We start from the raw sequence: 72,089 nt of genomic DNA, 5'->3' as shown, positions 1-72,089 counted from the left end.
AACTCAACTGATTTGATTAAATCCAGCCAGCTGCATTCTCTCATTGTGGAAGACACACCCTTTGTTGACATCATCAGTCACAGCTGCAGCCAATTGATTGATGATTTAATAAACCAGCCTGTTGGTTTATTAACCAGCCACAAACGTCCTCACAGCAACAGTTAGGCCAGTGCTTGCTTGACCAGACAGCTGGGTACCAACACCTGGCCAAGTTGACACATGAACCTAAACATCAGAGAGCCCATATACCTATAGTGTAGATATTTTGAGCCTGTAGCATGGCTCAAAGCACAACTAACTGTGGTGTAGACAGGTGGATGCATGCAGCCTAGCTTGGAGCCCATATACCTGTGGGGTAGACAGGTTAAGGCTAGGGCCCAACACAGAGCCCATGACTACAATGACGACAGGTTGAGGCTGGGACTATCAACCTTCTTAAAGGATTCCTGTGCGATATGTCACCGTGCAAAGAGACTAATTAAAGAGCTCTGGGATCTTCACAGCTGCTGGAAACTGGGTCCCAAAGGCACAGTGCACCCCCAAAACAGTCCATTCAGGTGCTGGTGGTTCACACACCCCCGATGGGCACCTTTTGCCACAAGGGCCCTGTTCCTGGAGCCCTTGGACATGCCCAGCACCTCCCACAGCCCCACCCACCCTGGCTGGGTTCTGAGACTGGGTCTTGGCTCCAGGGATCAGAGGGGCTTCTGCTCCTCTTGGCAGTCGCGTGCACATCTATCTCCCCTTCTATGACAAGAGTACACACCAGCTCCTCAGCTGCCTTCATGGCTGGCAAACACCATCTGGAGCAGACGGGGCAGTTGCACCCTCTCTGGGGGTGGGTGGGAGAGAGAGAGAGGTTCCTAAGTAGGGGGACAATACTTAGGGGAACAGAGTGCCCCATAAGCTCAGAGCCAATCAGTGGGGCAATGGCATCTCCTCCAAAGGCCACTCAGCAGTATCTCCCCCTGTGAAGGTCAAAGACATCTGTGCAATTTGCAGCTGGCCAAGGGGTGCAGTGGGTTGCAGAACCAGAGCCAGCCTCACCTCTCACACCCCTGGAATCATGCTCATGGTCCTGACACCCACCCTCCAAGACAGCAACAGGATCATACAGCACCAGGAAGCCTTCACAATAACCCAACCTTGGCCCAGCTTGCTTGGCATGGGTGGGCACAGCTAGTGTGTATGGTCCATTTCCAGCAGCCATGGCAGGCAGCCCCTATGGGACAGTGAGCTCTGCCCTCTAAGCCAGGCAGGTGCTCACAGGCCAGGGGGCCAAAGGGTCCTCTGGGCAGAACAGCTACACACCCACAAGGGAGCCTGGCCCACCTGCAAACTCACCCCCAGATCTATGACAAGCCAAAGCAATTCCCAGCCAGGACTGCCATGGTGACACGCCTGGAGGTCCATCCACCCACCCATCCATCCTTCCATCCATCCAATTTGCCCTCTGTCCACCACTCCAGAATACCGGACTGGCAGGTCTGTGCAGACACAGGGAACCCTGAGACCACCCAGCCACAGCCTGGGGCTCTGCAGAGTGGGCTGGACACCCAACAGCAGGCCTCATGGCCAGGCAAGTGAGCAGAGCCCATCGAGGGCTACGCTAGGGCTGCTGAGAGGAACGTGTGCTGGTTTGAATGTATTATGTCCCCCAAAATGCCATTTTCTTTGATGCAATCTTGTGCTGCCAGTTGTATTAGTGTTGATCAGTTTGGGATTTTTGATTGTTTTCATGGAGATGTGACACAATCAACCATGAGTGAAACATTTGGACATTTGGACAATTTCCATGGATGTGTTACGCTGTCCATTTAGGTGGGTGTTACTTGGATCACTGGAGTCCTATAAAGGAGTTCACAAAGACCTCAGAGTAACTGAGTGACATTTTGGAGAGGGCTGCAGCTGAGACACATATTTTGAAGATGGCTGTTGAAGCTGACACTGACATTTTGGAGAATGCCGCTTTGGAACACAATCTTGGAGCAAGCAGATGCCAGCCACATGCCTTCCCAGCTAACAGGTTTTCTGGATGCCAATGGCCATCCTTCAGTGAAGGTACCTCGATGGTTGATGGCTTACTTTGGACACTTCATGGCCTTACAACTGTAACTGTGTAACCAAATAAACCCCCTTTATAAAAGCCAATCCATTTTCTGATATTTTGCAAATGGCATTAACACACAGGTACAGATGGACCCCCAGGAGCTGAAGGCCACCAGATCCCAGCCTTTCCTGCAGACTGCAGAAGCCTGCCCTCAGCCAGCCCTGCACATCAGACCTGCCACACCCCAGCACACTGCAGCTGTTTCCCACGAGGAAGCATGGCAAACAAAGGCTGCGTGCACACACGTGTGACTCCCTGCACATGTGGGTGCATGTGCAGTTCTAGCAGACTATGAGGTTTCCCATGCATGCCCCAGAGCTCACCCCAGCTCCCCCCATCCCATCTACCCAGTGGGGCCGTTTGCCAGTTTGGATGATTGTCACCAAAACACCACATTCTTTAATGCAATGTTGTGGCAGCAGAGGTATTAGTGATTAGGTTGGAAACTCCGGGTTCAGTGTTTCCATGGAGCTATGACTCAATCAACTGTGGGCAAGACCTTTCATTGGATTATTTCCATGAAGATGTTGCCCCAACCATTCTTGGTGGGTCTTAATTGGATCAATGGAGTTCTTTAAGAAAAACCAGACAGGCCCAGACACCTGCTGCAGCTTAGAGAGATATTTTGAAGATGGCCATTGAAAGCTCACATGTTGGAGAAAGCCATCTTGAAACTTAACCTAGGAGCAAGCAGACGCAGGCTATGTGCCTTCTCAGCCAACAGAGGCTTTCCAGATGCCAACGGCCTTTCTCCAGTGAAGGTACCCTATTGTTGATGCCTTACCTTAGACAATTTATGGCCTTGAAACTATATCATTGTAGCCAAATAAACCTCCTTTATAAAAGCCAATCCATTTCTGGTGTTTTGCAAATCAGCATTAGCAAACTGGGGTAGACAGGTGGAGTCTGGGGCCCAGCTTGGAGCCCCTGCCCCTACAGTGTAGACAGGTGGGACCTGTGCCTGGCTTCTTGCCCATATAACTGTGGTGTAGACAGGTGAAGGCTTCAGCCTGACTTGGACCATAAATAACTCTGCTGTAGAAAAGTGGAGGCATGGGGCCCAGCCCAAAACCTATATAACACTGGGGTAGATTGGTGGAGGATGGGGCCTGGCCTGGAGTCCATATCCACATACTGTGGATAGTTGTCGGCAGTGGCATGGCTCTAACCCATATACACACAATATAGACAGGTGGAGCCTTGGACCCAGCTTTAGTCCTTTTAAGCCTGGGGTAGATAAGTAGAGTCTGGGAACCAGCTCAGAGCCCATATCCTTACAGTACAGACCAGTGGATGCTGGGTGCTCTCTGAGCCCATATCACCACAGTGTAAATGGGTAGAGGCTGGAGCCCGGCTTGGAGCCCATATACCTGTGGTGTAGATAGATGGTAGCTGAGGCCCAGCTTTGAGCCCATAACCACACAAAGCAGACATATGGAGGCTGGGACCCAGCTTTAAGACCCTATCTTTCCTGGAGACAGTTGTAGGCTAGGGCCTGGCTCAGAACCCATATCCACACAGTGTAAATGGGTGAAGGCTGGGGCAAAGATTGGGGCCCATACTCAGTGCAGACAGGTGTAGTCTTGGGACCCAACTTGGAACCCATATACATGTGGGAAAGACAGGTGGAGGCTGGCTGGGGCAAAGCTCCCCAAAGTGTACTCAGGTAGAGGCTGGGCCCAGCTTGGAGCCCATTAATTGTGACAGGTCAAGGTTAGAGGCTGACTTGGAGCCCATATCCCCACAAGGTAGATGGGTATGGGCATGGGGCCTGGCTTTTTGGTCATGTAGCAGTTGTGTAGACACAAGGAGGCTGTGGCCTGACTCAGACCCCAAATAACTCTGCTACATATGTGAATGCATGGGCCCAGCCCTAATCCCATACACCTGTGCAGTAGTTGGAAGAGGCTGGGGTCCAGCCCAGAGCCCCTATCTTTACAGTGTAGACAGGCATAGGATGGGGCCAATTTTGGATCCCATGTACCTGTGGTGCAGACAGGTGGACATTGTGACTCAGCTTTGAACCCATGTAACTGTGGGTTAGAGAGGTGGAGCCTGGGGCCTAGCTCAGTGCCCATATCCACCCAATGTAAATATGTGGAGGTGTGGGGCCACAATTGGAGCCCATAACTGGGATGCAGACAGATGAAAGCTGGGGCCTGACACAGGGCCCAGCTTGGAGCACCTAAATCTGTGGGGCAAAAATGTGGAGGCTTGGCTGCAACTTGGATCCCATATCCAACAATGTACACAGTTGGAGGTACACGGCTTGGCTTGGAGCCCAAATCCCCAGTGTAGCTGGGTGTACACTGGAGCCCAGATTGATGCTCATATACCTGTGGTGTAGAGCAGTGGATGCTGGGACCCAGCTTTGAGCCCATGTAACTGTGGTGTAAACTTGTAGAGGCTAGGGCCCTGCTTGGATTCCATATGACCCCAGTGCACATGGCTGGAGGCTGGCACCCAGCTCAGACCCCAGGTGGAATCTGGGGCCCAGTTCAGGACACAGATCCCCGCATTGTTCATGGGTGGAGGCTGGGGCCCAATTCAGAGCCTGTATCCCTACAGTGTAGCTGGATGCTTAGGGCCCAGCTTGGAGCCCATATACCTGTGGGGTGGACAGGAGGCTGGGGCCCCAATTGCAACCCACATACCTGTGGTGTAGATAGCTGGAGACTTGATTCTGGCTCAAAGCCCATATAGCTGTGCAATAGACACAGGCTGGGGCCCAGATTGGAGCCCATTTACCTGTGGGGTAGATGTGTGGAGCCTGAGACCGACTGTGAGCCCAAATCCCCACAGTGTAGACGAGTAGAGGCTGACAGCCAGGATGGAGCCCATATCCCCATGGTATAAACGGATGGAGGCATGGACCCCAACTTCAAGTCCATATGTCTATGGTGTAGACATGTGAAGGCTGGGGCCTAGCTTGGATCCTACATGACCACAATATAGATGGATGGCTTGGGGCCTGGCTCATTGTGCATTTATCTGTGGAGTAGACAAGTGGAGGCTGTAGCATGGCCAGGAGCCTCAATAAATCTGCTGTAGATATATGGAGGCATGGGGCCCAGCCTGAACCCATATAACTGTTGGATAGACAAGTGAGGCTGGGCCCGGCTCACAGCCCATAATCTGTCAGTGTTGAAGTGTGGAGAATTGGGGCCCAGTTTAAAGCCCTTATACCTGCATCATAGGCAGGTGGGCGCTGTGGCCCAGCTTGGAGCTCATATCCCTACACTGAAGATGGGTGGAGCCTGTATCCCCACAGGGCAGACTGGTCAGGGGCACGGGACCCAGCTTGGAGCCCATATACATCTGGGGTAGACAGGTTTGGAAGCTAGGTTTGAATTCTAAGCCCATACTCCAGAAATGTACACAGGCAGAGGCAGTGGCTTGGCTTGGAGACTATATACTTGTGGTCTAGACAGATGGAGGCTATGGTCCTGTTTGGAGTCCATATATCTGTTGTGTACACTTGGGCCTGGCTCTGAGCTCAAACAATGGTTTACACAAGTGGAAGCATGGGATAAGATTGGAGCTCATATACCTGTGGTGTAGATTGGTGGAGGCTAGGGTCCAGCTTGGAGCCCATAATCTCTGGGGTACACAGGTGAAGATTGACGTGCAGCTGGACCCCATATTCCTGCAATATAGAGGCATGGAAGCTGTGGCTCGGCTCAGAGTACATAGTCCCGCAATGTAGATGGGTGAAGCCTGCAGGAGGAATGAAATAAAAATTAGTCCATCAATGAAACCAAAGTAGGGTCTTTGAAAAGACTGGTAAAATTCATAGAATGTTAGCTACACCGATATCAAAGGAAAAAAGTGTGCAAATTACTAAAATCACAAATTGACAGGAGACATTAAAGCATTGCAAGGGGATACAGTTGCACACCAATATACTAGACAAACCAAAAGAAATGAATTCTTAGACTTACACGAATACCTAAAATGAATCAGAAAGAAACAGAAATCCTCTTACGATCAAATCCTCTATTACTGATCAAAAACCCAACGAAGAAAAGTCAAAGAGCACAGGAATTTTACCTAACATTTGAATTAGAAATAAGACCAATCCTTCTCAAACTACCAAAAATCTGAGGTGGGTCTAGCATTTCTCCACTAATTCTAAGAAACTAGCATCACCATAATACCAAAGCAGATAATGATAAAAAGCAAAGAAGTTTTAGAGACCAATGTCCCTTGTGAAAACAGATGCAAAAATCATCAATGAAATACTGCCCAACTGAATCTAGCAAGTGCATGGAAAGGATTATACACCATAACAAATGGGATGTATCCAAGAAATACAAGAAAATCTATGTGATATACCACATGGATGGTGGTGACTGGAATACATTGATCATATCTGACATGGAAGAAACATTTTGTAAATCTGGCATCCTTTCTTGATAAAAACTCAAATAGAGAAAGTAACTTCCTCAACATGATATAGAGTATATATGAATCATACTCAAGAACTAAACACACAAATGCTACTACCCATACTGCTATTTAATATTGTGCTAGAAGTTACAACCAGAGCAATTAGGTATGAAAATGAAATTAAAACCATTTGCGTTATCTAAGTGGGGAAGGAAGATGTAAACCTTTCTCTATTTTCAGATGACATATTCCTATACATAGAAATTCCCTAACAACCTGCAGAAAGCCTACTAGAGCTGAAAAATGAATTCACTATACACTGGCAGGAGTAGATCAACACCCCGAACTCAGCTGTGATTCTGTACACTAGCAATTAACAAGCCAACTACGAAATTAATGAAACAATTCCATTGAAAACTCATCCAAAAACTAAAATACATACAGTAAACTTGAAAACACTGCTGAAAGATACTACAGAACACCTTAATAAATGAAGACATACTGGGTCCATGAACTGCAAAGACTAAATATTGTATGGATGCCAATACTACCCAAAGCGATTAACAGATTCAATGCAATCCCAGTGAAATTCCAGCAGCGTTCTTCACAGAAATGGAAAAGCCAATCATCAGTCAATGGAAAACCAATGGGCCAGGAATGGCCACAACCACCTTAAAGAACCTACAAAGTTGTGTCACACTCCATGGTTTCAAAGTCATTACAGTAATTTTAAAAGTTTGTTACTATTATAAGGACAAACATATTGATGAAAAAAATTCAGGAACACCCACACATTTATACCAAATAGATTTTTCATTAGGGTATCAAGCACAGTTGATTGACTTTGGTGGTAGGAAAAGTGGATACTGATGTGCAGAAAAATAAATTGTCACCCTAACTTTGTATATAAAAATATCTCCAAACAAATCTATGACCTAATATATGAACTAAAACTATGAAACTCTTAGGAGAGAATCTAGGGGAATATCTTTAAGACCTTGCATTAGGCTATGAATTCTTAAATCGGACTTCAAATTAAAAACTCTGCAGCATTAAATGACATTTTCAATACAGTGAAAGGACATACAGAGTGAGGAAAATATTTGCAAACCTTGCTTGTATCTGATGAGGGCTTAGTATTCAGTTTACATCAAGAACTAAAAATGAGCAACAAAAACACAGCCCAATTAGAAATGGGGAAAGCACTGGAAAAAACATTTCTACAAAGATATACAAATGACCAAAGATATACAAATGACCATCATTAGTTATCAGGGAAATGCAAATCAAAACCAAAATCAGCACTTCACACCAAGTAGGATGACTATTACTTTAAATGGTGGAAAATAGCAAGTGTTTACAAGGATGTGGAAATAAGAACCCTGTTGATGGGGATGTAAAATAGTGCAATTACTACAGAAAAATGCTTAGCATTTCCTCAGAAAGTTGATGTAAAATTAATATGACCCAGAATTTCCATTTCTAGGTGTATGTCCAAAAAAGATTTGAAATCAGGAACTAAAACATGTTAAGTATACAATATCCACACTGCATTATTCACAATTGCAAAAAGCAGGAAAAAACTGAAGTATCCATTAAAAGAGGAATGAATAAAACATCATACAATACTCTAAAACCTTAAAAAGAGTAAAGTTCTAACCCATGCTACAACATGGATGAAAGTCAAATATATCCTGTTGCTTGAAATAAGCCAGACACAAAAGAATTTTATTTCACTTACATATTCAATGCATAGAATCAAAAAATGGATTACGCATTACAAGGGGCTGAGGTCAGGGAGGATGGTGGTTAATTCTTAATGAGTACAGATTTTCTGTTTGGGATAAAATAACCTTGGTAAAGCTTAGTAGTGATGTTACCATGGCATAGCAATGTAATTTATACCACGGAACTTTTACTTGGGAAATTCTGAAATTCTATACAGACAGAAAAAAAAAAAAAAAAAGAAAAGAAAAATACTCAAAATGAACTCCACGGCTACTATACTCTCAACAAGCTAAAGATGAAAACTGACCTTAAAAATATAGAAACAAACTGGCTGCTTCTGGAAAGCCAAGCTCAGGGGATGGGCCTGGTCCGCCGAAGCCCAAACAGAGCAGGTGGTCGCCAGCCGCCCCGCCGCCCTCACCCCAGCCCCGCAGCTTCCCCCCCAGGGCCTGGGTCTGCAGGGGGAGGGTCCCGAAGGGGCGGGGCCGCCGGAGCAGATGGGGGGCAGGGGAGGGGCCCAGCCTGGCTCAGGACCAGCCGGTGTCACGACCCCCACCCGGGCCCTTGAGGGTCGCGCCAGATCCCGAGCCCTCTCGGCCTCCCTGTAGCCCCAGCCTCCCGCAGTCGCCACGGTGCCCTCGGCTGCCCGCTGTTACCCGGTCCCCGGAGCCCACATCCCGCAGCCTACCGCAGTCGCCTTGGTAGCCAGGCCCGGCCACTCCGGCACCAGCGCCCGCCCCATCGCCCCGAGCGCCCTCCGAGGACCCGGGACCCGCGGTACCAGGCAGGCGCTCAGCGGCGGGGGCTCCCCTGCCACCTGCCCTTGGCGGCCCGAACTCCCCGCCGACCCCCAGAGACGCGGCCTCCCCGCCCCGCGCCCGGACCGACCGCTGGAGACGCCACATCCCCGAAGCTCTCACTCCACCAACAACTGGACACGGTCACCTGGCCAAGCTGACATTGCTGAGAAGTGATGAAAGAATTTAAAAAGTAGTCGAAAACAAAACACATACATTGTTTACAAGGGAACAATGACAATCACATGAGCATGTCTTTAAATATAGCATGTCTTTGACAATGGAAAAATCTTTGAAATACAGAAAGAACATCAGCAAACTTAATTCAAGCCAATCCACTAAGAAAAAATAACTGAACAGAATGCCGTGAAACCTTCTTTGCATATTGAAGTGAAACCTCATTCACATACGCAGGTGAAATAAAATATTTTCATAAATACAAAAGCTGACAGATCTTCACTGAGAGAAACTCACACGAAAGTTCTTTAGATAGCAGAACAATCCTAGGTAGCAATATCACTTATCCGAAAAAAATGCAGAGCTTGACTAATATTCAGTCGTTTTCCTCACTGATTAGTTATTTGGCTGATTACAGCAAACATAACATTATTGGGTGCATAACAAACATAAATATGTACGTCCAAAACAAATTGAAAGAGGAAAACAAGCATATTACTCCGTTTTTTTTTGGCAATAAAACAAAAGATTAATTCAAGGTTCTACTAAGAATGAAAACAAAACACGAGGCAAAGGCACTAAAAGTTATAAATATACCTCCAAAAGAAAAATTAAAAAGGAATACTAAAACACTAAGTTCCTGTGAAAGAATAAAACAGAAAAAAGAAAGTCGGGACAAACAAAACAAAATGATAAGATGGTAGATTTCTAAAGCATGTAAGTGATCTGCAGTTTTGTACTGAAAATCAATTTTCAAATTGGATTAAAAAACCATTTTGTAAAAAAGACCCACCTAGATGATATTTGTAATAGATACACATTGAATATGAAGACACAGGAGCAAAAGTAAAAGGCTGGGCAAGATACTCTCCACAAGGAGCAAGCATGAACAGCCGCACATCTGTTAGCAGACCAAGCAGACTTCACAAACATGTGTGTGACTAGAGGTAACAGATGACACTTAACTATAAAACAGTTTAATGGGCAACTACTACAATTTGAAACACACAAAGCTTCAAAATACGGAAAGGAAAAGATGACAGAACTAAAGGGAAAAACAGACAAATGCACAGCATAGTTGGAGAATTTAATACTTTACCTACAACTTACATACAAATAAACAAAAATAAAATCAGGGAAGATTTCCACAACTTTGTCAACTAGTGAACTATTCTAGTAAATATTTATAGAAAACACTGTATAGCTGCTAAATACATTCTTTATAAGCATGTACAGGAAGTTTACTAAAGTAGATTATATACTAGGCCTTTAAATTATATACTCGCCACACGTCTAGTTTTCGAAGAATTGAAATCATATAGCATATATTCTTTGAACATGACAATCAGAATTCAATGGCTGCAAAACACGAACTTTACAGTTTGAACTATCCACTAGTCTTACCACCTCATTAGAAAAAACGAAGCTCCTACCTGAGTGAATTATCCAGTTTTTGGAACCACCGAGCAAGAATTCAGATACAACAAGTGCGCTCCGCCAGAGGCCGCCGCGCCGCCAGGGGCCGCCACTCCAGGAAGTTCCCACAAAAGACTCCCAGTGTAACACTAGAAAGAGTGAGGTAGAGCTTGGCCTTTTATTGGCTACTGGGGGGGGGGGGCGGGCGTAGATAATTGGTGTTTTAGGATTGGTGGAATTTTATGCAATTAAGGTGCTGCACTATGATCCAATGAGAGACCAGCTAAGAGTGAATTGTGATTGGCTCAAATGAAGATCATTTTGATTGCTGCACAGCTATGTAAATCAGGGCTTACATTCTGGGCTATCTTGATTGGCCCATCAAGGGTGGTTCAGGATTGGCTGATTTGCAGCACAGTCCCTTATTTGCATGAAAATCAGCCAATCAGAGAACACAAGTGTCTAAGCCACCCCCCCCCCATCTATACAAGTCCAAGACAACGCACTGTGGATCACTCATTCTTGCGTTTGATGAAGTTGCGTAGTTCACGTGGTCTGTTCAGAGCTGTAACGTTGGCAAGGCTGTAACGCTGTTCAACGAGTAAGACTGTGTGAGATGTAACGGTGTGTGAACTGTAACACGGCATGAACCAAAGCACTCCGTGAGATGTAACACTGCGTGAATCGAAGAGCTCCATGATGTGGAGTGTTTAGCTTGACGGTGTCTTGGACAATGTCTCAAATAAAAGATTTATTGTTTTGCAGCTGGCTTATCCCATCTGAATTTGTTCTTGAAGAGACCAAAGCTGGAGTAGAAAGTTGTGGCGGAGGTGTTGTGGCTGGTTCAGGGCGCCAGTATGAGGAGCATGACGTTGCAATTTTTAAAGTGCAGTGAAATTGCTTTCCACAGTAGCTGCTTCATTTTACATTTCCACCACAGGTGTGGGTAAAAATTTGTTTTAATCCATGTTAATGCGTATTTCATGTTAAATATTATTCCTAGAGAGTAGGAAGTGGAGTATCATTGAGGTTTTCGGTTGTGTTTCCCTCAGAGCTAATAATGCTGGTAACTGTTTTCTAAATGCTAATTACCTCAAGTTATCAAGATTTTGCCTTTTTTTTTTTTTTTTTGAAAAAAGGAGAAAGGTCTACTTACTCTTCTACCTCTTTAAAAATTGGCTTACTTTTTTTTGTTGCTGGATTATTTCTTTTATATCCTGCATGTTAATCACTTACCAAATACAAGATTTGAAAAGACTTCTTCCCTTACTGTAGCTTGCTTGGCAATACTTTCAAAGTGTCCTGGATTGACAAGTTTTAAATTGTCCATGATTTCCACCGTATGTGTTTCCTGTTATTGTTTGTGCCAAAAACCTAAAGTCATTGAGCCCGTGTTTTCTAGTGAAAATATTTTAGTTTATGAAGGTAAATGATTGATCCACTGGAATTAATGCTTTTTTCTAAGAAATCAATTGTATTCATTAATCCATATTTCTTTGTTTACACAAATATAGTTTAATTATGTAATTTTGAAGACAGCTTTGAAATCGGTAATGGGAGCCCCTCCCAATTTCTATTTTTATCTCGATGTCAGTTTAGCTACTTACATTCACTAGAATTTCTTTTTGTCAAAAAATTAAGCGTTCTGATTCATGAAGTCTTTCCATTTATTTTGGTCTTATTTTGTTTCAGAAGTTTTTGTAGTTTATAAGGTACAGATTTTATGCCTCCATGGTTAAATTTTTTCCGAAGTATTTTTGTAACTTTGTAAATTGATTTGTTTTCACTTTCTTGTAGAATAATTTATTGTATGTAGGAAGACAACTAATTTTTCACTTTGGTTTCGTATTCTGTGGCTTTGCAGAATAGTTTTATTAATGTAAAGATATGAGTTACTGAGGGTTTTCTAGGTGTAAGACTGCATCATCTGCAATGGTAGATAGTTTGACTTCATTTTTTACAATGTGGATGCCATTATCTTTTTGTATGCCTAATTTCTCTGGCTAGAATTTTGGGTAACATGAATGGAAGTTGTGGAAACTGGTGTTAACCTTGTTTCTGATGTTAGAGAAAAAGCTTTCACGTTTCCACCATTGAGTATGATATTAGCTGTGAGCTTTACATGTATGGTCTTTCACATTCCCCATGGTATTCCTATTTTCTGAAATGTTTCCTTTATAAAAGTATGGTTGGACTTAAAATGCTTTTCTTCTTAAATCATTATGTGTTTTTAATTTCTCCCTTTTGTTCTGTTATTTTGCATTACATTGGTTTTCTTTTGTGGGTTCATCCTTGTGTTTCTGAGATAAATACCATTTGTCATGGTGTATGATCTTTCACATGCAGGTGAATTCAGGTTGCTAGTGCTTTTTGAGGAGTTTTGTAATTATACTCATGATGTATGTTGGTCTGTGATTTTCTTTTCTTGTAGTGAATTGTTCTACTTTGGTGTTAGGGTTATGATGGTTTCACAGTATGAGTTGGGATGTGTTCTTTCCGCTCCAATTTTTTGAAACAGTTTGAGAAAGAATGGTGCTAGCTCTTCAAATGACTGCAAGAATTCACCCATGAAGCCATCTGGAACTGGGTTTTTCCTTGTTGGAAGGGTTTTGATTATTGAGACAATCTACTCAAGTTTTTTCAGATTTCTCATTAGGCTGTTTTTAGTAGTTCATGTGTTTGTAGGAATATTGTCTGAGTTTCTGATGTCTAATTGATCATAAAACTCAAATAATCCAAGTAAGTTCAATGAAGTTGGTAGATAAAATTCTTCTGATGTGTAATTGAGGCTTTTCTTTTTTCATCTCCAACATAGATTAGTATCTTTTAAAAATTATCTTTTCAAAGAATCAGTTTGATTTGGTTAATTTTAATTTTTCTTACATATTGTATTTATTATAATTAGTACATATTATGTATTATGTTTTTATTATATATTGAGTTTAACTCAACTATATTTTACTTGTTTATTTTGCCACCTTTGTGTTTAGTTTGCTGTTTCATCACACTTCCCACATGAACAGTTAGTATATGAATTTTAAATATTGTTCTTTAAGGTAATCATTCAAAACTATATATATATAAGAACTGCTTTCATTCCATCTCATAAGTTTTGGTATATTGTATTTTAATTTTCATTTGTATCAAAATGGTTTCTAATTTCCTTTATATATCTCTCTTTGGCTTGTTGGTGAAGTCTCTTTAATTTAAAAATACATGTTTTCTAATTTTCTTTCTGGTATTAGAATATAGTTTCATTTCATTGTGTTTATAAATGATACTTTCAGTCCTGGAATTACTTTTTAACAATTACAGACTGTTTTTGGCCTAATGGTGTATCGTAGGATAATCCATATGCACATGGTGAGAATGTGTACTCGGCTATCGGTGGGGGGGGTGTTCTGCTCAGTTAGTTTCTAATGTTCATGTCCATTAACATCTCTGATATTTTGTACAGATGTTTTATCTAGTGTTAAAAGTCATAATATTGAATTCTCCAAATTTCATTGTAAATTTGTATAATTTGGTTTTAACATGAATGAATATATTTTGTTCCATTTATTTTTATCTTAGAGCTTTGTTTTTAGGTGTGTATGAATTAATCTCTTAGAATGATTTCAGCTGATGAAACTTCAAGTTCATGGAGTCTTCTGCTTCACATTTGCTGTTGAAATCCTTCAGTGAATTTTTATTGTGGTTATTGTAATTTTCAACCCTAGAAATTATTTTCATTTAGTCTTTTTCACTTTATTAATACTATTTATTTCCTGTATAATTTCATATATATAATATGTAATTCTTGTTTACTGATATTCTTTATTTCTTGAATTATTGTACCGATTTTCTTTCCTACTTTGTCCAAGGTTTCCTTAAATTTCAAAAAATATATAGATCAGGCTGCAGCTGCTGCTTGGAGCAGTGTGGCTATGAAAGCTGCCAGGTTATTTCAGGAAGGAAGGAAGGAAGAGGGCAGGGAGACTGCAGGAGGAGGCTGAATTGGCCAGACTGCTCACCTCTTGGTGGTGGAGGGCTGCTGGGCAGGTGGTGCAGCCCTCCACCCGGTTTACTCAGTGCAGTCACTGCAGACCTGCCACCCTGGGCAGTGCTTGAAGCCACCCAGAGCAGGACCACGGAGGTGGCCGCCATTGTGTTCCTCAAATTCTGCGACCAGACCTGTGATTAAAGTTAATGGAAAACTGCAACCACCCAATCCAGGCAGGACTAGTTATGGCCCAGAAATGTCAGGAATGAAGGTTTGGGTCACCTCACCAGGCAAAGAACCATGGCCATCTGAAGTATTTGCTGAGGGTAAAGAGAACATGGAATGGGTAGTGGAAGAATGCAGCAATGAATATGAAATGTAACTATATGACCAGTTACCAAATGGAGCTATGATGCAATGAATATTACTCCTTGTTTTTTATGAGTATTATTTAAGTTAAAGGAAATCAAGTCGAACAGTCAATGTCACCCAAGAACTTGTACCCTATTCTGGAGAGATTTAGTGTTTTTTCCCATTGTACACAGGACAGCTGAGTATTATGTGAAATATATGTCTGTTATTGTGCTCTACTTAGATATAAAGTATGGTTGAACATTATATATATAACTGCCAAGTTGACAAGGGTTAGACTATGATGATTAGGTTCATGTGTCTACTTGGCCATGTGATGGTGTCCAGGTGTCTGGTCAAGGAAACATTGGCCTAATATTACTGCAAGGACATTTGTGGCTGGTTAATAAACCAGAAGACTGATTTAGTAAATTATTGGTCAATTGGCTGTGGCTGTCACTGATTACATCAATGAAGTGCATGTCTTTCTCAATGAGATAATTCAATCAGCTGGATTTAATCCAATCAGTTGAAGACTTTTAAGAGAGAAAGAGAGGATCTTCACTTCTTCAGCTAGCCACTGAAGTATTTCCTGAGGAGTTCATTGAACACCATCAGAGTTGTCAGTTTGCTCCCTTCCCTACAGAATTTGGGCTCATGCATCCTGCCCTATAGAATTTGGGCTCGTGCATCCCCTCCTGAGAGTTGTGAGACACTTATGAAATCTAATATTTTCAGGTATCTCTCATTGGTTCGTTGTCCCTAGAGAACCCTAATACAACCACCATTTGAATTTTGACATAAAACTAGGAAACAGCTCAATAATTGAGTGCTGTTGCTATTACAAAACTCCTATTTATGAGAATAAAAAAATAAAACATTTATTACATCATTATAAACAAGAAAAGTATTGATACAAAAACCCTTGTATTTAGTAATTTATAGTGAACATTTTGAAGTGTGACATTGATTGTAATCAAAAGAATGTTATAGTTGCAATTTAGTAACTTATGATTATAGTAATTAGATGACAACTGAAAACTTGAAAAAATCTTTAACATTTATTGTCATAAAAAATAAGACAAAATTTGACATCAAATTTCTACACGTCTTCATGACAGAGAATTTGAGAGGATAATGAATGAAAGACTTTCAAGCATAAGAATATATGAACAGACAAAATTCAGCCAGGTTTGGAGACGGAGGCAATGGTCAAGGAGAAGAAGGAAAACTAGAATATTTCCAAATTTTATTGAATTTTAAACAGGCTGGGCCTCCCCATTCCAATGGCCTCCACTGTACATCTGTAAAAGTGTGATGGAGATTTTTAGACTTCAGATGAAAATTTTTAGGTGTCAACTTGAAAATGTGCAAGGGATTTCAGCAATGTTTTAACAATCTCTAGGGGATCAGGATGTAAAAAGCCTGAGAAGCCCCTGGCTGTAGGCCCCCTGTTCCTCTTAGGAGGGCTTTCTCCAGCATGAAAAGTCCTCACAGCTCAGGGCAGGAGGAACATAAATTAATAATGAGAATAGTTGCCAGGTGTCCAGGGCTAGCTCGGAGCCAGGCACACTCCTTCCCATAGTCTGAATGTCCCTAACAGCCCTGAGGGGAGCAGCTGAACTATAAGAGGTGAAGGGACTTACTGAGCCCTCAGCTAGTAAGGGGGAGCCAACTAGATCCACGGGTACTGATCATCTGGGGTGCCAGAACCCCTTTGAAACTTTGTTGGAAATGCTGTATCTTCCTTTAGAAAATGCTCATCATAACTACAAGGTTCCCTGGATCTTGGTTTATTAATATTTTAAATCCAGGAGGAGGGGACCATGTGTCCTGCTCAATACTGAATCCCCACTCACCCAGCCTGGTCTTTGCATAAAGTAGGGGTTCAATGAATACTTCTTGATGAAATGAATAAATGAACCAGGACTTGCACCAGGCCTGCCTGCTCAGACAGTCCCCCTCACTCCATGGGAACTCTGGATTTGGAAGACCAAAGCACTGGGCTCCCCCACACCTCAGAAGCCTGCGTCCTAACTCAGGAAAGCTACCTGGTTCAGCAACATCCCATGTCCTCCCCTAATGCTGACACAGGCCCTTGATGCTCCAAATCAAAGTGACTATTAGGACTTTTCTCCTTCTGTGGCTCTCTCCCCAGCCAGGGGTCAAACTCTCAGACTCATCACCCTGAGGTAGCCAGGAGGATGTTGGTTGTGTCACTGACATCCCATGCAGTCACTCTTCACACTGGAACCATCTCTGGTCTGGACCAAGCTCTGAACCAGATGGAGCCCACTCACAGCCACCATCTCACTCAGTTCTCTCTGCTGTCCTGGGGAGGGGGGGGCAGGGATGCTGTGCACAGGCCAGGAAACTGAGTCCCCCGGAGGTGAAGAAACAAAACCTAATAGGAATGAATGATGCACTGTGAACTGGGGCCCAGGATTCCATCCTGAATGTTTGCTCCAGAACAGTGTGAAGTGGAGGCAGTTGAGCATTGGACAGGGAGAGTGCAGTGATGGTCTCAGGTTTACAAACTCTGCAGTTTTGCTAGCTGGGGTCAGAGTCCATAAGGGACTCCAGAGGACCTGTTGGTATCTGCAGAAATAGCTTGCACATGTCCTGGCAAGTTCACCGCAGAGAAGGCATCTTTCCTAGGCCACAGATCCCGGAGGGAGAAGAGGTTGGTTGAAGCTGTGGGGTCCATTCCCAGGAGGCCCCAGCCCTGTAGAGGCCCCAGACTGAAGTGGCCAGGCCCAGACCAGAGTCAGAGAGGGGCTGCACAGGTGGGCAGGGCATGGGGTCAGCACCTGTGCAGAAGTGAGGAGCAAGCAGGGGAGGGGTCCAAGCCATGGTGGGGATGCTCCAGAGCTCTGCCTCTGAGACCCCTCAGTGGACAGTGCTCCCCAGCCTCTCTCATCCTCCCAGGAAGGAAGAGGTCCTGGTAGTTTGGCTGCAGCTAAGTAGGTGCTGCTCTAGGTGATCCCAGGGTAGCCAACATGAGTCCAGTTGGGAGGGAAATTGTGAGGGAGGGGACTGCTCCTCTAGACCACTCTCCCAGTCCCACAGGGTCTCCTCAGAGTAAGGAAGTGACCTCTGCCCTTCAGGCTGCAGTTTCCCAGCTTGGCCTCAAGGAGCTCACACCTCAGCCCCATTTGCTGCCAGGTGCTGACTTCCCAAGGTGAACTCTGTGGCTACACAGCCCCTGCAGGTGGGAGTGACTTCTGTGGATGTGCTTATGCCAGGATCAGGTACATTTCCATGAAGAGTAGGATAAATTAACCCACATTTCTGTTTTCTCTTTTTAAATACTGTCAGTTTTAGAAGAAGGGTGAGTTAGTTCATTAGAATCTTGACTTCCCAGCCAAGCATTGCAAATAAAATGGATGAATGAATGAACAAATCAGTGTCTTTCCTCAACATTCAATTTGTCTCTGAGTTTTTCTTGGCCAACCTATTTATGTAATTCAAGGGATAAGCAGAACCAGTAGACAGAGTTCCATACCAGAAGGGTCAGGAAGGACTCCCACCCCCCAGGGAAGGAGACTTGGGCATGTGGAATGAAATGCACCCTGGAGAGGAACCCAGAATTCACTCCAGCGGTTCTCATCAGAGCCTCAGGCAGTGCTGGACCCTGCCGGGTGGTCCTGCTGGGCTGTGTCATGGGGCATTGAGAGGGACCTGGGGGTCAGCTGAGTCCCCTCATGCCTCCTGGGCTGTCCAGGCATCTGAAGCCTCAGCAGGTGTTTGCTAAGATCCCCCTGGGATTGCTGCTGTTGGGAACATGCATTTCTGACAGGGAGTGGGCCAGGGCCCCATGCAGGGCTGGACATGGAGCAGAGGATGATCATGGGAGGGTGCAGAGGGCAGGAGCTGGGTACTGAGGAGGGCTTGGTGAGGGGACATGATGGAGATGAGAGAGGAGGTAGAGGATCACAGGACACAGACGTGGCCTCTGCAGAGGGAGGGAGGGCCCTGGGAGGAGACAGAGCAGAAGATCCAGGGCCATGGTAGTCAGGCTCTAACATCACCAAGTACAGCCAGGCCAGGGAGCCCAGGACCTGGGGAAGCCAATTTCCTTCATCTGTAATCCATCCCCTGAGACACCCTCTGGGGGCCCCTCCCATGGCCCCTTCTATCAAAGTGGAGGATGAGCTCCCATAGGATGGGGCCAAGAGACTCAACATCTCCCATCCCTGCCCCTGGGGTTGATTAGGTCCCTGTCCCTCCAGGAGTTTATTAACTCCTTTCATTTTCACTTTCACTTTTCAAACTGAAATTAATATCTGTTTTCTGAGGACTGAGGTGCCAAGTTTCAACATGACTTCATTATTAGTTCCAGGAACTTTTTTCCCAGGAGAATATAAACGTAAACCAACTGTAATATCACTATTTGCTTCAGCAGATTGCTGGAAACCAAACAACTATCCAGATAAACAGCTTTCTCCTCTGAGGAAACAGTTCTGACCTGGGCAAAGAGCTCAGTTAGCATATTTAAGATGATTATCAAGACTCACTTCCAGATCCTCAGCTCATGGTGTCCTCCAATCCGATGCTCCTATGTCACGGATGTGGTCCAATCCTAGTCAGTGTCCTCCCATGATCAAGCTGCCTTAAGTCACCCAAATGCAGATCTCCAGACCCTATAGAGGGCCCCAGCCCCATTGTGAGACACTACTAAGACCATCAGAGTTTATTCTCCTATGTGCTAGTAAATTTTGGATTGCTCAATTACCAGATTTCTGAGGGTGGTGGGAGGATGCCACTTGATGACTATAAATGACCTGATCAGTTTACACCAGAAGAAGCTGAGGCCCAGAGAGGACAAGGAAGTGTGTCCCCTTCTCCCAGGAATATAAACAGAGGGAGGAGAGGAGAAAACACTATGTGGAGAGTTTCTGCCCAGTCTGACCAGTGCAGGGAGGGAGGGGCCACTGGAGCAAACTGGAAGAGGACTTGGATTCAAAACAATTTCAGACTTGAGTGACCTTTGCTCTAAGTGAACTTTGTGCAGGAGGGATGTGTGCTCAGGTGTGGGGAGGAGGAGTCTCCAGGCAGCAAATCAGGGGATCTTGGCAGCTGCTTACTAGCTCTTTGGGGCATCCAGGATGGTGCCACTGGGCAGAGACATGTAAGTCTCAGTTGACTTTATTCTCCTCCATTGCCTTGTTCCCTGGGGCTGGAGACTGTCAGGTAGGGGGTAGGAAATCCACCATTGCCCCCCTCATCCCCTTGACCACACACATCTCATGGGCCCCTGAGCCCTGTGGGTGCCTCTGGTCCTGGACCCCATCTGGGGTCTCCCAAGGGTGACCCAGCTCTGTTTCCCAACATACTTCAGACTCAGAGGCCTGGGTGGTAACTCAGGGAGGTAACCTTTGGCAGCCAGGGCAGCCTGGAGGCTCAGGTCTGGGTGAGCAGGGCCAGGCCAGCCCATTGTTTTGTGCTAAGCCTTCCTGGGGCTTGAGGGAGAGAGAGACTGAGACAGGGGAAAAGGTTTTTGTCTCACTTCCCCATCTGCCTGTGTCACTGTGGGCAGCACCACTGTCTGCTGCCTGACAGTAATAGTCAGCCTCGTCCCCGGCCTGGACCCCACTGATGGTCAGGGTGGCCATGTTTCCTGACTTGGAGCCAGAGAATCCATCAGGGATCCCCGAGGGCCGGTTTTTATCAGTATAGATGAGCAGCACAGGGGTCTGGCCTGGCATCTGCTGGTACCAGTGAACAGCTTTATTTCCAATATTGTCTCCCCCACAGGTGAGCCTGGCTGTCTGTCCCAGGGCCACTGACACTGAGCGTGGCTGGGTCACCTCATAGGAGGCCACAGAACCTGCAAGAGAGGAAAGGAAATGTGGGCTGAAGTGAGGGGCTCATCCCCAGATCGCCACACCTGCCTTGTTGGATTGATCTCCAGGATCCTGTGACCCTACAGGGAGCCCCTTCATGTTGCTCCCTGTGCAGTTGCCCTATAACCTGCCCCCTCTATCCCAGGTGCAGCATCCTCTGGGGCTCTCAGCACAGTGAGCAAAGCACTGAGCAGTGGGTGAGACCCTGGGTGGCAGCACCTGTGCAGTGAGCCAGGAGGGTGAGGAGGAGAGGGGTCCAGGCCATGGTGGAGGTGCCCCCAGATCTGCTCCCTGAGGCCCCAAGGATGGGCTGCTTTCCCCCAGGCCTCTCTTATCCCCTGGCTGGAGAGAGCTTCTGGTTATGCAAATCAGCACAAGCTCTGGGTGGCTGCTGAGGGAGCTTTGTGGCTTTCAGGGAAGGGATCAGCCTCCAGGGACACAGAGAGAGGAGGGAGAGCCCCTGCAGACCCACCCTCAGCCCCTCACGTCCTCTTCCCTCTACTTGTCCCAGGAGTCTGGGCCCATCTCCACCCTCAGTCCTTGTCCTGGCTTCCCTCCTGGGTGGAGCAGGCCACCAAAGTGCCTAGAGGGGACATCTGCATGCATTTTCCATGAAACCCAAAATCCATCTTTGTGGGAGGACCCTAGGTTGTGTACCTGGAGGTGGGCAGGGAATCAGTGGTGATGCTGGGATTATCCTGTCCCCAGGACCTTCCTCTGCTCACCTGGCTCAGGCAGGACCCAGAGGTGTCCCCCCCATAAACCCACAAGCCCTTTGTGGAGGAGCTAAGACCTGGGTCTTTTCCTAGCTCCCCCCTTGGAAGCTTTCATGTGACATCTCATGTGACCTTCAAGGACTCAGTGCAGTGACCCTCCCTGTTTTACAGGTGACAGCAGGAGGACACTAGGAGGGTGGCAGTGTCCTCCCCTGCTCCCCCTTCCTGAGTGGCAGAGCCAGAGTCAGATTCCTTTCTGGCAAGTGCTCCTGGGGTCCCTGAGGCAGGACTGGGTTCAGCCTTGGCTGTGAGCTCCTGGGGCAGGTCAGGGGCTCTTTGCCTCATGGTCCCCAGTGTGAGTCAGGGCCAGACTCGGGTCTGATGCTCTCTGCCATATAAAGTGACGAAAGTGGGCTGTATTCCCAAGAACACCTCAAATCATTTTTATTGTAATTAATTTGTCTTCAATTGCTGGAGAAAATGCATTATTGAAAAGAAAGTTTAATGCAACTAATCACATCATGGGGAGTTTAAGGAGATATCAATATGTGAAGTTTCTAAGGAATTGAGAAGAACCTTTGACACCTTCCCCTGGACAGACTCAGAGCAGGTGCAGGGACTGTGGGAGTTGCTTCCAGGGAAAGTGAGAAGCAGCTATAAAGGGACTGGAGGTGGGAAACATGGGATTACAGGGAGGATGGGGATTTTGGGGACACTTACACTGTTTTAGCACAATTGGGTGAGCTGAGAGGAGAGGTGATTGCCTGAACCTGTGTACAGAGAAAGGGGCAACCTCTACAAGAACAAAAATAGAGACTCTCAAAAGCAGAATTTGTCCAGGATGATCCTGCAGAGAAAGGACACCTGCTCCTTCAGGTCTGGGTTCAGTATCACTGACCTTCCCTGCATGTGAGAATCCCCCTGATGTCCAGGGACCCCCAACTCCAGGGGCTTTGCCAGGTCACTCTCTGCTGCCCCCTGGTGGCTGCTCTGCTCTGGCTGCTGCAGGCACAGGGTGTCCTTGTCCAGGTGGAGATGCAGAAGTGAGTGGGGGTGAGCCACATCTACCCCATGGGGAGAGTCTGTTTTCTCAATGAACTGAAAGGTCAGAGGACATTCAAATGGAGTCAGGAGTCAAAATCAGTTCAGGTCTGATGTGACATTTCTCATAAGAGGAGAATTTGAGGGTGTTGTGAGTGGGAATTTCCAGATATTAATCCTGTGGGTGACCCATCAATTCTTTCCCTAATGCTTCTCAGATTCATTGACCTGGACAGGAGCACAGGGGGTGGGAGCATATTTGACAGAGAAGGGAAGGGGCAGATGGAATGAAAATCCCAAGTTCACTTGGCATCCAAACTGGCACATATGGATATTATATATACAAGAAAAAGAAAAACTTGAGATTCTGCTGAGTCTTCTTTGCCAGGTAAACCTCTAATGGTCTTACCAGTGGAATCAGCCACCCCACCTCCCGTCTGCCCTGGGGAATCACATCCCACATCCACCTGAGGAAATTAACCCTGCTGTACCTGGTAAGCCTGCAACTGCCCATTGTGAGGAAACAGCTCTCACACCTCCTTCCAAAGAGTTTAACCGCATTTCACCAGAATAATGGAATGTACTGGGGTAGGTGACTTGCATGACACTTCCATCTCCTCTCAGGACACACCTCCACTAGCCCTTTTCCTTCCAGACTTACAACTAGACTGAGGTTTCAACAGGCTCTGAAATGTGAGGCACAAAGTGTGACCCATGAGGAGTTGTGCTACATTTCAAAACAACTGCATGACTTTGCCAATTATATAGACAGAAACCAGGGGGATATGCATGGGAATGTATATTCAAGGTATAGGGTAATGGTGAAAGGAACATAAAGTTGGATTGGGCCAAACTTATTGATATGGTCCTGCTGAAAAGAGACTTTGGATTCAATGTTGTAGCTCAAATGGTTAAAAGGGCTCTAGCAGTTTGTGTGGGTGGTTGGCTGAAGCATGGACCCATGGGTGGCCTCCATTGCCTGAAGTTGAAATGCCAGAACTGCCCTGGTTTAATGTGGATGAGGGGATATAAAGTCTTAGAGAGACTGGAGTAGTAGAGAGATTTATCATGCAAGACCTGCTCCTCACCCCAGGAAGGTCCAGAGGACACCCCTTTCACCAGGACTGTGAGGAACACATTTGTGAGACTAACTCCATCATCCCTGAAGAGCCCTGTGTTAGCTCCTCTCTGTAGGTCAGATATTACCATGGGAGCTGCTGCCACTGAACATGGATCCTTTAACACAGTGGGGATGATCAGATCCCTGGTTGGCAGGAGCCAAGTGGCAGCATTTAATCAACAAAGACAATGTGGTTGTGGCTACCAAAATGGACAGCAGAGTCACAGCAGTAATCAGAATAGTCTGATATGCAGAGCCCTATGGTGTTGGCTGTTTGATGGAGGGAAATAGATGCAGAGTCCACCTAAGTCTTACCTGATTTGTGTATGCAGAAGGGTTTAGGTCAAGTAAACACTAGTCTAACTTGAATCAGGAAAACAGAGTTACAGCCCCTCAATCAATTCCCACAATTGAGAAAGTTTACAGACACAGAACCCCTTGAAAGAAGGGATGCCTGGGTCCTCTTGTGGAAGGATGCTGCTACACTGCCCAAATTTCATACTGTTAATCTTTGCCTGGTTTCCCCAAAGGATCTTATGGATTTTTACTACAGAGAAGGAAATGATCAGACATTTCAGGTAATTTTGGAAACTCAGTCACAATTGACCTTAATTTCAGAAGTCCAATAATGTCACTGTGGTCCAACAGGGTGGACCCAATCTTGGGGAGACAGTGTTCAGCAGACAAGCACAGTGCACACTGAAGACAGAGCTCTGAACTGCCCAGGGCTCCCAGGGCTGCAGAGGGTGTGTCAGCCCTGAAGTGGGATTCCTTGGGGAGGCCACAGAGTCCTTTCCACTGGTCTGCTCTGTTTAGAATCCCAGGTTGCCCTTGAGCCTGGGGATTTATGGCCCTACCTGGAACAGCACAGTTGTGGGGATGAAACCCAGGCAGCTGGGCCAAGAAGCCCAGTCCCCTCATTTGGAAACCTAGAGAGCATTATGATGGATGTATCTCATCTCCTGTCTGTCCTCCCTTTCAGAGCCTCTTTCCACAGCTCATGCCCTAGTTCAAAAAACCCCAGGGTTGCCTGGTCCTGCAGCCAGAAGCCCACCCTGGGCACATGCTCTAAGGAGCCTGCATGGGGGGTCAGGAGGAAAGGGCAGTCTTGGGTCTCACTTCTAGGTGAACTGGGCCAGATCTGCCCATTATTTGTCTATAGTTCTCAGGGGGCTTGTGGGAGACCATAATATGGATAGGGGAACAAAATTTGTGTTTCACTTCCCCTTGTGCCTCTGTCATTGTGGGATCATCACTGTTATAACCCCCATGTGGAGTAATAGCCTCATCCTCAGACTGGGCCCTTCAAACCCTGGGTTCATAGCTTGTCCTAACAAACTGGATGCCTCAGTCACATTTCCGGCCAGGTGCTGACATCTCAATGTCAATTTTATGGCAACACTGCCCTCTGCAGGCAGGAGTGGCCTTTGTGGAAGGGATTATAATGAGACTGAGCAACTTTTCTATGAAGGATAAAAAAAATTAACACAAATTTCTGACTTTCCTCTTCAGATACTGTCTCTTTTTTTTTTAATAATGAGTCAGTTCCTCTGAAAGCTTGACTCCCTTAAAAGGTTAATAAACAGCTTGAATGAAAGAATGAGACTCTTTATTTAATGTTTTAAATGACTGAGTGTTTCTTTGTCACTCCTAGTCATCCAATTTAAATGATAAATGGGCCAGGGAAAAAGGGCCCAATACCAATTGGGTCAAAAAGGTCTTTATCCATAGAGGAGACTCGGGTGTGACCAAGAGGAAACCCTCAAGAATGGCATCAGAAGTTCTCAATAGAGGCTCAGGTGGTCTGGTGTCTCCCAAGAGGTCCTAATGGCTAATTTCAAGGGGCATTGGAGAGGGAGCTTGCAGGGCTCAGGCTGGTCCCTGGAGTTCACCTGCCTGTCCAGGGGAGGAAGTCCTCAGAGAGTGTTTGCCATGATGCCTCTGAACTGGAGCAGCTGGGTGGAGACTTAAGTTTTGACAGAGTCCCTTGGCCTGTCCTCCTGGCCTGGGCCTGGACATGAATCAGAGAGAGGAAGCTGGGAATGTGCAGAAGGATGGACCTTGGGGTTGGGCAAAGCCAGGAATTGGGGGAAGACTATGGAGTTGAAAAGTCAGCAAATGAAAGTGAGTAGAAGGATAAAGGAGCCTGAGAAGATGCTAATGGGAAGACTTGGTGCAGGGCTGAACCTGGAAGAGGGGAAGACTATGGAATGAAGGAGGCAGCAGAGGATCATGGGACCTAGAGGTGGCCTCATGCAGAGGGAGGGAGGAGCTGGGGAGGATAAGGTGGGGAGGTCCTGACCCAGGGTGAGGCCAGGCAGGGAACCTTGGGGCAGCCTGTTCTCTCCATCTGGAGCCAGCCCTTCAAACACCTTCTGTATCTGTTTTATGGCCATTTCCATCAAAGGGTACAATAGGTCCTCCAGGACAGGAGAGCAGATGCAACCTCTCATCCTTCATGTGAAGTTGTTTATGTCTGAATCCTTCCTTTCTCCTTCACTCTCACTGTTAATTCTGAGTAGTAAAATGAGTGTTTGTTGGTTCTGAGAACTGAAACCTCCAGTATCAACAGGAGTTAACCATTAGTTTCTGGACCTCTTGGTCAGGAGGATAAGGAGGTAAACCAATAAATAACATCACTCCTTGCTTCAATATATTCTGGAATACCAATTATTGAAATAAAGAGTTTGCACATTTGAGTAGAATATACCACCTGGGCCAAAAGCATGCACATTGGACAAAAGCTGACTCTCTAAGATTTGATTCAGTGCCAAGCTCATGTTATTAGTCTTATATGTGGCCCAAGACAGGTCTGTTTTACTCCTTGAAATGCCTGCCTTAATCCACTCATGTGTATATCCTGAACTCCTATAAAATTTCACCCCTGACCTCCCTTTCCTGTCAGATGGCACTCTCCCTTTACACTTACCAACATAGTGTTGCCTGATCAGCAGGGTATTTGATGGGCTTTGGGAAGCTGGCACTTGATAATTGAAAATGACTTGAGCAGTTTGCCATTGAATAAACTGAAGCCCCAAGAGGCCATAGAAGATGTCCCCATCTCTTAGGTTCATAAGTGGAGGGATGAGATAAGAAAGCAGCTCTCCATGCTAACTCTTCATCATTCTCAGTGAGACCAGGGCAGGGAGGGAGGGCATGGATGGGAGGTTTTTTAGTTTTTGAATGGACTTGATAGCTTTATTTTTTAATTCAGTTTTATTGAGATTTATTCCCATATCATACAACAATGTATGGTTCACAATCAACTGTTCACAGTACCACCATATAGCTATGCATTCATCACCTCAATCTATTTTTGAACATTTTCCTTATACCAGAAAAAGTAAAAATAAGAATAAAAAATAAAAGTAAAAAAGGACACCCAAATCATCCCCCACCCTATTTTTCATTTAGTTTTTGTCCCCATTTTTCTACTCATCCATCCATACACTGAATAAAGGGAGTGTGATTCACAAGGCTTTCACAATCACACTGTCATGCTGTGTAAGCTACATTGCTATATAATTGTCTTCAAGAGTCAAGGCTACTGTGTTGCAGTTTGATAGTGTCAGGTATTTACTTCTAGCTATTCCAGTGCCTTAAAACCTAAAAAGGATTATCTATATAGTGCATAAGAATGCCCACTAGAGTGACCTCTTGACTCTAAAAAATTTTTAATCTCTGAGCAACTGAAACTTTATTTTGTTTCATTTCACATCCCCCTTTTAGTCAAGAAATTGTTCTCAATCCCACAATTTCAGGACCAGATTCTTCTTCAGGAGTCATATCCTGTGTTGCCAGGAAAATTTACACCCTTGAGGGTCAGATCCCACATAGTGGGGAGGGCAGTGAGTTCACCTGCTGAGTTTGGTTAGCTAGAGAGAGAGGCCACATCTGAACAAAAAAGAGGCACTCGGGGGAGACACTTAGGCACAACTGTAGACAGGTTTAGGCTCTCCTTTGAAGTAACAAGCTTCATAAGGACAAGTCCCAAGATAGAGGGCTTGGCACATCAAACTGCCAGCCCTCAATGTTTGTCCAGGTGGGGAAGTCCAACACCTCTGCATTTTACCCCAGCTCCACAAAGGGCCCTGCATATGTATTTTTATTCTCTGCCCAAATTACTTTGAGATGTGTCACTATTTTTCACTAACCTATACAAAACTACCAGGTCTCACTTCCTATACAAAGATCCATGTAATTATGGTATTTGAACAAAGTGAGTTAAATTGTTTAGGAAATATAGATCCTGCACCAACTATGCATCTCTTCCCCTGGTCTCACATGGAAGTTGAAGTTCTAAAACACAGTCAATATCATACTTTACCCTTTGGCTCAATTTGTCCTGGTCCTAACCATATCTGCTTCATTCACATCTCTAATTGAAGTGTGGAATCTTTTTCAGCTTTTTTCAAACAGTTGCTGTAGGTGCTAATACTGACATTCATATCTGCCAAATTCTAGCTCTGAGTTTCAGGTGTTACAGAGATACCCAGAATTCTAGGGTAAATCTGGTTATACACAGAGGGATCAGCATCTCAGAATCTGGGGATAGCCATTACAATTCAGGAATAGATGAGACTGCTGTAAGAGGTTACAATCTATGGATGATTACAATAAGCATTCCCCTGATAAACTGTGCTCTAAGATTCAGTTCTGCGTTTACACATTGTAGTTAGTCCATATTGATGAGGCATTATAGTGTTTGCATTTGTTTCTGGTGTAGTTCACTCAAAATGCTGGCTACAGGATCCATTCCCCTCTTTGTGTGTCTCACAGCTTCACTCCATCATGCAGTTGCTCAGTATTCCATTGGCTGCACACACAACAGTTCAACATTCTGTTCCTCAGTTGATGTACCCTTGGGCCACCTCCACCCATTGAAATGCATGCATACTGTCTCCATAAACACCAGTGTGCAAATGTCCATTTATGGCCCTGCTCTCAGATCCTCCAAGTATATGCCCACTAATGAGGTTGCAGGACCTTATGGCACCCACATACTTAGCTTCTTGTGGAACCACCGCACTGTCCTCCAGGAAGGCTACACCATTCTGCCTCCCAACCAACAGTAAATATGTATATCCCTCTGTCTGTGTTTTCTCCAGCACTTTTATCACTGTCTATATTTTTCCCTACAATTTTATAGAGCTATATTCACATACCATATAATTATCCACAGCGTGCAATCAATTGTTCATGGTATCATCCTATAGTTGTGCATCTATCACCACAGTCAGCACTTGAACATATTGATTACTATGAAAGAAAGTTTTTTAATGAATAATAAAAAAGATAAGAAAAATAAAATATCATACAATGTAATAGTAGGGTCAAACAGCACCACTACCAAGAATGCCATATCCCTCCCTTATATCCCCCTCTCATATACATTTAGCTTTGGTATATTGCCTTTGTTACATTTAATGGAGGTATACTGCAATACTATTGTTGACCATAGACTCAAGTTTGCTTTGATTGTTTTTTCCCAATACCATCCCCTTACCAACATTTTGCATGGTTGGCATTCCTTTGTTTTCTCCCACATGCAAAAACATTTTTATATTTGTACATTTAGTCACAATCATTGACCACTCCAAATTTGCTCAGTTAAACAGTCCCAGTCTTTACCTTCTATCTTTACTTCAGGTGTCATAGATGTCCCTAGTCCACCTCTTTCAGCTTTACTCATGGACACTTTTGTTCTGTGTACTTACAATATTGTGCTACCCTCACACAGTATGATGCTATCTATTTATGGATCTATACAGTCAATCCTGCTGAACATTCTGTCATCCTTCACCATCAGATGCCAGATCTCTACCCTCTTTCTATCTCCTGGTAGCCTGTGTTATCAGCTTTTAACTCTCAAAGTTTCCTCATTAATGTAAGTGCATATTACTGAGACCATACACTATTTGTCCTTTTGTTTTTGGCTAACTTCATTCAACATATTGTCCTCAAGGTTCATCCATGTTATTATATGTTCTGTGTTTTCTGTCTTACAGCTGCATAATATTCCCTTGTGTGTATGTGCCACAGTGTTTATTCACTCATCCACTGATGGACATTTGGGCTGTTTCCATCTCTTGGCTATTGTGAATAATGCTGCAATAAACATTGGTTTACAAATGTCTGTGTCTTAGCTTTCAGTTCCTCTGAGTAAATACCTAGTAATGGAATAGCTGAGTCATATGGAAAATCTATACATAACTTCCTGAGGAACCTCCACATTGTCTTCCAGAGTGGTTGCACCATTCTACATTCCCACAGTGAATAAGTGTGCCTCTTTCTCCACATTCTCTCCAGCACTTGTAATTTTCTGTTTTTTTTTTTTTTTTGATAAAGGCCATTTGGTAGGTGTGAGATGATATCTCATTGTGGTTTTGATTTGCATTTCACTAAGAGCCAGTGAAGTTCAGCATTTTTCATGTTTTTGAGCCATTTGTATTTCCTCTTCAGAAAAGTGTCTGTCCATGTCTCTGCCCATTTCTTAATTGGGTTGTTTGTTTTTCTGTTGTTGAGTTGTAGGATCACTTTGTATATTGGGGATATTAAACCCTTATCTGATATGTGGTTTTCAGATATCATCTCCCATTGTGTAGGCTGCCTTTTTCCCTTTCTGACAAAGTCCTTTTTATGTACAAAAGTGTTTAATATTGAGGAGATCCCATGTGTCTATTTGTTCTTCAGTTTCCCACACTTTGGGTGAAAGGATTTTGCAGCAGACAAAGCTTCCAGGGATCCTGGTTGAGAAAAACATGGCAGGAGAAATTCCCTGTGAAATGTGAGGCTGGGATTGTGGGTCCTGGTTGGTAACACAATTAAACAGCTAACATAGAAATTCCTGTGCAAGTCAGGAAATGTGACTGACATGGGAGAAGCTCATTTTTAGTTTTCTGCACTGGGAGAAAGATGGTGGACTTAGTGGAGCAATGCATGTGTTTATATATCTATGGAAAGACAGGCAGAGAGACAAACAGAAGAAAGAGAATTCAATATGGTGCAAGGTGAGCAGTGGTGAGTGCTCTGCAGAAAATTAGTGAGAGTGTGAGAGAAAATGAGAGGCAGGATGCTCTCAGGGATGAGGGACCTTCAAGAGCTGGCCTTGGAGCCACTGTTGGGACAAGAATAGGAAAGAGGGGATGGGCAGAGTGTGGGGGCAGAGCTATGTCAGGGCTCTGTGGGGAGGGTCTGGTGTGTTTGAGTTGCTGAGAGAACAGGGGCCCCTGGGGGAGCCAGGAATCAAAGCCACAGCAGGTATCAGTGACATTACCCTGAGTGAGGAATTTGGGGTGTGGAGGGATGAGGTCAGAGGTTGTAAAGGGGAAGGAAAGTCCAGGTCATAAATCAGGTGACCTGGGCAGGTGCTGAGCAGGACTCATGGCCTCCAGGAGTGTCTGCCTGGGAAGGGACAGGGTCCCCCAGGTGGGCTCTGTCTAGCTCTCTGTGCCCCTGTACTGTGCCTGACAGTTGAGGACACTGGGCAGTGTGGTCACCAAGCCCCATCAATGCCACCTCAGTTCCACACCCTCCTCTTATCATGGGGACCCCTGAGCTCTGTGGGGTCCTCTGGTCATGACCCCACCTACGATCTCCTGAGGGTGACCCAGCTCTGATTTCCTTAACACCCCTCAGACTCACTGAACTGGCTGGTCACTCAGAAAGTGTGGGAGACTTTGGAAGCCTGGGCAGGGATCTCAGGCCTGGGCAAATGGGTTAGGACTGCATATTGTTTGCCTTCACTCCTCCTGGGGCTTGAGGGAGAGTGAAACAAACAAGGGACTGGGTTTTTGTCTCACTTCCCCCTCTGCCTGTGTCACTGTGAGCAGCATCACTGTCACTATCCCATGACTGACAGTAATAGTCAGCCTCATCCTCAGCCTGGACCCCACTGATGGTCAGGGTGGCTGTGTTTCCAGAGCTGGAGGCAGAGAATCGGTCAGGGATCCCCGAGGGCCGTTTGCTATCCTCATAGATGATCAGCTTAGGGGCCTGATCTGGCTTCTGCTGGTACCAGTGAGCATAACTGTTCTCAAATTTTCCTCCAGAGCAGGTGAGCCTGGTTGTCTGTCCCAGGGCCACTGACACTGAGTGTGGCTGGGTCAGCTCAAAGGAGGCCACAGAGCCTGCAAGAGGAGAAAAAGAGACATAAGCTTGGTGTGAGGGGCTCATGCCCAGGAGATTCTCCTCCTGCCTGCTGGGACTGAGCTCCTAGGAGTTTTGGATCTCATAGGGTCCATCTCACATCAGCCCCCATCACACCTGACAAAGGGCTGGGCAGGTGGGTGGACCCTTTCATCAAACTACAATAATCAGCTGCCTCTCTGAGGATGAGAGGGCTGCCTGAGTCCCAGAGCCCCAGGGGTAAAGCACTCAGTGCTGGTTCCATCCCTGGGCAGCAGCACCTGTGCAGTGAGCCAGGAGGGTGAGGAGGAGAGGGGTCCAGGCCATGGTGGAGGTGCCCCCAGATCTGCTCTCTCAGGCCTCTAGGATGGGCTGGTTCCCCCAGGCCTCTCTTATCCCCTGGCTGAGGAGAGCTTCCAGTTATGCAAATCAGCCAGAGCTCAGGGTTTTGTCCTGAGGGAGTTTTGTGGCTCCCAGAGAAGAGCTCAGCCCCCAGGGGCACAGAGGGAGGAGTGGCCCCTGCAGACCCACCCTCAGCCCACAGAGTTCTCCTCCCCCTGCTGGTCCAGGAGTCTGGGCCCTTCTCCATCACCAGACCTCATCCTTCCCTTGTCCTGGGCTGGCCTGGCCCCTGCAGAGCCCAGAGGGGACACCTGTCTGCATTTTTAGGGAACCTGATGTTCCTGCTCCTGGGTGATCTTGACCCTGTCCTGGAGCTGGCCAGAGGGGCACAGGGTGATGCTGGAATGACCCTGGGACTCCCTCCCTGTGCTCACCTGGCTCAGGAGGGGGGTGTGCATCACAGTCCAGGTCCCTGAGGTGTCCTGTCTAGAATATTCAGTGTTTTGTAGAGGAGCTCAGATGCTGCATCTAATCCTAGCTACAGATTTGGAAGCTGTAAGGGTGACGTCTCCCCTGACCACCCAGAACCCACTGCAGTGGCCTTGTTGTCCCCTGACACAGGTGACAACAGGAGGCTTACAGAGGGTCTGTGCCCTTCCCCTATGTCCTGCTTTTGAGGGGCAGAACCAGAAGAATACTCCTTCCTGGCCAGGGCTATAGAGATTTCAAACAACCATTGAGAGCTGATTAGTTTCTGCCCTTGGCTGTGAGCTCCAGGAGTAGGTCATCAGTTCTTTGCCTTCGTATCCCCAGTGTGGCTTCAGGGCAGGTACAGATCTGGTGTTGCCTGCTGTGTGAGGGGATGAGGGTGGGCTGCCAGCCCCAGGAATGCCTCAGGCATTTTTAATTATAAGTAAATGTCCTCAGTTGCTGGGGAAAATGAATTAATAAAAAAGAGACTGTGATTAATCAATTGAGGAAAGTTGATATAGATATGGATGTGTGCCAGGGACTGAGAAATCTTGGAAAATAAAATTTGGCCCCTGCCTCTGGGGTCACAGAGAGGATGAGGCATCAGTGGTCAGGCCCAGCATTTTAGCCAAACTGGTGAGGGCTGGATGGAGCATGGAGACCTGGACATGTGGTCAGAGACAGAGGCCACATCTTCAAGGGCCAGAGATGAGAGATGTGAGCTCAGAAGGGTTTGAGCAGCAGGGTCAGGGAGGATATTGCAGAACAGGAAGGTCACCTTCTCCCCCAGGTCCGAGGTGCTCCCCTCCCTCCTCATTAGGATCCCCTGAGGCCCAGGTCCCCAACCCCAGGGGGCTTTGCCAGGTGACTCTCTGCTGCCCTCTGGTGGTCACTTTGCACCAGCTCCTGCAGGCACAGGGGGTGTCCTCCTACAGGTGGAGATGCAAAACTTGCTGCCCAGGGCTGAGGTTCCCTGATCTGTGGGCTGCTGGCTCCCTCAGAGGAATTAGTCTTCTCTGTGAGGCCCCATCACCCTCCAGTCCAGGAAAGAGAATCCAGATTACCCATAAAATATGGAATAAACAGTCTCATTTAAGGTAGAGATGACAGGACTGAACTGAGGTAGCTGCGCACATCTCTCTCTTTTTTTAAATGTTTCTTTATTCATAAACTTGATGCAAGTTTACAAAATTTACTGTATATTGCCAAATAAATCTGCAATGAAAAATAATTCCCCCCCAAGAAAAAAGCAAAGCATGCCTAATGTGCAGCTGTCAATCTTCTAGCCATCAGGATATTAAAGAATTCAATAATGTATTCAAGATTTAGCCTTAGGTTTAAGGAGCTTTAATGCTTCAAAGAGTTCTGCCCTGCCACTTGTTATCTGAACTGGGTATCAGAACTTTATATAAATGTAACCAAAAGAACAAAAATGCCAGAAAATCCTTATTTACTGTCCTCATCCAAAATAGAACCAAAAAAATTAAACATACACAATAATTCAGAAGTGCCAAGTCTCACTGATGTCGTTTACAAAGTTGAAAACTGAATCTTAAAGCAAACGCATAAGAAACACTTCTGAATTTTGTAACTGGTTTGTGCAGGAAAATGTGCTTCTGGATTTCTTTTTAAAAGGTCTTATTATCTAGAATTTACTTTTAAATCAAACTTGGGTGTATTAAAAAAAAATCAATTACCAACCAAACAGGACTGATTCAGGTAAGGCAATAAAATGGAGAGTACATTGATTTTAATCAGATTTTATAAAAGAATTAGCATTCTTTTATAAAATGCTTTTATAAAATTCTTTTATAAAATTCTTTGATTTCCCATTAGTCTTTCAGTGTAAAAGCCATTATTATAACTATGGCAACAAATTTTAAGATTCTTCAAATTAGATATCTTTTCTGCTTAACTGTGCAGCTTTTGCTCAAGGAATCTGACTTTATGCCAATCACTTTATAAGTTTATTAGTTTACAAATGATTGCAACATCCTATTAAAAAATGGACATGTAAAATGACTTAGTGTTTTAAATAACTTAAGGCTCTGTACTGCAGCTCTGCTTCATAAAGGATATTGAAACAAGTAGCAGATTCAACCCAGCAAGACTCTGATGTCCCAGAGGAAATTACTACTTAAAAGTCCAAAGTGGCACAGCCTTGCTTTGCTTTACCTAAAAAGTACAATACAAACCAATTAAGAGTATATTTTTGGGAAATGGTTCATATTTTCACATAGCCAGAATAAGGGTTAATTTAATGAGTAGGTTTCCTTTCATTATCTTGGAATATCATAAAATGGTTTTAGATTTAGATCCAAAAAAGCTACTGTGATTTAGAATACATTTCTAAACCAATATTAAACAACAATTAAGCTTTTATTGGCTCTAAATGAAACAATATATTGTAAGTCCTTGTAATCCATGGGCTCAATACAGGAAAGTTACCCAAAATAGTTCTCAACTTTACTAACTTGGTGCTGACTTTCCCACTTAGAAGATTTCACTTTTTAAGAAAGAAAAGTGGTCAGGAGTGGCCAGTATTTGTATTTATCAGGAAAAATACAGTCAAGGCCCCACTGCTCAGTCCAAGATAGCTAAGATGAGCAAAATGAAAAGGCTGTAAGTTATATTGGATGTCAGTTGACAGATTATCCACTAAAAGATCTATTAGCTAATGTCTTCGGTAACTGCTGCTATAGGGCACTCAAAGCTTGTGTCTCCATGTTGGAAATATTTTCTTTAAAGCAACATTGGTCCAAACATATGACAGTAGACACATTTAGCTGTCTTCCTTTGGAGGGGTGTATCAGCCATTTTTCTCATGTATCTGTACAATGGAATTATAGGATTGTTGGGCTCTTGCTAGATTATATTGATTCTTATTTACACCAAACTGTGCTATGGCTTTGCCTTTAACTAAGGTGGCATTGATTTGCATGATGAATGATTCTATTGAGTAGGCACTGCTCCAGCCCTGTTTTGTGAGAAGTTCCACACATAAAGCTCCTCCACCCAACATGTACCCTCCTGAGAGAATGGGTAATAACACTCAAACAAATGGAGGATCAAATGGAAAGTTATCCTTAAAGGAGAAGTTAAGCAAAAATATATTCTATACATTCTTTTTATTTTAAGATCTGAAGATCACTGTGCAAAGGACTGTCAGGATCCACCTTCTGCAGTTTAACATGCCAGTCATATAAACTGTCATTTATGAGTTCCACTGAATAAATCCCTGTTTTGTAACTCTGTGATCTGTATATGTCCCTGAGTTCTTTCATAAGTCTATCTGAAGCTCGCACTGACACAGATACTGCACCATTTAGATTGTCTTGCCTTTGTGTCTTCCTAATTTTCTCTAATATTGCCAAATTTTCTTTCTCAATTCCTTCATCCTCTGACTTTTTTCCACTAATAGGCTCTTCTTTCATCTCACAGTGAACCAGGTCTTCTATATCTTCAGCCATCTCTTCCTCCTCTTTGGAAGTCACTTCTTCCATTGTCCCGTTCTCACCCGTGGGTAGCGGTTGATCTAGCATCTCAACATGCAGGTGCTTAGGAAGGTTATGTAACCTGCAGAGTTCACATATCAACCACTTCAATTGCTGACGAAGCAAATTATTTTTAGTATCTTCTAGACGTTCCAGCACTGACGTCAGATTTGGGTCACCGGAATCCACAAACCATATTGGTGAAGAAGATGGATGAGATTCCGCAGCCACTGCCCGGCCGGAGCCAGGCCACTCGCTGGGGAAGGGGTGGACCCGCCCCGCCCGGAGCACGGAGGGACCTCTGCGGGGCCGGCTCCCCTTTGTCCGGGACTCAGGGCGCCCCACTTTGCGCCCTCGGCCCGCCCCGAGGTGCAGCGGGTGGTCGCCTCACCGTGATGCTGCAGCGCAGGGTAAGAGGCGGCGGCGACACCGGGAACTGGCCGTGCAGCTCCCCCAGCTCCCAGCTGACGATGCGAAATCGCCCCTGGTTCTTGTCGAAGATGGATGCCAGGAACTTCAGCTCGGCCTTGAGCCCTGACACGGACATCTTCCCCTCATCTCCCGTGGAAGGGGTGCAGGAGGGGAGTGGGGCCCTGAGCCCCCATCATGGCCGCGACCACCCAGCGGCGCCAGCCTGCACACAGCTCTTGAAGTTGGGTGGTCAAGTAGGAGGTCCTGAGTCTTGGTCATGAGGGACACAGGTGACTGAAATTAGCTGCTAATTGGGCCAGGTCTGGGAGCCTGGCTAATCTCGGGTCGTCGTGCCTCCTGCACCAATGAAAGACGGTTGAGCACACCCCCTCATGTTTATTCAGACCTGCTTTGGTCTGGCCCATATCCCAGGGCCTGAGAACTCAGCAGTGAACAACACAAGGACCCGGTACCCTGGGAGTTTCTGATCTTGTGTATTTGGTAATGTGATGCACACAACTGTCAGCAGAAACAGCAGATGTTCCCAGCACCTTCTAACTTTGCATCATCTCTTATAATCATTTAAGTGCCAGGCACCTGCTTCCTAAAGTCACTCAAAGCTGAAGTGACCTGTGACCAGCCCTGGAAATTGGGATCTAAGGTCCAGCTGCCAGAGTCCATCCTGGGTCCCTTTTGTCTTGTGATGGAAAGAAACATTCTGCATTTGTGCAGCATCTTTTCTCTTGGCTAGGGTGTGATGGCTGGGCTGCAGCAGCCATCCTGAGAACTTAAGCCAAACAGAAATGATAGTAAGGCCAGCGTAGTGCATGGAACAGGTAATTAGAAAGTTGCTGGGTCCCTTGTGGAAGTGGTGTGTATCTGAAAACAGCAATCCAAGCGTAGACTAATTTTTGGCTGGAGAATAGATTTGGGCTTGTTCATGTCACCTTTGGTCATGTGTGTCTTTGCAGTATCGTAACATCCCCAATTCATTCAGGAAATATTTAATGGAAATTATATATCTTCACTTTTTAAAACCTCTATATCTTTATTAACAGTTCATATTTATTCATTTATCATTCTCTTCATTTCTCAAATGTTTTGTTTTAGCTCTTTGTACATTTTATAAACAAATGATTAAATATCTTTGAATTGCAATGCTGATGTCTGGGTATCCTAAGGGATAATTTCTTTCAAATTATGTTTTCCATGTGAATGAGCATTATTTGCCAGTTTCTTTGTATGGTTTGTATTATATTGTGGAAACTGGACCTTTTGATCATAAAGACATTGTCACTGAAGATTCCCTCTCCTCCTGGATTCCTTTTGAAATCTTCAATCATTCATTTGTACGCTGACTTCCCAAACTGTTTTTTTTCCAGACTCTATATTCATTGTTGTCTGTGATCACTGAAGTTTCTGCTCTCTTAACTCTGCAGTCTGCCTTTGACCTGACAGAGATTTCCTTAAATACATGGATCTGGATCCAAAAATCAGAACAAAACACAACACAACCACTACTGAAATGATGTATGTGTGTCTTCGTATTTTCTGTTTGGAGCAAATGTGAATGCTACAGGAAAAACAAACTTGCCCCTCAGCTGGTCCCTCAAAGTTCTGCTCAACTGACCCAAATACCCTAACCACATTTGTGGAGAAGTTCCTGACTGCTCACCTTCTTGCCACCTGCCCACCTGGAACTCAGGCCACCATCTCCATGGCTGCAGCTTGGCTGAGGAACTGGGGGTGATGGCTGGTTTGTGGACACCACTCTCCTACCAAAGCTTACTGCCTCACCCTTTATCACATACTCCCCAGATGCTGGTAAGTGTCTTTTCAGGTCCCAAAGTTATGAGATGCTTGATCCTGATGGTGATTCCAGATTAATCCCAGATTCTGTGGAGAAGTAACACCTGAATCTTGCTACTCTCCATTTTCCATGATGTCACTCTCAAGATTTCCATTTGCAGCATGGTTATTGCCAAAAGATTAGATTCCTTTCGAATCCAAGAATCTTGCTGCCTGAGAAGAGATGCTGGCAGAGATGCTGCTACTGACTCAGCAACAGAAAAGGGTGGCAGAGGGGACTCTGGGCTGTAGCCTGTTCTCAACTTGAGGCCCCCACAGAGCCAGGGTGACTGTTTTCCTGACTGTGCTCCTGCAACCCCCCTTTCCTCTCAGCTCCCACCAGTTTCTGATGTACCAGGAGGATTTTGAACTCTTGTCCCATTTTTACACACTTATGGGAGCATTCTCAAGTGAAGCCATCCTTATGTAAACCATCTCTGCAGCTCCTCAGCCCTGTCCTCACTGGTGTGGACCAAGGATCTTCTCAGAGAAGGAAGCTGGGCCTGGTGAGATGTCATGATTTCCTTTCTTTACAGGAAGGTGAACCCTCTAATGGAGGCAGTGACTGAGGGGCAGTGGCCATCCAGGGCCCAGCACCATTTCTCCTGGGACCTGGTTCCAGAGAGAAGGACATGCCATTCTTCATTCCTCTCAAGTGGCACATTGATCTCCAGTGGGGTTGGTAAGTATTTGCAGCAGAATGCATTTTCTTGATTGTTGCCATTATCTGCAGTGCCTAGAGATGCCAAGAAGGAGGTTCTGAGTGAATTTTTGCTTCATGCAATCTGAAGAAAGAAACTTTTGTTGAGAGTGAGCAGGGGAGCATGAGAGGTGCCTGGGACCTGGTGGAGACACCACCCAACCTCTGCTTCCTGAAGCCCAATGGCTGGGACCAGATTCTGTCACTTTCCCTGCTCAGGTGACCACTCACTGCTGCTGCTGGGAGCTCAGTCTCTCTGAGTCTATCCTTCAGAACAGGATGGCTACAGCCTCAGAAGGTAGACAGAGGGTCTAGCCTGCCTGTGTGAGGCTGGAATCTTGCCACCTGAGGACCCCCCCACCTCAGTGGTCTTATGTCAGTAGATTCCATCTGGGCAGCCTCAGCTTCTCCTGGATATTCCCAAGGGCAGAACTGCTGCCTCCTGCTGGTGGAGGAGACCCCAGACACAACTTTCTTCCTCCAGGTGACCCCAAAGCACCTCTCACCCAAGGGGATCTGCACCCTCACTGTCCAATAGCAAGTTGGGGTGAGCCTCATCTGAACTTGAAGTATCTCCTCACCACATGAAAAGATAAAAATCTGATGTGTATTATATATTTGTAGCATCTGTCAGTTTGGACACTAGATTTTCATTGGGAATACTTGATCTGTATTAAAGGTTCATAAAATTTACCATTGTTCAAACAGATGCACATATTTAAAATATTTCCAGTAACTGAATAGAGTACTTTTCTGGTTTGCTAATGCTACTGGAAAGCAAAACATCCGAAATGGACTGGCTTTAATAAAGGGGGGTTATTTGGTTAAACAGTTACAGTCTTAAGGCCATGAAGTATCCATCAACAAAGAGTACCTTCACTGGAGAAAGGTCATTGGCATCTGGAAAACCTCTGTTAGCTGGGAAGGCATGGGGCTGGTGTCTGCTTGCCCCCAGGTTGCATTTCAAAATGGCATCCTCCACAATGTCTGCATCAGCTTCCAGCAGCCATCTTCAAAATGTCTGTCTCAGCTACAGCTCCTCTCTCATCTTCCGTGCATTCTTCACAGTGTCCCTCTTGGCTATAGCAAGCTTGCTCCTTCTGTCTGAGCATATATAGTGATCTCGTAAACCAATCAAGGCCCACAGTGCATGGGCAGGGCCATACCTCCATGGAAACCATCCAGCCAGAGTTATCACCCACCGTTGTGTGGGGTGCATCTCCATGGAAACAACCCAATCCAAATGTTCCAACTTATACATCTGCCCCCACAAGATTGCATTAAAGAATATGGCTTTTTCTGGGGGACATAGTATATACAAACCAGCACAGGTGCCAAAGTATTTCCTTTAATATTCAAATCCACATTGGAAAAACTGGTTCACTTATCTGAGAGAATTAATTTGACATTGAAGCAAAATCAGTTTATGATATTCTCACAAGCATTAGGGACTACAAGTTTAGAAAACTGGGGGCTCAATCTTGGGGCTTGTCCTTATGAAATTTGTTTCTTCAAAAGAGAGTCTAAATCTACTTGTAATTGTGCCTAAGAATCACCTCATAGAACTTCTTTTATTGCTTAGATGCAGCCTCTCTCTAAGCCCACTTGGCAGGTAAAGACACTGCCCTCCCCACTGTGTGGGACATGGCTCCTGGGAGTGACTCTGGACCCAGAATCATGGGATTGACCAAAAGGAGGAAGAGAAAGGAAACAAAATAAAGTTTCAGTGACTGAGGGCTATCAAATGGAGGTGAGAGGTCATTCTGGAGGCTATTCTAATGTGATATATAGATATCCCTTTTTAGTTTTTAATGTATTAGAGTAGCTAGAAAGTAATAACTGAATCTATTGAATGGTAGTCTGTAGCCTTGATTCTTGAAGATAATTGTGTAACTATGTAGCTTACATTGTTTGACTGTTTGATTGTTAAAACCTTGTGGCTCACATACCCTCTATCCAGTGTATGGACAAATGAGTAGAAAAATGGAAAAAAAAATAAATGAACAATAGTGGGGATGGGGCATGCAATTTTTGGGTGTCCTTCTTTACTTGTAGTTTTATTCTTATTTTAATTTTTTATTTTTGGAGAAATGAAAATGTTCAAAATTGATTTTGGTGATGAATGCACAACTATATGATGGTACTGTGAACAATTGATTGTACACTATGGATGATTGTAGGGTATGTGAATGTATCTCAATAAAACTGAATTAAGAAAAAAAGCTGTACTGGAAAAAGAAAAAATGTTTATAAGTTTAAATATGATTATGTCTGCCCAAATTAAATGAACTCACTAAATCTTACCTCATCTTATTATTATTATCACTCAATTCAAAATTTAGAGTATAGGTTGAAAGGCAGCTCTAAATTTGTCCACATCAACAAATGTTCAAATGTTCTTCAATTTTTGTTTTCAATTTTTGCAGCCAATTTACAAAACCCTGCATGCTTGGTTCCAATACTTGGATTTTTAAATGATGGTCATTCATATGCAGTTTGGTATTCATGAGAAAATTTAATCAAGATGGCATTGTTTCTTTACTTGATTATTGACTATTTGGCATGCATTCCTTGAGTTTAGGAAAATCTTGAATTGCAGTTCACAGTGCAGTAAAGTTTATCAGAGTCTTCCATGACTGAACAAACAAGCCTTGGGAAAGAGCCCAAGATCTTTCCATTCATGGTCTTCTTTCAACAGTTCCAGAAATTGGGGGGTAATTCACAGCATTTGCACAGATTCCCTCATTGATTTTAATAACCAGATCCAGAGGTTTTTCATAGAGTGTATGGAGAAACATGAGCACAGCTATCATAATGTTATATAGAGTAGAAATAATCAGTAATAAAAACACAGACTTTTTAAAAAAAATTCCAATAAATATGGTTTTGTGATCCATCATTGCTGAAATACATCTATTTTGTTGCATACAATTTTTTTCATAAATATCTGAAGTTCTTTGGTGAAAAATTTAAAAGATTAAAAAGATACCTATACAAAAAATTCAATTTTTCAGGCTGCATTTCATTGTAGATTTGGGAGTCCTTTAAGACATAATGTACTGTGTACTCATTGCACCATAACTTATTTTGCACAATCTAAAGCTAAAGAACGGTACTGGATATATTGACATATTGAGCAAATTTTTCTTTATTATTTTAAGAAAAGTCTTCTTTCTAATGGTTTTGGTGGTATAATTAAAGAGCTTTTATTTTACCAAAAATGTATTTAAAATATTTTCCCATAATTGTCTTAAAATTTGCATAATTAAAATGATTTCTTTTACCATTTCTCATTCTAAAAATATTTTTTGTGTGTAAGAATGCAAGTCATTTTATTGCTAGTCAGATTCATAAGATCAGATTATCAAAAAATATTTTTATTTTGGTTGAAAACATAATTCTTTTACAAATTGATTTTTGACTGTTGAGGAAACTTCTTATCAAATGTATTATGTATTTGCTCAAATGTCTCTATGTCCACTTTGATGACTACTTGTCTTACCTGAAGAACAAATAAATGCAATTGCCATGTATTGTGAGATTTGTGACATACCATTTTCCAATCTTGCTTTAATATCTACTGTTTTAGTCATAGTAGTAGCTTGGTTCTGCATCAGTAATATGGCTGAGATTTAAAGTTTTTAAATGAGGCAATATTTTTTAATATTTGAAATCACTTTAATTAGATAATAATAACATAATAATAATTTTATTAGAATTGCTGTTTATGGTTTACTTACCTATCACTTCAAATCCTGCTGCATGTATAAAATAATCAAATAAACACATCATAGCATAAAATATCAGAGCTTAAATAGGCATTTCAAAATGATTTAATCCATTGATCCTGAGTGGGTGGTGGGATGCATGTGTGAAATTCTGGAAATGCTGTATGCACCCAACATGCACCCAAAACACAATGGTATTTCACATGATGATATGGTTAGAGTGAAATGTAGTCCTAGCAAAATGGAAAAGTAGTATTTAGCTGAATATTTTAATCTGCTTCTTTTATTTAATTGAAGGTAATTTAAATAAAATTTAAAAATCAGTTATTCAGTGACAATAGCCCCATTTCCAGTACTCCTGGTGATACATGGCTATTGGCTGTCATGTTAGGTAGCACAGATTTAGAGTTCAGGGAGAGCAGCCCTCACTCTCTGTCAGCCCCTATCTCTGCTGCACAGCACAGCCCAGCACTGAGAGGTCAGGCAACCCTGAGGACTGGCTTCTGTCCCCAAAGGTGACTAGCCCAGGGTCTGACCTGCCATCTACAGGTACCAGTACACACCAGGTCTCCTCGACTGTCTCCCTGGCAGTCCACCATGGCTATCTGCTTTGAGGCTACAGAGAAAAAGGACATCCAGGTCACCTCACTGGAGGTCATGGCAGATCTTGCGAAAGAGAGGAGGTTGGTCTGAGGTGAAGGCCCCAGTCCCAGAAAGTCCTACCCTGAGGCCAGGCCTGGGCTGAGCTCAGGGTCTGTGGGTGCAGTTCCTTGAGAGATCAGTTCCTCAAGCCCCTCACCTGCCAGGCTCCCTATACATTCCATGAAAACAGAGGGGATGTCAGGACTGGCTGGGGAAGTGGGTGTGCACACTTGTGTTCAGGGGGAACCGGGGCTTGCTGGGTGGCCTAGTAGAACCATTGGGTCCCCAGTGATTCATTTGTGGAAAGCTGGTCATCTTAGTTTAGAGGCCTGAAAGCAGACTCTGTATTGGAGATTTACCTGTGGAAGGATTGGGGGGCTGTCTCCGTGGATGGATGTGAGTAAAGTAAGACTGGGCAGGAGACAGAAACTACATGGAAGATGGAATTGAGGTGTCAGCCTTTCTTTCTGGGAGCTCTGAGCAGGAAGGCACTTCACATTCTCCCAGATTGAGGCAGGGCCTTGAGACTTGGCTTCAGCCATCCCTAAACCCCATTGGCCCACTTGAGGTGACATAACATTGAAGTTAGCAATTTTCTGCAGTTGATGGCAATCGCCTGTGAGAGACATGGCTGGGAGCTGTGTGGGGTCCATGGGCTGCAGTGGGTGTGTCAGCCCTGAAGAGGGACCACCATAGACACCCCACAGAGTCCACAACACTGATCTGCTCTCCAGAATCCCAGGCTGCCCTAAGTGTGGGGACTTCAGCTCTCACCCTCAGCTTGTAGTTCTGGAGAATAATCCAGAAATAGTCACCAGACATGGAAATCCAGGGATCATGAAAATGGAAGGATACCTGCTCCTCTCTCTCATTCTATGCAGGATATTATTGCCCAACTCACTCCCCAGCCCAGAAAACACCAAGTCAGCCAGGTCCTGCCAGCTAATGTCCCATCACACGTACACCCTCTGCAGAGACGCATCTGGAGGGCTATGAAGAAAGGACAGCCCAGGGGTCTCTGACCTGGTTGGATGGGGCCAGATCTGCCCATTGTTTGTCCTCAGTTCTCCTGGGGCTTGAGGAAGAGTGAAACCCAGGCCTGGGAAAGGGGTTTCTGTCCCACTTCACCATATACCAATGTCACTGTGAGCTTTCTGGCTGCTATAAAATCCCACCTGACAGTAATAGTCTGCCTCTTCCTTGGTCTGGGCCCGACTGATGGTCAGGGTGGCTGTGTCCCCTGATTTGGAGCTGCAGAGGGGTCAGGGATCCCAGAGGCACATTCACTATCACTGTAGATGAGCCACACAGGCCTGGCTTCCGCTGGCCCCAGGGCAGGTCAACCGCTTCCAGGCTGTCATCTTGGCAAGTGAGCTTGGTTGTCTTTCCCAAGGTCACAGACACATGAAGTGGCAGTGTCAGCTGAGAAAAGGCCATGAATTCCACATTGAGAGGCATTGAGATGTTGGCTTGAAGTGTACAGACTCATTCCATGGGTTCCCACCACTGTCTGCCCACAGCTTAGCTCTGTGTTTGGGGAAAAGCACATGAGAACCCTGTGGGGGCTGAGCCTGTGGGCAGCACCTGTGCAGAGAGTGAGGAGGGGAGCAGGAGGGGGCCAGGCCCTGGTGGAGATTTCCCAGAGCCCTGCCTCCTGAGGTCCCAGCTGGGCAGGCTCCCCCAACCCCTGTTATCCCCCAGGGAAGGCCTGCCTGGTGTGTAAGAGACCAGCCCTCATTGGCCTGTCAGGGAAGGAGCTGGAGTTTAGAGAAGGGACAGGTTCCAAGGGAAACATAGTCAGGAGCCAGCCTCCCCTTATCATCACCCCTCCCTGTCACCCCCTCAGGACCTGCCTCAAAGTCCTAGCCAGGCTTTGACCTGGGAGGGTCACCTGTCCCTCAGCCTTCATTCTGTCTGCTCTGCTCTGCCTGGGGTTGACACAGAGGGGTCAGCTCTGCCTATGGGCCAGCACGTTGTTCATTCCAGAAGGGGTTCAAGGGGCACATCACAAGGTCACCATATGAGTCCTTGGGAGTCAGGGGGTCTCCAGGTCTGTGCTTTTCACAAAATCAAAAGGGTCCTGGATAGGGCTGCTGGCTGACAGAGCATTCCAGATAACATTTAACCATAGCCCACAATGGGGTTTTTGGCATAAAACTAGGAATAAGTTTAAATAATTGAGTGCTGCTGCTGTTACAGAACTGCTGTTCATGGGAACAAATAATACACTTCCATCCTTAAAAGCAGTATCAATGAGGGGCTGCCACCTCCACCACTGCTGCTTTGTGGCCACCTCCTCTGGCTGAGGAGGCTCCTGAGCAGGGGGAGTGGGGTGAGGGGTCAGCCACTGCAGCTGGAGACCAGCTGGAAGGCATCCCTGTCCCAGGCCCAGGAGGCCTGCCGTCACCAACGGCAGGTGGCACAGAGCAGCCTGCTGCCCCCTGAGCTCTGTGTGGAGCCCCTGATCAGAAACCACTGCTTCCCACACACAGATCTCCTTTCAGCTGACAGCATTGCTTACACAGGACAGCAGTTGGCAAGAGGAAATGCCAGAGTTAAAATCAATCATAAAAAAGGAAAACCCTTTTCAAATTAAAACTAAAGCGGCATTACTGTTTCAAAGCCCCCCCTCCAAACATTTTATTCTAAGCAAACACTAGCAGAACTCTTCTTCCTAAAAAAGGTGGATGGCTGACTCTAACCTGAAGCTCTAAATGCATAGACTGAGAGCTAATGAAGAATTGACTATGTTTATTGTTTTCATAAGTAAATATATGCACTGTCATAATAAAATTCATTTCAAAGAATATACATTTTACCTTTGGGAATACGTTAACTTTGGGCAGCATTCCTAATGGGAAAGCTTATAGGAACACTGATATGCAAATCATAGGATAATTTCTCATTCTAACTTCAACATATTGTATGGATAGTGACCTGATATTTGCAGATGTAAATATTGCTCAGCACAGTATCCTGAGGCACCATAGCATCTTGATTGACTTTAAATAAATTAAGAAGAAAGTGAAGGCAAATAAGAATAAAGAGAGAGAATGAGGAAGAGAAGGAAGAGGAGGAGGAGAAAGAGGATGAGGAAGGGAAGGAGGGGGAGAGGGAGAATGCAACCAAAACATATAAACTGTGTTTTGGTAAGGAAAGGCCAAAATTGACAGAGAAGTCAGGAGTGAGGCCAGGCCAGCTCCTAACTAAGGGAGGCCAATGGGACTCCAGTTCAGGAGCCAGGGAGGACTCTGGGCAATAGGGAAATATAGTGCTTTAAATTGGAAGGTGCTGGAGGGACTGGGATGCAACATGCCCCTCTCTTGCCCAATCAGAACCTGTTGATGTTACAACAGCTCAGACATGTTGCTGCTCTCTAGAGTTTATGTCTAATATTAAATTGTTTACAGTTTTTATTCTACCACTAATTTGTCCTTATGCCCCTTGAAAATAAGCAAGGTGTATTTAAAAAAGAAATTCTCCTTCCAGTTTCAGAATCAAATATTGTATAGATTTTTCAACTGTGTAAATATGGGCATCACTTTTTTTCTTTGAACAAACATTTGTAACCAAAAGCTAGGGAAAGAAATACTCTACACCATCAGTCTAGACATTACTTTTTAAAAATATTGGGTTAAAGAAAACAATGAACTAAATCCAAGACACTCTTTTTCTTTTAAGTTGCAATATGAATATGTTCTGGGATTTCCTTTTTTTTTTCCTTTTTAAATCTTGCAGTTAAGAGAAATGGAAATCAGCTGTGTTAATCTTGCAGCACATTTGCAGGACTGATGATCAAACTGGATGACTTCCATTTTCACCCCACTGTGTCAGTTCAAGCATCAAAATACCTTGCATCTAAGGGAGACTTCCTACATCAGGGACAGGGATCTGTGTGTCATTATACATACAGTTCTAGGGGGTTGAACTACATAGTAACAAATAAAATAAATAATACTTAATGTAAAATAATGTTATAAATGATCTTTCATACTTGAGGACATTAAATTTTATGACTTTTGTTTAGGTTTCAACTTAAAAATGTGCAAGGGGTTTCAGTGTGTTTTAACACTCTCTGGGGGTTGGAGCATTAAAGCCTGGGAAGTCCCTGGCTGTAGGCCCCCCACCCCTCCAAGGAGGCCCTTCCCAATATGCAAAGGCCTCAGGGCTCAGGACACTAGGAGCATAAATTAATAGTGAGAACAGGAGCCAGGTGCACCCCTTCCAATTATGTGACTCTCCCTAACAGCCCTGAGGGGAGCAGCTGAGCCTGAGAGAGGGGAATGGGCTTGCAGAGCCCTCATCTAGTAAGGGGGAGCCTACTAGAATCATGGATGCTGATCTCCTGGGGTGTTGGAACCTCTTTGAAACTGTTGAAAATGCAGGATATTCCTTTGGAAAATGCTCATCATCACTACAGTGTTCCCAGCCTCCTGGTTTAAGAATATTCTAAACTCCAGGAGGAAGGGACCATCTGTCCTGTTCAATACTGATCCTCACTCACTTGGCTTGATCTCTGCACATAGTAGGGGCTCAATGAGTAATTCTTAATCAAATGAATAACTGGACCAGGACTCCCACCAGGACTGCCTGCCTAGAGAGTCCCCCCTAATGTCAAGTTACCTCTAAATTGGGAAGATGGAAGCACTGGAGTCACTGACCCCTCAGATGCCCATGTCCCACCCCAGGAAAGGTTACTGGTTCCCAACTTTTCACGCCCTCACTTAACCCTGATGCAGGCCCCTGATGCCCCAAATCTAGGTGACTATTAGAACATTTCTTTCTGTGACTCTCTCCTCAGCCAGGTGTGATGATCACTCAGGACCCATCTCCCAGGGGGAGCCAGGAGGATGTAACTTGTGTCCCTGACATGCCATCAGTCATGCATCAAACTGGTAACAATTATGGTCTGGACAGAGCTCTGTACCAAATGGAGCCCAGTCACAGCCACCATCCCATTCAGTCCTCACTGCTGCTCAGGGGGCAGGTATCCCAGTGCACAGACCAGGAAACTGAGGCCCAGGAAGGTGGTAAGAAACAAAACCTAATGGGAACGTATGCTCCATGGGGAACTGGAACGCAGAATTCCAGCCTGGAACTTTCTCCAGAACAGCATAAAGTAGTTGAGGGTTAAGGGTTGGACAGGAAGAGTGGAGCCATGGTCTCAGGTTTATCACCCAACAGGCTGCCTCAATGTGTCTGGTTTTCCCAGATGGGGCCAAAATTGATCAGTTTTCCCAATGGCCTGTTGGTATATCCAGAAATATCAGTCATAGTGTTCTGGCCTGCTTTCTGCAGAGATTAAAACTTTCCCAATACCAAGGATCCTGAAAGGAGAGAAGAGGAGGCTGTGAGGCTGTGGGGTTCATTGTGAGGAAGCCCCAGTCCTGTAGAAGCTCCAGACAGAGGTGACCAGGCCCAGATCAGAGTCCAGTGTGGGCTGCACCTGTGCAGACAGTAAGTAGTGAGGATGGGATTGTCTACGCCTTGGTGAACACACCAGATTCTGACCCCTGAGAACCCACAGCTGGGCAGGGTTCCCCAGGCCTCTCTCATCTTCCTGTGAAGGAAGAGCCTTTGATAAGTTGGCTGCAGGTAAGTAGATGCTTTTCTAGATGTTTCCCAGGATGGCCAAGATGGGCCCAGACAGGAGGGAAATTGTGAGTGAAGGGACTTCTCCAATCCCCTCTTCCAGCCCCACAGGGTGTCCTCAAAAGAAGCAGGAGGCCTCTGCCCTTCAAGCTGCAGTTTCACAGCTTGGCCCAAAGGATCTCACACTTCAGCCCCATTTTCTGCCAGTGATGATTTCCTGAGGTGAACACTATGGCAACACTGCCCCCTGCAGGCTGGAAGGACCCTTGTGGATGTGTTCATACATTTACCAAGAATATTTCCATGAAGAATAGGACAAATTAACCTACATTTCTCATTTTTTACTTTAAATACTGTTTATTAAAAGAGGCATCTTCCCTTCCATCCCTGCTCTACTTTGAACCCCAACTGAGGTCTGATCCTGACTCTTTGGAAAGAGGGGCCTGAGGGGTGAGCTCAAGGTTTTCCCCTACTAGGGACCAGGGTGAAAGAACAAGATGGAATTTCTCCAAAGCAGCTAGCAGGAGTCTCTTCCAAGCCCAGAGGGACAAGTCAGAATTCCCATCAGCAAACAAAGGCAGCAATACCCCAGCCCTGGAGCCTCTGGGGGATTGCACAGTGGTGGGCCTCCCCTGTGCATTTTCTGGGAAAGGCCCACAGCTCCCCCTGCTGCCCATTGATCAATCTGCAGTCTCTATGCTGAAAGAGTGGGGACCTCAGTCTTCTTGCCTGTTGACTCTCAGTTCCCAAAATCCATGGGCAATGCCCCCTGCTGTGCCATAATAGAACAGACATTAATAAAGAGTCTTTCTCATTGAGGGGCTCCTGTAACAGAGGAAGGAGCAGCTGTGGGCATATGGCCATGTCACAATGCACATGAGGATCAAGGGAGGGAGACGGCAGAGGACTCTGGGCCCCAAGCCCTGAGCAGCCCTTTCACCAGGGGCACAGGAAGGAGGTGCCTGGGGATCTGAGACTGTGTGGACAGTGGGGTCCTGGTGATGGTCAAAGATTATCATAGCATCTAGAAGAGATGCAGGGTCTTAGGGGAGGCAGCAGAGTGGCTGGCCCAGGCTGAAGGGGGCCCTGGGTCCCTGAGGCCTGTCCCCACCCACCTGTGCAGTGAGAGCAGCAGGAGGAAGGGAGGGGTCCAGACCATGGTGACACAGCCCCTGAGACCACAGAGTGGCCTGACAGAGGAGGGGCTGCTCATGCACATGTGCTCCCACCCACCACCTCTCCCCCGGAAGGATCTAAGGTACAAACTCAGTAGGGACAGTCCCTGAGCAGCCCCTGCTGGGCTGTGCATCTCCAATTGCCTCTGAGGCATAAAACTTCTGGGGCTGTCCCACTATTCATATCATTTCCATATTTGTGCAGTAACTGGTTCTCATATGCATTGAATCCTTGTCCTTATCATCTAGAAGGAAGAAAGGAGGGGACAAATGAAAACTGTGAATGGGAAAATTACTGTCTATATTACAAAGAGAGTTGCAAAGCCTTCAGATTTCAAGTGCTTGTGGCAATCAATGAGGCTCTATAAGGGGACAAATTTAACTTGTGTTTTGTTGAATGAGAAGGAGAAATCCAGGGGAATGTTGGCAGAAGGGGATCTTGATGAGGAGACAGATGTTACAAATCCCACAGGCATGGAAAAAATTGTACATTTAGGAAGCTGCATTATTCTGGGCACTGCTGCAGGGAGTGAAGGGGGTGGGCACAGCACAGCCTAGGCCTGGTCTCCTGGGACTGTACTGACAGTGGCCAGTTTTGTCTCACTAAGGAGCTGGCACTTTGTCTTTTATGGACATGGGACATCTTGAGATTTTTAAGAAGGAAATGATATTGGGATTCTATTTTGCTCAATTGCTGTGAAAATAGAATTGTGAGTGGAGTGGTCTTGAACAGAGGCCACAGACTAGGGGTGTGTGTGGTTCTCATGGAAACCAGTTGGCAGGGAGAGCAGAGGAGGGGACAGGCCCAGGGACATGAGGCAGGTCACATCTCAGGAACTGGTGGCCAATAGGATGTGGTTGTGCTTAGAAAGAGGAACAGGTGTGCACCCTGAGACCCGAGTTTCTGTGAAGTCAGAGAGGTCAGTGATGCAGACAAGATGCAGGGAATGAGGCACACATTTGGGGAGTTGGGGGCATTGAGGAAGTTTAGGGCTAAATGTGGGATCAACCAGAGGAAAGGACCTTCCCTGTTGGGTAAAGCAGGAGAAGAAAAGACATCTCTATATCTCTCCAGGGTTCTTAGGGGGCAATTTTTTGGGGTGCATTTGTGAAGGGAGTGACTCTCACAGTGGCAGGGACCCCACACAATCCTGACTGGGGACCTTCTGCCCCTGGTCATTTCTCTGAGGATATTCAAGGAGCACAGAGGAAAAGGGGATCCTTTTGTTTCCCTGGAGCACATCAACAATGGTGAATTGTTTTAAATAAAATAGGAGCCAAGATTTGAAATTTAAAGAGCAAACATTTTAAAAGTTATCCTTAGCTAAGTATCATTTCAACAACTGACTAAGCCAGAGCTGTGGATTCCTGCATCTTCACTCTACAAGCTCATCAGTGAAGGGGGCATTTGCATAATGAGTATATGGGCCACTGGGAGCTCTTTCCTCTTTGAATTAAACACAAATGCAAACTCTAGGATCATTATGTTTGAAACTTTTTACAAGGAGAAGCTCCTCCTCTAAATTTAATATAACCAGAAAATGAAAATAACTTGTATTTATACACCTCACATTCTACAGCTCTGGTATATATTCCTTTGAAATTAAGAGGATGTTTCAGAAAGATTTCATACAGGGCAGGAGAATTCAGGAGGGATCCAAAGTGGTGGAAACTTTAGAAAAAGAAAATGTTTCCACTTTTAATTTATGAGAAATTCATACATTTTTATTTGAAGTGAATCAAAAAAATTCTGTTACCTGAATGGAGAATATGCTAAAATGAATGGTTACAAAAAAAATCTGCAAATGCCCATCTGCAGGGTTATCAGGGTATTTACAGTTTTTACCCAGTGACAACATTTTATTGTAAATTGATGCATTCATGGGGTGTGGGGTGCAGCATCCTCTGTTAGTCCCCATTGCTGGTTCCCGGAGGCCTGGCCCTGATGCCTGGTGAGTTTGTGCTCATGGACTATGTTACCATTTGAAAACACAGTTCTAGATAGTCAGGCCTGCCTGAAACTGCATCAAACAGAGAAACAAGTCTCTTTCCTTGGTGAGAAGGTGAGTTTATTGAAGATGCATCAACAAGGGACTGGGGGAAAAAAAGCTTTCCAAGACCAGTTCAAGGTGAGAAGAATTATTTGGGCTTTTGTAACCCCAAACAGACAAAGAAATGGTCAGAAGCCAGAAGACAGCAGAAAGGGAAAAAAACTAGAAGAGAGAAAGCTGTTTGGTCAGCATTTGCTTGTTACCTTCAGGTCCTCCCCTCATCCAGGCTTGTTTTTCAAGGTCCTGATTATGAGACCACATGGTTACGTCCCTCATATCTTACTGCAGGCAATGCTGGGAAAGTTCCTGGGAGCAGACAATACATTTTGTTGTTGAGATTAGAGCAACAGCAAGTTATTTTAACAAGGGCTTTTCATGGTCAAAATAACTTAAAGCTGCTTGAGTGAAGTGATCTTAATAAACAGTTTTTTTTTCCTCTATTGGCTATTGAAGACTATACTAGCCATTATCCAGCTAAAGAATTATATTGAATATTTTCTACTTATACAGCTATCAAGTAGAGGAAGGACTTCAGGTTTCTCTTTTCAGGGGCCTTTCTGATGTGGAGGCACAAAGCAGATCCCAAAGGCCTTGCTCAACTTCTGGTCACTGTCTGGGGTGGGGGAGGATATAAATACATACAATCCTTTTAAAGACTTGTTGTGGGTTGTCATCTGGATGGATTTTACCTTCAGTTCCAGGTCCATTTTGGATGAAAATTTGTTGACAATTTTGCCTGTCCTTTGAGTGTTATTTTTGGTTTTCAGTATGGGTATAAATTTTTGTTGTTTGTTTTTTGATAAGTCTTTAGAGTCCTTTTGGACAATCTATGAAAAAATAGGAGTTATAGTGACACCATTTTAAACCAGAAACCCAGGGTTTTGTGTAAATTTATTAGCCCCAACAATACAAGCATCATAAGATTGGAAACTATGGGGCTGAGGCTTTCTGTCCCATGTCCCCATCTGTCCCTGTCCCTGTGATCAACACCACTTCCATGCACTCCCATGTACCTGGGAGTAATAGTCTCATTCTCCAGCTGGAGCCCAGAGAAGAACAAATACACTGCATCCCTGGCCTCTGCTGGCCCCAGTCCATGTTCCCCTGTGAGCACTGAGGTCACTGCTCAGGGTTCAGGTAAGTCTGGCTGTTGTCTCTGAGTTCCTGGGGATGTAGAGAGGGCAGCTGAGGCAGCACAGACTGCGGAGGGGACCTGCAGGCACAGAGAAGGCAAAGTGATGGTCAAAGTGCATTTGTGGCTGCCTGGGGTCTGAGCCAGTGGGGCTAAGGCAGTCTGGGGGGCTGTCTGGGATCTCCAAGTCCTGTGCAGTGGGAGAAGAGCATGAGGAGGAGAGGGGTCCAGGCCATGTTGGACACAGCCCTGTGTGACCCACAGTGGAGCTCGGGGGCCACAGACCCCTTTTATCCCCTCTCAGTGGGTCTCAGGAAGGGGGACCCTCTTAGGAAAATTTAAGCCCACCTCCTCTCTGAAATGGCCTCCCTGATAGAGCTAGATTCAAACCCTGAGCTGGGGCCTGTGGACAGAGATGAGCCTGATGCTCTAGTTCACCCACTGGTGGGGCCCACAAGGAAGCAGCTGCATGGACACACAGACCCCTGTGCAGGACACTCTGCCAGGCCCAGAAAGGACCTGGTCACTGAGCCCCCACAGGGATCCCAGCCCTGGGGCCTCCAGTCAGCTGACAGTAAACCAGCTGCAAACACCCATCTTGCAGAAACTGCCAGATCCCCTCTGGTTTTGGATCCAACTCTCCCTCCTTCTAGACCTGGGAGCCCTGAGGCTTTTCTTCCCTCAGACTGCTCAATTCACTTTCACATGGCTCCTACACTCTTTCTTTTTCACACCAGTCAGAATAATCCCTGCAGGGATGTTGGAGCTGTCATCCTGGTGTAATCTCTGCTGACAGGAGCATTACTTTGAGGGACACATGTGAAATCATGACTCTGGAGCTTGCCAGCAGCTCTGAGCTAGTGGGGAAATGCCAGCGGAACAGAGAGCAGAGTGGGTCCCTCCATGTGAGGCCACAGGGGAGGTGGCACTTGCAGTGGCCCCTGAAGTGTGAATTGGAGCTTGCTAAGGGGAAAGAGATGTTCATAGAAGAGAAAAGAGAATAGGCCAAATACCTGCAGAGATGCAGTTTTGTGGGAGGCAAGTGGTCACCCTGAGACCTCTGCTTTCATTTGTGCTCCTTTTCAGAGCAAGACAGGCAGGAGACACAAACTGTCCACTGGCTGTTACAGAGGGTGGGTGGTGGGATGTGGTGTGGGTGTGTGTGAGCAGATCACAGGAGGCCAAAAGGCACATGAAAAGGTGCTCCACATCATTAGTTATCAGAGAATATGCAAACACAAACCTCAATGAGACACCATTTCTCACCGACTGCTATGGCTGCTATTAAAAACACAGAAAATTACAAGTGTTGGAGAGAATATGGAAAAATAGGAAAACTAGTTCATGGGAGGTGAGAATCTAAAGTGGTGCAGCCACCAAGAAAAACATTTTGGTAATTCCTAAGAAAGTTAAGTATAGAGTTAACTTAAGACCCAGCAACCCCACTTCTAGGTATATATCCAGAAGAATTGGAAACAGGGACTCAAACAAAAATTTTCACACAAATCTTCATAGCAGCATTATTCACAATTGCCAAAAGATGAAATCAGCCCTAATGTCCATCAACTGATGAATGGATAAATAAAATGTGGTTCCTAAACACAGTGGAATATTATTCAGCTGTAAAAAGAAATGAAGTTCTGATACATACCACAACCTGGATGAACCCTGAAGACACTGTGTTGAGTGAAATAAGCAAAGTACAAAAGGACAACTAATGCATGATCTCACAATTATAATTAGAATAAGCAAATCCACGGAGTCAGAAACTAGAATATAAGCTACAAGGGGCCAGGTTGGTGGTAGAGAATGAGGAGTTAATGCTTAAATTGCAAAGAGTTTCTATTTGGGGTGATGGAAAAGTTAGGGTAGTAGATGGTGATGATGGCAGCACATTATGAATGTAATCAATGCCAGTGAATTATATATTTGAATGTAGTGAAAAGGGAGAATTTTAGGTTGTACATAAGTTGATAGAGTAAAAATTACAACAAGCAAACAACAGGAGACTACATAACACAAACAGGGAGCCTAATGTTAAGCATGGGTCATAGTTAATAATACAATTATAATAATAATGTTTTATCAGTTGTAACAAATATGCCACACTAATGCAAGTTGTTAATATAGGGGGATGGGCAATATATGGAAACTGAATATTTGCATGGTTTTCCTGTAAATCTAAAAGATTTCAAAAAAACACAGAAAAAACAAAAATAAACAAATAAAAAGGAATTAAAGTCATAGCTGATATGTTCTGGGGCAATATTATGTCTAAAGTAACCTTTTCTGTGAAATCAACATCAATTTCTCACTTAGTTTGCAGGCAGTATTTCTCTCTTTCAGCATATAACTGGGTGCTAGAAATGGCCCCAGCCTCCATGTCATCCCATCTCGGGGGCCCCTCAAGGATGAGCTAGTCTCTTATTCCAGGTTCAAGTATCCATGAGAGGAGACACATGTGTCATGTTCCACATCATCTACAAAGTATATGTGGTCTCAGAGTAGCTCACAATGTGTCCAGTTTCTCAGAGAGCAAATAAAAGTTCAAAATTCATCAAGTATTTAAAAATCTGTCATAGTCTGGTATTAACACTTTGAGTTTTGAAATCACCCTTGTGAAATATGTAAACATCTACCAGAGCTAATTAAGTGATGCCCCAAATAAGGGGATCTGAGAAGGATATTCAGAGATTGTTAAAGGTATGCCAGGATTGCAATATGCATGTTACCAAATGTATATTTTTCTTTATAGTGTTCATTGTGAGATAATTAAAATATCTGGTATATGAGTAAGGCAGTGATTGCTGGTATGTGAATATACATATGTATATATATGTCACATGCATAAGGATGTATATGAATGTTCTATGAAATGTTGATTTTGTATCCATAGTAAAATAATGCAGAGTACACTTTAAGTGCTTTTTTGTGAGGTAGATACTTCTGTATTGTTTAAAAATACATTATATTTTAAAACAAAACAGATACAGAAAACCACACACACTAATTTTGTAGCTCAGAGAGGTAAGGCAAATACACCTGTAACTGCAACCCAGATCAAGAGATAGAACTTTGTCTGCCACCCCAGAAACCCCTCCATGTGCCCCATCCCAACTTTTACCCCTTCCTCAAAAGTAACCATGAACCTGACTATTATAGTCATTTTTTGCATTCATTTATGGTTGAATCATCCACGTGTACATCCCTAGACATTAATCTAGACTTGCCAGTTTTTAAAAAAAGTTGATATGTCTTGAATCTCTTTTAATCTGTAGGCTCTATCCTCCATTCCTTTCTTTGCCTTACACCTTATCTGTTCAAGAACTTAGGCTGTTTGACCTGCAGAACTTCTCAAAATCTGGATTTTGTTGATTGCATTCTCATAGCCAAGTTCCACATGGCCCTCTGACTTCTGGATTTCCTTTAAATTAGAGCTGAATCAGACCCAGGTTCTATCCCTGTGGCATGAAGGTATGAGGTTACTTTATCAAGAAGCACATAAATGGCTGGGGTTTGCTCTTTTTTGATGTTAGCTGCTGCTGTGCACAATGTCTAGGTACATTAATTCATTGCAGGTTGCAAAATGGCAATATTCTATCATTTTGTTTTCATGTATTAGTGACAATTGTTCTATAAGAAGATGCCTTTCCAAGCCCACTTGGTTACCCAGAGATACAATTCACACAGAAAAGGTGGAATAAATATTCATTTCCTTTTGTTTACCTAGTTTTCAAGAATATAATTTCGATGCCACCCCCAGAAGGTGATCAATTAGTGGTATTACTTAATATTATGAAACTCAGAGGTTTAAACAGATACAACAGTGTCAATCAAATGCAATCTTCTTCTTTACAGCTCAAATGGTCCAATCTTCTGGTTGGCTACAGAGTCTTCATTATGGCCCCAGCAGCCTTTGATAACTTCCTGTTATATGGTATGACTAGATATTCCAGCTTCATCTTGTATATTTCCCACTTCCAGCTCTGGAATTAGGCATTTCTCTAAGAAGTCCCTTTAGTTTTTTTTTTTTTTTTTTAATTCCGTTTTATTAAAATATATTCACATACCATTCAGTCATCCATGGTGTACAATCAACTGTTTACAGTACCATCATATAGTTGTGCATTCATCAGCCCAATTAATTTTTGAACATTTTCCTTAACCAGAAAAAAGAAAAATAAGAAAAAACAAATAAAAGTAAAAAAGAACATCCAAATCATCCCCCACATCCCATCCTACTTTTCTTACATTTTTTTTCCATTTTTCTACTCATCCATTCATACATCAGCTAAAGGGAGGATTTAATGCTCTTTGAATAATAGAATTCCTACTGGAAATGTCAGAGTCCCTGATTCTCACTGTTGGTTTATTTATATTGCAGCTTCCCCTCCCTTCCCTCAAGGCATACAGGGAGAGAAGAAGCAGAATCTTGGAGGAAGCAAAATGGAGAGAGGGGTGCAAGCTGGAATGTGCTGCCTGGGACAGACTGCAGGAGGCATGTGGCAATGAACTTCCGGACAGGGGAAAGTAACCCTGGGCCTCCCTTACCCCATTCTTCTGTTTATCATTTCTACTCTCTCTTCTCTCTCCTCTGTATCAGGGCTGAGCCATTCTGAGCATAAGAAGAGGTTTTGGTTGCTCCCCCATGGGGTTAAATCTCTGTGGAAATGTAACTGCTCAAGGGCAGCACATGGTACTAGCTGTGTCCTCAGGTTGAGCCCTGTGGTGGTGAGGGAGGCTCTGTTCCCAGAGATGGAGCCAGAGAAGAAATCAGGGCCCCCAGAGGGGTGGGCATTCATGGTATACATGAGCATATGGGGAGCCAGGCCTGGGGTCTGCTGGTCCCAGCTGGGGTAGTTACAGGTAGAGACTGACCCAGAGCTGAGGTCACAGGTGAGTGTGACTGTCCCTCCTGGAGACACTGACAATGATGGCTCCTGGTCACCAGAGTCTGAGAATGCACCCCTGAAACCAACAGCAAAGATACTGTTGTTGTGGGAGGCAAGGGGTCACCTGAGACCTCTGCTGTCACCTGCACTCCCCAAGAATGCAGAGTTCCTTGTGCTCACCTGAGTGAAAGCCAGGAACTGAGAAGAAGAGCCATCCAGGCCATGGTGGGGACATGCACCAGGATGCACCCCTCAGGCTCCTCAGCTGCAGCTCCATGTCTGCAGGGCCTTTTCAGACCAACCCACCTGGAGAAGGTTCTTCATGCAAATCTGTTTTCTCTCTCTTCCTGCCCCAGGTTCACCATGAAGTGCCCCAGGGAGGGATCTTCAAAGAGGCAGGTGCTGAGACCTTACTTTGACCTCTTCTTTCCCAAAACTAACCCCGTTGTTGTGAACATTTTCTTCCCTCCCCTGTGAAATCATTTCATGTGTTTTTCTTCTCTATCTTTTCTTTATTTTTAAAAAGATTTTAAAAAAGAATGCAGAAATCTAAACTCAGAGCTTTTATAAGAGGAATGTCAGTCCTTCAGCTGCCTGAAGTATTCATTAAAGCAAGGAATCTAGAAATGGAACTGAAACAGTGAAAACAAGTAAAATATTAAAGGTTAATCGCACACTTTTAATAGCTGGACATAATCTTTAAGAAGTAGGTAACTGGCCAAAATATAAGGTCTTAAGCCAAAGGTTTCTTTAGCATGCACTACATAATATGGCACCCTATCTACCTAAAGACTTTCAACAGATTGAATGCTGCTAGGACTGGAGTAAGAGTTTTATGAAACTTGTATCATCATAGGCCATCTTTGCATCATGGGCAGTCAATCTTCTGTCAGGCAGAGTCCTCCAATTTTAATGAATCCTAAAAGTCAATAATTAGAACAAGTGTATGAAAGGCATTTGCTGGATTGTCCTTTAAGGCTTACTTCCGTTGGCCAAGATTAAACTGCCTTGAATATATCACTAGACTGTAATGTGAAAATAAAACAGAAGAATCCAAGAGTGCACTTAAAATTAAGTGCTAGGGCAGAGCAAAAGGTATGTCATTAGCTCTAAGTGCTACCTGAGGGCCAAGGAAGCAGACAAGATTAGATGTGCCAAGTATCATATCCATAAGCAAACTGAAAAGCAAGTGGATTGCAGAAGACAACAAAAGTCCTTGAAGATCTGGGGCACTTCAAAGAAGCTCTGGAAGCTAATTCGTTCTTCTGTCTTTGATTGTACAAGAACCATGTTCAACATACTAAACAACTCACAAAAACAAGTCTTCTGTCAGAAACAAAGAATGGGTAGCTAATGGATGTGATTTCTGACTTATTTGGTGCCAGCAGAAAAGAATTGAAGTCCCTATTAGCAAAGGAAATTGGTCACAGAAAAGACAACATCTGGAGAGCAACTAGAACCTGAAAGAGAAAGGAGAAGATGCTGCCTTGTACATTGTCATGTGACAGAAAAGCCAAGGAACCTCAAAGATTGCCGGCCATCCAGAAGATACTGATTCTGGGAGTAAGCAAGCCTTCTAGCCTCAAAACAATGAGCTAATAAATTATTAGTTAAGCGAATCCAATGTGTAGTATTTGTTTTATCATCCAGGGAATGAAAACAATGCTTTACTGAACAAACAAAACCTTTTCAACTAATACATCTATGCACAAATACCTGAATCTAATAATTCAAAAATCTATACAATTTCCCCATTTAGTTAATGCACTTCAGAACCCTTAGACTCTTCTTAGTATAGTGCCTCCTCCATATAACTATTCACTATATGTTTGGGATTTTTTTAAATTTTTTGTTCAAAAATTTGCTAAAACATAATTTACATTGAGATTTTTAGCTTTGGATTAAAATAGTCATACTGGAAAAGAAGTGTCTAAAATGTAATTGTTTCCAATCATTGAATTATTTCATCTGTCCAAGATTTCTGGTGTAAAGCCAACTTCTCCTTGGTTTCAGCTTAATAGGCTTGCTGTGCCCTCATTCCCAAATGTTCAAAGTTGTCCTAAGCTCCATCAACTGACTCACATCTGGGCTTCTCTTATGCCTTTGAATTTATCTTGTATCACCCTATTTATAATCTCTTCCTTGGTGCTTGTGGTAGATACATTTCGGGATGTCTTTTCAGCCTACGAACTAATGACTGGTCTTTCTCTGGAACAACATCCTCCTAAGCATAATCACCAATAGTCAGGCAAATACTAGATGGCACCACCCCTGTCCACCCATAACTTATTGCACACAGGTGTTCATCTGGTTTATGTTGGGCCAGTAAGATTTTTGTATTCTTAGGAAGTTAGAACTGCAATGCAGTCTCTGCTTGTGGACACCTTTTAAAGCTGGTACTTTGAGGCATCATGTCTCATCTATCCCATTAAGTTAAGAGGTAAAAGGAGTCTGGGAAAAAAATGATTGAGGCCAACACCATGAAGAGTAGAGATAAAAATTGTAGAGAACAAGAAGTAGCTTCTAGCCCCAATTTCAGCCTTTTTCTGAGATTTGTCTCCATTCATGTTTTTGGGATCTGGGTCACAAACCTACCCTTTGCAACAAAATTCATATTTTGTTAGTGATAGAAGTGTCAAGGGGGTATTTTGAAAAGTCAGGCTCTTCATATTTATCTAAAACATTAAACTATGACTATAGCTTGTCTGGCCTGGTACTATTAAAATGAAAATTTGAGTTTTACCACAAGAGTTGACAAACATGGACATAGAATCAAAATAGCAATCCTTAATATCAATGTATTTAGAATTTACTGGAGAAACACCTATACTTGGGTAGTCAGCACCATCAAGCTAAGTATTGATAGCTGGAACAAAATTTTTAAAATCAAAGTCTCAAGTAACAATTTATTCAAATTATAGATGAGAAGTATAAAAAATCTTGCACTATCAAAAGTACTGCTCATATTTCAGGTCATCCAAGCCTTTTTATTTCATCTTTGAGCACAGTTCAATATTTAGCAAATAAACTTACAGGATGACCAGTTAAATTTGGATTTCAGATAACAAAGATTAATTTTTGTATGAGGCAAACCTATACTAAGAGTAATTTGATGTTAATTTGAAATTCAAATTTAACTGGCTAACCTGTACTTAATGTGACAACTCTAAGCTCAGTGATAATATGCAATCACAGGAAGGAGAGGAGATTTTTTTCTGTTATAAATTTCAGATGGTTGACTTGTCACTAAGCAGTTAAATCAGCCAAGATGCAAGATGGTTTAAGGGAGGGGTGTGGGATTATTGTTGCTGTTTCTCTTTTTTTATCTTTTTCCTTATTCCTCCTTGTGGAAGAAATGGAAATGTTCTCATATAGATTGTGGTGGTGAGAGCAAAGTAATTAACTAACTAATTAATTAATTAATTAAAAAATGCAAGAGGGTAACTTCTACCAAAATGTTCTTTCAATAAATTGTATCAATGTGTCAAATAAAAAAAAGCAAGTGGATTAATCTAATGCTTGATGATCAGAGAAAACTATAAAGGAATAGTGGCAGAGCTGACAGAAAAGACCCTTAATGAATGTTTGTGCTGATTTACAAGAAATATTAACTTTAAAATAGGCTTAGATGTGAACAGAAATGGAAAACTTTAAAGGAATTTTAACATATTTTATGTCTAAAAATAACACAGAAATCCCTGCTATTTCTTCCATTTTTCATTTGGTTGTTCAGAGACTCAGAAGTATATACCAGCCCTAGAATAGAGTCATTCAAAAAAGGAAACTGCAAAAGTCTGGAAATATTAGGTTGAACAATATAAAATTGTCATTTTTGTACATAAAAAAGATCAAAGATCAGAAATTTCATATGGTTGAACCAAATTAAAAGTGTGCCTTATTAATTGAATGAAAAGAATAAAAACCTAAAGAAATTCTCTCTTTTTGTGGATTCAATTGGGGTTTACTTCATGGATGAGTACTACTAAAGCAGGAAATGTATTTTAATATTCTATATCAAATTTATGCTTCATCACACAAAACTGTGGCCATTCAGTACCCACTTCAGCCTAAAAAGAATAATTTCTGTTTATAATCATATCTCTTGCTTTTTTGTCATGATATCTATCCCTAAGAAAATTCTATTCCCAATAGATCCCTCTCGCTTGATCCCAGAACCCAACTTCTGGGCCCATTTACACCCCACTTCCCAACCTATAACAGGCTTTGTCCTACTCATCCCAGCCTTTCCCTGCTGCTCTACTTTCTTCCACTCTTGGCTGGTTAGAGTCCCATCTGCCCACATCAGGCTTCCCTCATCCGTTTTCTTTCAATACACAAGTGATTCTAATCTTCACTGCAAAAGATGTGGTGATTTTTGTGAGGCTTATTAGGCCCTTTGTCTTTTACATGTAGATGACTGCTGCTATTTTAAACAATGCATGCTACATTCTGTCACATAACTTTCCATTTTTGCCACATTTAGATCTTGGTGGCTTTCTCAAAACCAAGTTCAACTTTGAGGTGTCAAAAATGGGATTTTATGAAAATAAAATTTTGTAGTGAAAGTTGAGCACACTTTCAACTTAAATATTATAATAGCAAAGGGTACACATTCATACTGGACATGTTTCATGGTGGGTTGATATTTTCTTTCTGGCACAAAAAGAGTGCTTTCTGTGACAGTATTTCAGAGGTACTTCTTTAAAGAATGCAATTTCCTGTACTCAGGGAATGCCAAGGGCCTGACCGAGGTCCATCAAACTGTTAAATGTTAGGAAAGCAATTTAAAACAGGAAGGTGGCTTAAATGTGCATTAGACATTTCTGATGATGTAAATTAATTCCAGAACAGTGCAGGGACATTTTCAATTCCCCTTCTCTTGGGTCTAGTCATTTCCCACCTTTGACTTTTAGCAGTCCTACATCTTTGGTGATGTCACCAGCAAACTGTCAAACATCAGATATTTCTGATATTCCATTGATTTGAACTACCCAGCAAAACTGTCCACCCTGCATTTACAATACCTTGAATTTGCTATTTCCACTTTAGTTCTTGCCATGGCGCCTGCCCTTTGCGCACCTTCGATTGCTCCGTCCAACCTAATTTTTGTATTTCTTATTGGTATAAGCTGCTTCCTTACTCCAGGAGCAGAATATTATTTTTGTATTTTCCGTCTTTTTTGGAGCGGTCAGGAAACACGGTACAGCCATATAGGTGCCTCTTGTTATTTGCCCATTCGCCCTCGTACTTCACGCCTTTGGAGCGTTCCCTGATACCGAAACCATTGCTTCTGTCGTTCTTCCACGCGGCCATGTAGGTTTCCGTGGCGGCAGCATAGAACTGGTCTTCCACGGGGCAAAAGTCACAATCCATGTCGCCAAAGCTAACTGCAGAATTGGCATCGCTGGAACTAATTCTGCTTGTGGTTGTGACGCTGTGGATCCAGCTGCGCTTGCCGGAGATGGGAGATTAAGATTCTGAGTTTCGAAGTTTCATGCTTCTGAGAAGGGATCCTCTTCAGAAGAGGCTGCCCTTCTTGTTCCCGGCTGAGGGGTGGGCATTGGTAGGGACGTTGAGCACAAAGCCACCGCAGGTGCTGGCCGGGACATCGATGGCGGCTGCAGCGTCATGGAGCGCGCTGCGATCACTCTGCTTCCTGCGCAGCGAGGCCAGGAAGGTGCGCAGCGGCACCCAGATCACAATGGCCATGTCGCAGCCATGCCACATGCTGCGGGTCCACTGGCCCTGTTAGGTACCCCCGACCCCGCAGGTCTCCACGCCGTACCTGTCTTGCAGCCCGTTACTGCAGGTGCCCTCTTATTGTGCTGCCGTGCACAGGCTCTGCCCATCCCCATAGCGCCCCTTGAAATCATGTGATCACTCCCCCCACCCCCATCCACTTGCCCTTTTTTTCCACTGCCAGCCCCTGCGCTTGCTTTGCGCCCAGTAGCCCTGGTAGGGGTGGTACCTGGGACAGGTGTAGATGACGACCTCGAAGCAGTGAGACCAGAGACGGGGTATTCATTCGCCTGGCCCCTGGGCCCCGTGTGTATGCCATGCCCTTGCGCCCTCCTCCCAGCCTCGGCAGAGGATGCAGCCATCGCCGAAGTCAAACTTCTGCTTGTCACTCAGGGTGCAGCTCAGGCGCGCTCCCCGCGGGGGCACAGATGTGGCCAGAGCTGGGCACGGCGGGGTGTAGCGCAGGGTGGGGGCCCGGAGCGGGAGCTCAGGACAGCGCCCCAGACAGCTCGCGCTGCCGCTGGGCTCCAGTCGGACGCCATGCCCGTCCTCCCCTTCTCTTTCGCTGCCGCCACCGCCGCAGCCTTCCTCCACCTCTTCCTCCTTCGCTGCTGCCACCCGGGCCAGCGCTGCGCACCAGAGGACAGCCGGGACTCCGGAGCAGACCTTCAGCTGCTCCCGCCGCCCGCTAAGTCAGGCGCCGCCGGTTGCCCGTCCCAGGTTCCCTTCCCAGGCGCTGAGGCCCGGCCCTGTGGTGCGCCCGCATTGCGCGCCCCTGCATCGCCGCTTCCCTGGTGGCTGTGGGGACGTGCTCCCGCGGAGCATGGGTTGCGAGGTGGGAAGCTGCTGTGAGGGCGGGTATGGCACACTTCATCTTTTTGGGGGGCGCAGATCAGGAACTCCCCCATCCAGCAGTGATCCCAATGGGAAATCACAGAACCTGTATCTTGGGGGTGAAGGGACAGGAGACTCACACTAACACAGTCCCGGAAATTGTCCCTAAAAAGTTCATACTAAATAATTTCATGCTTAATAGCCAAATACATCTCTATTCAGTAGAGAAAACTATGTAATTTCATATGGATTACATTTTGAGATGAGGAGGATTTGAAACTTAAAAGAAAAAGTTAGAAAAGTAAAACATCAAAATTCTAACAATATCCAACGTCCAGAAATCACTATTATACCACCAAAATGACAAACAAAATACTATTAAGAAATACAATCTAAAATATGACAGGTAAAAGGCTGAGCATTTACTACATATTTATTTCATCATTAAAAAGCTGGGAAGTAACAGCATCTGGCTTAAAAGTCAGGGAGGGAGTCTTGAGCCACCCCAGCGGGGAGCCACCCCAGAATCTCTGGCATTCTCAAGGAATCAAGGGTCAGATAATTATTTGCCTGGAGAAGGTCTGGATAGTGATTGGAGTCAGTGGTGTCTGGATGAATGGGTAAAATGGATCTGGGTGCTGGTAACCCATCACGATGCAGGCAGGAGCAGAGAGCAGCTCTCCTGGGGGCTTTGGTGATGCTCTTGACCCAGTGAAGAGCCTCCCTTGGGTGGTGCTTTCTATGCCTGAAGGACCAGGGTGATTGACTGTGCTGAGGAACCAATGAATCCTATTGCAGTGTCTTTCTCTCCCTCAGTGTGTCAGGGCAGCAGCCTGAGAGCTCAGAGACCCTTTCCCTGATTGTGGAACCTGATATTTGGGTTAGTACCTCTTCCCATCTGCTCTCCTCCAACATGCATGTTGACCATCCCCCAAAGACTTCACAAATGTCCCATCTCGGGCCAAATCCTACTGGGTCTGTTGTTTTCAATCTAACCATGATGCTACTTGTGAATAAATTCAGGGATTTTAACATGAATCTCAAAAAAAAAAATAATTTGATATGGTTCCTGTTGTGTTGCTTCTCATGGTTTGCTAAAATCAGAGATTGATTTTGGATTAGGTGCTCTCTGTTTTAAATCTCTGGAAAAGTTTCTTGCAAGTTAGGCAGAACTATCTCCTGATATCTTCTGGTTTGGATGTTTGAGTGAAGATATAAAGCTTTTTAAACTCAGACACCTAGACACCATGGAGACACAGCATAATATGGGACCCTGGAACTAGGTAGAGAATGTGATAGAAATAGCAGGATGACTGACCTGCTCTGCCCAGATGCAGGAATAAAGGCAGTGCCCCTGTGCCCCAGGAGGCTTTCTCTCCCTGCTTGATGGAAGCTCCTTGTCCAATGATGGAGGAAGATGAAATCTGGCCCATTGTTGAGATGTTCTCAGAGCTCTGCTTGCTCAGACTTCACTGAAGGAAGTGAGACCTCCTCCCACTTCTTAAGTGTCACTTGTCTTCTGCCGAGACAGGCTTCTAAGTCATGTGTCTTCATACAAAATTGTTTCTGCTGTGGTATTTTATGTGTATCCCTAGGCACCAGGTTTGGCAAGGACTTCCTGATGGGTAGAGAATGAAATAAAAATCAAAGATGATTGTCAGAGCCAAATTCTCATTTACTTCTGGGCTACTCACAGTGCAGGAATATCCCCCTTCAGTGAGGACACTGCTTGCCCAAGTGTGCAAGAGCCAATAGAGGATTTTGCTAGCTGGCCTGGCTCAGAACCGACGCTCTCAGGACAAGTACAACAGCGCCCCCTTCTGGCCCTGGAGCCTGGGTCCTCCTGCCCCTCTGACTACTCACCACTCTTGGGAGGAGGTACTGACTTTTGCTTGTGGGTCTGCCTGATGGTCCCACACAGGGCTGTAAAATGAGTAGGTCGCCTCTATGGGGCATGTCAGAGGGCCACAGGAGCACCTTAACAAGCTCCTAGTTGCCAAAGATGGAATAGTTTGAGCAAAAAAATAAATAAATTAGTATTGGGCAATAGCGCAAAGTATAAAACAAATATCAAGAGCCCTTAGTGACATAAAAGAATTGGGGAGAATTCAAAAGTCTCTTGTCCAGAGAAGATGGAATAGCTGATTTAGATCTTCTGTCTTCAAGGAGGTGGAGCATAAAGCCCTAGTACTCAAGTGTGGGCTGTGCAGAGTGACTTTCTTTGAAAGGTACAGTACAGATGGGGAGAAATAATCAATTCCTTTCCCCAGGTGATCAAATTCATACAAACCATCATAAATCATGCAGATAGATGCACTTAGGGGCATTCAAGGGAATCCTACAAAACACCAGAGCAGTCCTCTTGAAAAGTTTCAAGGTCATCAAAAACAAGGAAAGTCTGAGAATCTGTCACAGCCAACAGGAGCCTAAGCAAAACAAGATGAGTACATGGAATGTGCTATCCTGGGTGGGATTCTGGAACATTAATAGGTCAATATGAAAAAACTAAGGTTATAGTAGGACAGTATTGACTTTAGTTAATAATAAGACATCAATTTTGGCTCATGATTGTAATAAATGTAACACCATTGAAACATGTTTATTTATAATAGGGGAAATCGGGGGGCAGGATGTGCATATGGAACTCTAGGTTCTATTGGCTCAATTATTCTGTAAATCTAAAACTCTTCCAGAAAATAGAGTCTATGTTTTTTTTTTTTTTTAAATGAACAGTATCCAGCCTGGCTCATATTCACCTTCATATCCACATTGTTGTAAAATATGACTATTGGAGAAAAGGTCTCTTGATGGAAAAAGTTCTCAGACCCTAAAAAATGAAAAAAGAATACCAGCCTGGATAAATTGGAATGGAACTCACAACAATATGGATGAATATCAAAAGAATATTGCTGGTGTAGGAAGCCCAACCAAGCAACATTTTTGTGTGATTACATTTTTAAATAGAAACTCCAGATCAAACAGGAGTGACCAAAAGAAGATCAGTGGTTGGCTGGGGAGGTGTTTTGGGGAAGGATGGAGGGAGTGAGTACAAAGGGGCAAGGGGGAAATGAGGGGGCTGGTGAACAGATTCAACACCTTGAATGAGGTGATGTTTTCAAGGGTTATAGAAATGCCCAAACATGACAAATTGTATACTTTAAAATGGGCAGATTGTTGTACATTAATTGTTTCTTAATTAAAAAATAAGAAAATAAAAATAAAAGCCTGAGATAAAAAGTAGAGGGAGACATATTGCCGGCTAATCTGAGGATGACATAGTTCTGAGAAATCCTTCAAATGGAGAAAGGAGTGAAACTGGGGATGCAGGATTCCTGAGTTAGAAAGTGGGTCTGAGTTGAGGACAGCTGCTGCCCCCAGTCCCTGAACTTACTGTAAAGAGATTCAGTGTTCTCTGAGGGTGGGAGGAGAAATTATGGTTTGTCTGGGATGTTTTGCCTCAGCATGGGCTGCTCTGAGTGACTCTGAGATGTTCACAAGAAAAGGCTCCACTCCCCAGGCAGTGCTCAGGGATGAGCCTGGACCCAGGGTGGCTGCAGCAAAAGGATCAGGAGAAGCCCCAGGAGAAGCCAGAGCCAGCAGCTGCTGGGCTGTCCACCCTCCTGGCAAATGAGAGGGGAGTTCTTGTCTCACTGCCCCTTGGGCCTGGGGCTCTGTGTGAGCCTCCAGCTCCTCTCCTCTCTCTGGCAGCGACAAGCAGCCTCGTCCTCAGGCTGGAGCCCAGTGATGCTCAGGGAGCCTGAGTTGCCCGACTTGGAGCTGGGAAAACAATAGGGGATCCCCAAGGGTGGTTTACTCTTAATATAGATGAGGAGTTTGGGGGTTCTTCCTGGTACCTGTGGGTACCAGTTCCCCTCATAGCCTCCCTAAATGTTGTTGCTGCTCCCAGAGCAGGAGATGGTGACCCTCTGGCCCAGAGCCCCAGACACTGAGGGTGGCTGAGCAAGCACTGCCTGGGCCCAGGTTTCTGGAAGTGGGGGAGACACAGAGATGGGGATTCTTTGGTACAGAGAGAGGAGCATCAAGCAGGGCCTTATGTGTCCCACCAGAGCCCATTCCCTGCCCCAGTGTCTTGTCATGAGTGCAGTAAGTGAGGAGGGTGAGCAGGAGAGGGGACAGAGCCATGTTGGTGACGATTCTGAATCCTGCCTTCTGTGTCCCCACAGCTGAGGTGGAGCTTCCTCAAAGTCTCTCCCAGCCCCTCTTTGAACTCAGAGAGAAGGGAGGGTCCATTCATGCAAATGACATCCCACCCCGAGCTTTCTGATCCCTACATTGGGTCTTGGGTCAGGACCCTCTGGGTGAGGAAAAGCAGGGTGTGAGCTGGGTGGGGCCATGTGGTTTCCTGGGTTGCTGGGGAAGAAACTTGTCTCTACTTGGCAGAAATTTTTTGAGCAGTGATGGGCTCCTTCCCTGCCTCCCAAAGCTGACCTGGCTAAGCACCAGAGAGATGAACAAGCAGACCCAGGAGATGGGCCCCAGGAGCCCAGGGCTTAGTGTTCACCAAGGAGGGGCAGATCAGGGCAGGCTTTACACACAAGTTCTCACAGGGATTCTGCACAAACCCTCCCTCCTCCCTGTCCCCACCCCAGGCAGACCCCTCCCATCTCTCCAAAAACAAGAGCACATCATCCTCTCTGCTCAGAAAGCCCAGGTGCTCCCTTTGACCCAGTCACCTCTGCTCAACACAAGCCCATGTCAGAGGGCTCATCCATCAACTGAATCTGGGGTCTGTATTTCCTAGGTGAAAGCATAAGGAAGTATTCCATATTTTATATTTATTATCTCCAGTGTGACTACACACAACATGCACATATAATAATACCCTTTTGATTTTGTGGCTCCTGTCAATTTCCTTTGAAATTAGTGGTAAGTCTGTGTATTTATATTACATTCTTATAATAAAATAGTGCATTAAATATAACATTTTTCTGAGCCTGAAACTATGTGAGAGTCTCCTCTGGGTCCCGGAGAACAAGCTCCTGAGTCCACACTAGGTTGGATCCAGTCTCTCAGAAAAAATACAGAAGATATCATACAGAGCAGCCAAAGCTGAGCCAGGAATTTTTGTCTCACTTCCCCACTGACATCTGTCACTGTGGAAATGGTTGCTGTACAATACAGCACAGTAATACACAGCCTCATCCTCAGGCTGGGCCCCTGGGATGGTGAGTGCAGCCTTGGCCCCAAGCAGGAAGCCTGAGAATCTGGCAGGGACCCCTGAGATCCTGGTGCTGATGCTCCATTTCAGACCCTGGGGACCCTTGTAGGGCTTCTGTTGGACCCAGCCTCTGTATTTACTGGTGGTGATGGCCCTGGTACTGGAGCTACAGATGAGTGTGACTGTCCCTCCAGGAGATATGGACAGTGAAGATTCCTGAGTCACCACAGCCTGGGAAATGTCTCCTGAAACAGGTGAGATGCCCCATGGTCAGGAGAGGAGATGGGGACAGGCAGGTTCTGTGTGGTCTGTCCCCACCCCAAGCCCAGAATATTTCCCCTGATCTGTGCAGTGAGCCAGAAGCATGAGCAGGAGATGGGTCCTGGTCATGGTGGAGATGTCCCCAGTGCTGTCCAAGATGACTCACCCAACAGTCACCTGCCCCAGCTTTCATTATAATCCTGGTTCCTGTACAGGGAGGAGTGTTCATGCAAATGAGCTCCCTCCCTGGAGGACTCAGCAACTTGCCAGTTTACACTTTACAGTGTGGTTTCCCATCAGTGTCCAAGCTTTAATGGGCCCCAGACCATCTCCCAGCTGTGCTCGCTTTCCCTGGGCCTGGCCCACAGCGCCGTCTGGTGTCCATGGGGGGAACAGCACCGAGGGAAGGACCCCCTCAGGCAGGTCTTTCCTTGAGCCTCCTCATCTGCTCCTCAGACCTTCAGTTTGTGGTTCCCTCAGGAGGTCACATCCAGACCCTCCCATGCTCCAGGCAGGAAACCTGGGGGAGAAATGTTGGGAAGGGGGTGTCTGAGTGCTTCACAGTCTCCCTCTGGTCTTAACTCCAAACCCCACCGCAGCCCCCTCATGTGAGGAGACCTGGGGCTGTCCTGGTGCCATAACTCAGGCTCCCCAGGGGCCCAGCTAGTCACACACCTGTCTAGGCACCCGGACAGGGACTGCCCCAGGGTCAGAGGCTCCGTCTCTCCCAGGACCCAGTATCACACCAGAATGTACTTTTTCAATTGAGATATAATTTATGCACCATAAAATTCACTCTTTTACTGTGTACAGTTCATGGTTTTTAGTATATTCACAAGGCTGTGGAAACATCACCTCACTAACTCCAGAACCTAATGAACCATTTGTTGTCCTTTCCCAGTCTCACTTCTCTGCACACCTCTGCACAGGCAACCACTTATCTAATTTCTGTCTGAATAAATTTGTCTCTCTGAAATGACAGACTATGTGGCTTTTTGTGGGTGGCTGCTTTTAGTGATCATATTTTTGAGATTCACCATCATTGGAGCATATATCAGTAAACCATTCCATTTTACAGCTGAGAAACCTTCTGTTTATGGATATTCCAATGTTTGTTTCTCATTTATCATTTGAAGGACATGTAAGTTATTTTCACAATAGGCTATTATAAATGAGGCTGCTGGAAACATTCTTGTGAAGGTTTTTGAGTGGTCACATGTTTTCAGTTCTCCTTATATTATCCTTTGGAGTGGAATTGTTGGGTCACATGGTGTCTCCATAGTTACTTTTTGGAGGAAGAGATAAACTCATCACCAAAGCAAGGACATTTCACCTTGCCATCATCAATGGGTGAGGGCTCCAATTGTCCCACAACCTAGAGATGTGGAGCACAGGTAACCTGAGCACTTACTCCTCTTTCTGCCTGGAGCTTATGGTATGAAATGTTCTCTCATTGTGGTTTTGTTTTATATTTCCCTAATGACAAATGGAGTTGAGCATCTTTTCATGTCTCATTGTGAAGATGTGCTCCTTGTGCCCCCAGGGCCCTTCCACAGAGGCCAAGCACAGTCCCACTGTCCCTCTTGTGAGCTCTGCATGCCCTGAGGGGTGGGTCTCTCCATCCAAATCCATCCTAGGGCTGGTTCTTTCCAAGGCCCCCAAAGGCCAAGTGGATAATAAACCCAGTGTGTCCTTAGGTCATTCCCCTCAGTCAGGCAGAAGCTTGGGAGCAAAGGATGATTTAGGGTTCAGAACAGCTCTGTTAATAATAATTCCACTTAATCATGGTTCTGTATGT

General features: G+C 44.8%; 1 pseudogene and 2 gene segments (V, D, J or C); all 3 read right to left on the bottom strand.

Annotated features, from left to right (window-relative positions):
• Nucleotides 1–20,313: 20,313 nt before the first annotated feature.
• Nucleotides 20,314–21,152, bottom strand: LOC119525056. The segment is given in 2 exon segments: nucleotides 20,314–20,780; nucleotides 21,016–21,152. Coding segments are annotated over 2 exon segments (513 nt in total).
• A 1,179-nt stretch (nucleotides 21,153–22,331) lies between these two features.
• On the bottom strand, nucleotides 22,332–32,223 carry LOC119525055. The segment is given in 4 exon segments: nucleotides 22,332–22,610; nucleotides 24,704–24,750; nucleotides 31,476–31,802; nucleotides 32,082–32,223. Coding segments are annotated over 4 exon segments (699 nt in total).
• A 3,172-nt stretch (nucleotides 32,224–35,395) lies between these two features.
• On the bottom strand, nucleotides 35,396–36,654 carry LOC119525054 (annotated as a pseudogene).
• Nucleotides 36,655–72,089: the final 35,435 nt, after the last annotated feature.

Source organism: Choloepus didactylus (genome assembly GCF_015220235.1).
Source record: "Choloepus didactylus isolate mChoDid1 chromosome 23 unlocalized genomic scaffold, mChoDid1.pri SUPER_23_unloc4, whole genome shotgun sequence".
Lineage (NCBI taxonomy): Eukaryota > Metazoa > Chordata > Mammalia > Pilosa > Megalonychidae > Choloepus > Choloepus didactylus.
The sequence above is the reverse complement of the archived record's forward strand: the minus strand, read 5'-3'. Positions and strand labels throughout refer to the sequence as shown.